General features: G+C 31.8%; 5 protein-coding genes and 1 long non-coding RNA gene across 11 annotated transcripts; 2 read left to right on the plus strand and 4 right to left on the minus strand.

Moving 5' to 3' along the window:
• LOC105166351 (probable WRKY transcription factor 32) lies at nt 1,140-7,656 on the minus strand. 2 transcript variants are annotated; one of them, XM_011085674.2, is made up of 5 exons: nt 7,288-7,656; nt 7,055-7,107; nt 5,391-6,070; nt 5,130-5,288; nt 1,140-1,778 (listed from the first exon to the last, which is right to left on the minus strand). In XM_011085674.2, exons 1-5 carry the CDS (start codon nt 7,568-7,570, stop codon nt 1,430-1,432), a joined length of 1,524 nt encoding a protein of 507 aa, XP_011083976.1. In that variant the 5' UTR covers nt 7,571-7,656; the 3' UTR covers nt 1,140-1,429. The 2 variants fall into 2 exon arrangements, with proteins under 2 accessions (XP_011083976.1, XP_020551145.1); XM_020695486.1 differs by lacking the exon at nt 1,140-1,778 and adding an exon at nt 2,645-2,729.
• Nucleotides 18,261-20,653, plus strand: LOC105166352 (probable purine permease 5). Its single transcript, XM_011085675.2, has 2 exons — nt 18,261-18,548; nt 19,228-20,653. Exons 1-2 carry the CDS (start codon nt 18,524-18,526, stop codon nt 20,280-20,282), a joined length of 1,080 nt encoding a protein of 359 aa, XP_011083977.1. The 5' UTR covers nt 18,261-18,523; the 3' UTR covers nt 20,283-20,653.
• On the plus strand, nt 23,256-26,194 carry LOC105166353 (eukaryotic translation initiation factor 5A-2). The gene is made up of 5 exons (XM_011085677.2): nt 23,256-23,465; nt 25,239-25,361; nt 25,487-25,543; nt 25,715-25,789; nt 25,890-26,194. Exons 1-5 carry the CDS (start codon nt 23,343-23,345, stop codon nt 25,992-25,994), a joined length of 483 nt encoding a protein of 160 aa, XP_011083979.1. The 5' UTR covers nt 23,256-23,342; the 3' UTR covers nt 25,995-26,194.
• Nucleotides 33,467-36,812, minus strand: LOC105166354 (probable LRR receptor-like serine/threonine-protein kinase At2g24230). The gene has a single exon (XM_011085678.2). It carries the CDS (start codon nt 36,225-36,227, stop codon nt 33,660-33,662), a length of 2,568 nt encoding a protein of 855 aa, XP_011083980.1. The 5' UTR covers nt 36,228-36,812; the 3' UTR covers nt 33,467-33,659.
• Nucleotides 59,170-62,473, minus strand: LOC110011238 (BTB/POZ domain-containing protein At2g24240). Its single transcript, XM_020695519.1, has one exon. It carries the CDS (start codon nt 60,963-60,965, stop codon nt 59,640-59,642), a length of 1,326 nt encoding a protein of 441 aa, XP_020551178.1. The 5' UTR covers nt 60,966-62,473; the 3' UTR covers nt 59,170-59,639.
• On the minus strand, nt 64,751-68,072 carry LOC105166355. 5 transcript variants are annotated; one of them, XR_002287405.1, is made up of 5 exons: nt 67,943-68,072; nt 67,524-67,858; nt 66,280-66,546; nt 66,105-66,185; nt 64,752-65,904 (listed from the first exon to the last, which is right to left on the minus strand). It is a non-coding gene; the product is annotated as an uncharacterized LOC105166355 (long non-coding RNA). The 5 variants fall into 5 exon arrangements; XR_002287404.1 differs by having other exon boundaries at nt 67,524-67,668; nt 67,780-68,072; XR_002287406.1 differs by having other exon boundaries at nt 64,751-65,904; nt 66,280-66,474; nt 67,524-68,072.

Here is a 72,089-nt window from a genome sequence, read left to right on the forward strand (position 1 = left end):
TATAGTATTTATAAACATCACCATTATCGAAAATTTGAATAATGTGTACGTAGATATATGAAAATTAAGTAAATATATTATACAATATACATTATAATATAATATATGTTAATAATATATATATATATATGTGTGTGTGTGTGCGTGTGCGTGTGCGTGTGCATTTCTTCTAAAAAAGGCCATATCAAGAAACTGCTAAGTATAGTAATCATATTGGTGTTTCTATTAAGTATTAACTAGTCTCCGAAAGAAATTAAAACAATTTATGGAGTGCTTTTTAACTTATTGAAACAAGAAACAATAATTATTTCTGTCTGCTTTTGCATATCTACTGGAAAGATAATTTCTTTTTAAACATCGGATTTTCTCTAAAATAAAACAGAAAAAGAAAATCATAAATCACTTCTAAACCTAACTTGGGCCCATATGACTGACTGGGAAGTGGTCCAAAAGACGCCTTCTATCAATTTTCTTAAAGCCACAGCATTCAAAGATAAAAAATGAAAAGCAACTGAAAATTTTGCAGTTTGGAGTTTCAAAGTCATATGCATTTTGAAATCCACTTACTTGAAGCATGAGATTCAGATGAACATCTCAATCCTTTGTCCCTACAGAGTACTGCAATATGTTACAAAACAAAGAGAATGCTTCAAATGATAAGGAAAAGAACTCTAAATTCCTGTACATAAAAGGCCAGATTACTTATCTAGATCGATATACAGATTTGACATCTGCACTGACTCCTAATTATTCAAACAAATGTTAGAAGATGCCGACATCTGATGCACACCTGAAGTTATCGTGCATACACAACTGAAGCGTTCAAATGTGTTGAACTGTAATAATCTGCATGAATGCAAGTTATAGGATAACCCAACAAGTGCATACAACGTTGTCATCCATGATTGACGCGAGGCATTTCGTCTAATTGCCCGAACAATTATGCACCTAGTGCTGCAGTCCGTTTTTCCCAGGTTTTCTGGCTATTACCAGATATTGTCATGCATTGCACTTAAAAGTGCGAGGAACGCCATCATTTACTCTAAGGACACACCACAAAGTGATTGGTAGACAAGGTAAAATCTCGTAGTTTACACCAAATGTTGTTTCTCCTAAGATGGTGTCTAGCAGAATACAGCAATCACAGAAGTGTATCAAGCTGAATTATCTATCTGCTTCATTAGATCCACAATAATATACAGAAAAGACTGCAGCCAATCTCACATTCTACAACTACAATCAACATATTTTAGTCACCCAAAGTTTTGCTTAGAGAAATTACCACACTAGCTCAAAGCTAAACTACAACTACAACAAATATTGAAACATACAAGAGAAAAAGATTTCAAATGAATTATTAGGATATGCGCAACATTACTCAGGCTCTTCCAGTTGCATCATCCGCTACTATGAAAAATACTAGTGGGTTTCAGCAAGGCTTGATTTCAAAACCGATGCTCAAAAGGGTTCTTGCTGACTCTGATGTTTTTTCCCCACCAGGATTCAATGCTTCGCAAGTCAGTTCACCTTCTTTGTCAACTGACCATTGGGTTTGACTTTGACAAGATTCGGTTTTAGTAGTTTGCGAGTTATCCACGGAAACAGGAGTCGTGGAAGCAACAGGAGGATCACTTTTTGGCCCGTGACGCTTTCTAGGTACAGGCATGTCATGATCATGGACTCCCTTGTACGTTATTACTACAGCACTAACGTTGTCCACAGCTCTCTCTATGTGTTTTCGAACAGGACATCCAGCTGACGTACATCTGTAGTAGTTCCTGAAATTCATTTAACAAGTGACTACAAGAATTAGAGCAAGCAGTAGACATGACTTGGGAAATATGTTTCTGTATATTCTGTGTCCTGAAGAAAGAGATTCCTGGAATGTAAGACAAGGAGGGCAAGGATTTGAAATGATCCGTTCAAAAGCTAAAAGTTTCTTGACAGAGGTAACGATCATTTAGCAATAGTTTAATGCTTTCATTTGATCACTTAGCTTTGCAATTCTCATAGCAAGCTCCATAAAACTACCATCCAGATTGTGTTATTAAGGATTAAACTGCAAGCGGATATAACAACCCCAGTATTAAACTTCAGTCCAGAAAATAGAACGGAGAAGACAAGGAAATATAATCACTTATGTGGTTGGGACCATGCATTTTAGGATTAGTTATAATTGATAAGTTGCAATTGCTAAACTAGTTTCCTTGCAGCTGTGTTGAATATTGATACAAGGACACCGGTAGAACATTGAGAATTGTAAATCACAAAAGGCAAAGGATACAATGCTATATGGTATGTTCTAAGATAAGTAAAGTATGAGATCTTTAACATCTTATATTTTTATATTTATACCTTATTATCATAGGATGCATCTAACAGACATGTCAAAATTGTCGGACAGGAAATCATTACCTATATTTAATACACAGACAAACACACACACATATATGTATATCCGTGCAGTCAATATAAATTTAAATAAACAAAAAACTGATGGACATTATTTCATAATTAAATTTACAATATTTTTAACAAATTGTGCTTTTGTATCACTGTCAAAATTGATAGTATCACATAATCATTCTTTTATTAGCACGAACATATCTAATACACATGTCAAAATTGTTAGGTAAAAAGATCTTCTTACTTTTCTTTTCTAAGAACTATTTGAAGTGTTGGGTGTGGATCCAAGGAGCACTGCAGAATATCCTATAGTATCCAAGTCTCTGAAACAGGCACAGCATTTTAGAAGTACCCTTGCCATATAGGACATTTAGGAAAGACTTCATTAAAATTATAAGGGCTGCACATCCACATACATGTATAAACATTTATGTGCCTCTTCATGGCTGTGTTTGCCTATGCTTGTATGTCATATTAGCATGCTTGCTTGCTTGTTTGTTCTGCCACAGTTGGCAAGCTGGGGAAAAAGTGAGCTAGAACTAACACGGTTTCTATCTTAGTAGCCACATCATCTGCACGGTACCAATCACTAATTTATTCCCCAGCAGATCATTCCTAAAACTTAAGGAAATTGGTGGCATATTTCATTTGACCAAAAGTATTTAAGATGATAGACCCAGGTACAATATGCCATCAATAGATCAACTTTTAATATCAATGAGTCAAGGAAAATGCTTATCAATGATTATCATATATTTAATTCAATTAAAGCAAATCTTTTATAATACTTATAACACTGTTGTAAAAGAATCTAGAAAAAATATAAAACTTTTCCCACAAAAATGGAAGCCGAGGGGGCTGACTCACTGTAGTCCCACTTAGTATTTACGTCTCTGGTCGATTAGCAAGTTTTATCCATACACATATTCCTTCCAAACCGCAAAGGATATCAAGCTTTGAATTTCTATTTGTCCAAATATACTTGTCCTTTTGAAAAAATTACAAATAATTGATCTACTTGTGTATTTTAACCCTCTTAGATTATTATTAGGATCCATTACTTATATATACCATGATTTAAGTAGTGCAATTACACATGGTAAACATATGCATCAAATCCTATGGTTATGCGTTTCATATTTATTTTAATAGGAGAAAAATGAAACTTCACGACTCGATTACAACACTATGAATTGGAAGTTTTTTTACAATTCAATTTAATTTTTCAAATTTTTACACTTATCACTTTCTAAGAGAGGCTAGTTTTTTTCGTTGAAAAGAGAAAAATATCTTGTTATTGTTTTGAAAATCAACCCTGACATATTTTGTGGTAAGGAGAAAGTATAAAATTATCAATAAATCAAGGGTTGGGATTTTATCCAAATCTGTGTAGTAAGCACAAGTTAGCAATGAAGACTAACACCAAATTACACGTGGCGCTAAACTGATAATAGATTTTCAAATCGATAAGAAGTTTAAAGATAAAAAAAGTTGGCTTCTAGGTAAAAGTCCAAAACGGCAAAGCTTCTTCCGAAGAACCTGAAAAAAATCACCTAACTATGGAGTCTGCTAGAGTATGATTCATCTTACCTATTCTTCCTTAATTTATCATTACAAGGATCGCTTTACCAACAGCTATAATTGAATACAGTAATGATTACTTTCATAGAAAATGCAACCTCAGACACAGAGATGAAACCCAACAGCATTGGTTAGAATCTCAAGAATTCCACAATCCCCAGTATTGCTTCATTATCAATATTGAGACGAACAGATCAAGTCTCTCTTCTATGATACTGTCAAAAGTAAAGTTATAATATACTAGGCTAGATATGAACTAAGTTCACACTACTCAGGTGACCTGCACGCATGCTTGAAGGAACAGAAAATTAAACCGAGGCAGTGGTTTCAGGTTTCCTTTTGTGTCACTGACAACAATATTAACATCAATCCCTTAGGTCAAGGACTCAACATGCTTCCTCTGCACTCCATTTTGCAATATAAGTATTACTCTCTCTGAATTTAAATTGTTTCTGTTCAGCTATCTGGGGTGATTAGTTTTTTGTCCAAAGTAGTCTTAAACTAACCATCATTCTACACATGTATTAATCAGGTGATTTCGTAATCAATGAGTCTTGCTGGATGAGATGGTGACTTCGTAACCAACTTGAAACCACTAAAATATCTCTCAAACTTACAAGTAAAAAGGAACCTAACCAATCTATACAAAGCCCAATCACATTTCACAACTAAAGACGTCTTAGGCATATCCAAGAAGTTGGATACTGGAGTGGAATATTATATACACCTGCATATATGTATTTTTGTGAATAAGCAAACCATTTCCTTCTCTTGTTCTCTCTTCTTCTGGTTTGTTGGGAGTGGCAACAGGACCGGAGGGTGTTTAATTTTTCGTGTATGTCACAGGACAGGCAAAACAGTTTTTATCTTCCTGATTGTAACATGAATTGTAATAACAGAGAAGTACAAGATCAGATGTTAAGAATCTTAGGAGTATCATATTAGATACTACTTCTAAATAGACGACTAAGCACTGAGTGATGAACCTAACATTAGGATTACCAATAGACCAGGTAGTGCAACTGGAAGATGTACAGATGTCTTACGAGACTCATAAGCACATCGTAAGGCCAATGATTCTAGTGAAACTAAGGCAATATGAGGTCAACATTGAAGTGCAACACTGAAGACTGGGAGTTTACCTTGGATGAGGATTCCCCTTCACCATCTTCTGCCCATACTTACGCCACCTGTAGCCATCACCTGATATGCCCACATCACCAGCCGCATGAACAACATACTTAGGTTTCTTTCCAGTTTTAGAAATGGAGCTCAATTCACCCAATGAACTTCTCTTCTGCCTGGCAATTCATAGAGGTAAAATCAGATTCATCTGGTAAAAATTATCAGCTGGAAATATCATAATATAAAACTGACAGTCACCAACATAATTAAAGACTTGCCTTCTCTTATATTCAGGTCCATCAACGTACTCCCCCTTAATGTTAACTTCTATTGTCTCATCAGAACCACATGAATCCTGCTGTTTAATTTCAGGTATCTGATCAATTACTTCTAGAGGTTCTTTAGAAGAAGTAGATGGCACCGGATCGTTAACCCCTCTTACTGGATGAGTTGTATCATCACTCCCATTAAAAGGCACAATTGCTAATGCATGCCTAGTTTCTCTTGCACAATTTCCTTTCTGTGGAGGATCATGATTATGGTGACTTCTATAAACAGTCTCTATGACACGATTAGAACGATCACAACACTCAATCTTCTTGGCATAACAGTCAGAGAATGTGCATCTGTAATAGCTCCTAGAACCTTCTGGACTCTTCACTTGCTTTTGACCATACTTGCGCCAGTTGTACCCATCAGGCGTCTTCAGCATAGGAACAACCGATACAGGTTTCGAACCTGGAGACTTCAGCTTGTCATGTTCTGTGAGGCATGGGCTGTTACCATTGTCTACGGGCTGCGCTTTTTTGTCTGATAGAGTTGTGGGGGAAATGGACTGTTTAACAGACATCGGCAACAATTTCAAGTTGGATGGAGTTTCAGATATCTGTATTTTAACTTGGGCAGACTGACCAGTAATACGTTTTAAAGGTTCCTTTTCGACTTCTCTTACTTGATCCTGCAGCAACAGTAAAACCAAGATGGAGTTGAGTTGCGTTTACACTATCAGAAATGCATAAAGTATTCCAGGTTACTTCAATAGAAATATAAGAGTAGCACAAGCACAAAATAATAGATTTTCCATAATAATAAATCAAAACTTAAAAAGACAATCAACATCATCATTCTAATTAGACTATATAACAGTAGCAACAGCATGAGAAATCTTTGGTGATATAAATGGTAATGTGCTTTGATGATTTCAGTTGCTGCTGCAAAATCAACACTGTGAGAACGTCTAGAGAAGCATATAGACAACTTACTAATTCATTATCAAAAGGTCTATATGAAAAACTTACAACTCAATAACCTAACAATTACTTATTAGTATCAAAGGTCTGAATAACACAAAAAATAGAATTACAAACACCAGTTTTGCATCACATTGAATATGACAGCATTCAAACGCTTCATCTTGTATAATGAAAATTTAAGATCAGAATAAGCAAGAATTTTTCGAAGCAGTGCCTACTCTGCAGACTTAATGATTCTGAATAATCTGAATCTGAACTAAATAACATAATATGCTAGATCAATTATGCTGCCATGATTGATAACTAAACTCACTTCCTCTCTCTTCCATATTAGTAACTACAGGATTTACGTGTGAAGGAAACAAAGTGGTTGAGATGTCAGAAAAGAGAAAAATACATCTTGAATTAAGTTAAGGAACGAGAATAGTGCTTAGTTCCAGCATGTCCTAAAACTAAATGAAAAAAATAATAACAATAATCTTAAACAATTTAGGTTTTTTCTCAAAATTTCTACTGGATTCAATAGAGGTTTTAGATAATAAACTATAGCAATAACAAAGAAAGAATCCTAACAATCGATAGAAAACAAATTGTTATTTAACAAAAATCACTCCTTTTCCGTGTTCTCCCACGTTATGGAAGAACATGAAAATCAAAAGCTAAGTCTGAACATGAAACGGGGTTCTAACCTTCAATTCTTCGACTGACTGCAGCGGTTGCAGAGAGTATTCCACCGGAACCTCTGCACCATCGAAAATAAATCAAAATCACCGTTTTGACTCACTCAGTGATCTCAATTCGTACGTACATACATAAGATTACATCTCAAATAATTAATCATACGATAGTTATTCACTCCTCAACTCCACCTAAAACACAAACCCCAAGAAAGACAGAATAAAACAAGGAATCACACAAGTACCGGAGAGAAGTTCCGGGGACTCCTTAGAATCGGGCTGGAAACCACTCTCGGACACCTGTACGGAGGTTAGGGTATCGGACTGAGAAGCTCGTGATTCTCGTCCGTCTCCAGCAGAAGCTCCGCCAGCTACACAATCACTGTTATTATCCTCCCCCACACGCCTCTGCTCATCGTTTTTCTCGAATTCCTCGCCTTGATTATCTCCTCCTTCTTCCTCCTCCTCAGGCGGCGAATTTCCAGCTTCCATGTTCTCCACAGAGCTCCGATTATTCTCTTCTCCCATGGCTGATTCCTACACACAGTGAGAATGTGTGAGTGAGTGAGTGCTGTTGTTGTTACTGACAAAAGGTAAAGCTTTTCCTTTCTTTAAGAGCTGTTTATAATAATAATTCATACCATATTTTAGAGCTGATTCTAACTCAGGAGTACTGTGGATTATTACGAAAAGACGAGAAGCACCCTCATCAAATACGTTATTTACGGAAGAGTGTAGGGGTAAAGTGGTGGAGATCAGGGATAGATTAGTACTTTCAAGTAAGGAATTTGGTGAGTGGGAGTGGCGAGCACTGTGTTGGAGTGCGACTTGGAAAATTAATATATATATAATATTATTTTGTTTTTAATTACGTGAACCGGACATTTATTCCGGGTTCGGAATTTTGTCTGGGGCCGTTCAGCGTCGCGGTTGACTTATCTTGACTCGGCTCAACTTATGCAACTTTCCAGAAATACCCCTTGATGATCTATCACTCGAAAAAAATATATATTAATTTTTTGTTTTATTTTTATGTCTAATTATTGTGACACGCAGCACTTACTTGTTTACAATCAATAAATACGGTACATATTTTAAAAGTAAAAGTGGAACAAGAAATAAATACAGAGTGAAGGTAGAAAAATAAATATGGCAGTATAAAAACTGATTTATAATTAAAAATTGATATAAGATACGAACAAAGCTGAAATGGGATATTAACATAATAGCAAGAATGGATTTCTAATTGAAAGTTTCTGGGCCAAAAAATTATACTTATATATTGGATTTATATTATCACATTATTAGAGTGCAAATAAAATAATTAAAATTTGTGTGTAATTTTTTAAAAGTATATATAAAACTTGGAGGGCTAATATATAAAAAAAATAAATTTATTTTCCGGCACCTCACCCCCCATTTATCACTGTATAAAAGTAGATAAATGGTAAAGAGAACGTGGACTATTTAAAAGAAGTAAGTAATTGTGATTACATTATATTATACTTAAGGGCATAACTGGTAGTTCAAACTTCATATTTTGGTGTTACGATGTTACAAATCCTCACCTATGAGTGAAAACTACGTTTCTTTCTATATTGGTATACATAATTGATGGGAAAAATCCTTATTTTCAGGCAGAATATCGAAAATACCCTTAATGAAGGGCATTTCCATCATTTGAAGTCCAGGATCCGTGTATCATTGAAAACGGGCCAAATCGTCCATGAACTAGACATGTTTCTTGGCTGAAGATCCGACTCAAGGAGAGTCGTCCGATCGAGGATGACTATCGTCCTGGTGATGACGCGTGGCCCAAGCAACAGTGTCCACATAGGCCTATAAATATCCCGACACACTAATTTTTTATGTAACTGGCATTTAATTATCTTCGACCTACTTAGTCTCTGATTACACATTTTTTACTCAACCTTACTAACTTGAGCATCGGAGGATCTAAGTCGGGGATGTATCCGACGAGCCTCACGTGCCTTCTTGTCCTCAAGATCCAACATTGTCTTGATAGAGTACGTGGTTAAGAACGAGATCGTCGTGGAAGGTCGCATACTTCGATCAATATCAATGATAGGAAAAAAAAAAAAAAAAACTATGTTATATAGAATATAAGAAATCAAGACTCAGAGGGTTTTTGCATAAAGTTATTCAGAATATTTTATAAGTTCAAACATCTTGTAAGATGTTAGATTTTATTTTGAAAATAAACTTCTGAAGCATTTGAATAAAATAAGATTATGAAGTTTATAAGTTGTTAATAACGATAATTTTGCCACTGATATAATGAAATTGAAGGAGTTTGTTAAGGCTTTAAAAATAAGTTATAAACTTCTTACTTATTTTGAGCATAAGTTCTTAACATCATACGTATTTTGATCTTATACGGTGGTTTTTGGAAAAGCTACGTACTGATCACTTTTTTCAATATTTTTAAGATATTTGAAAAGAATTTATAACCTCACGCAAACATCCTCTCAATCTAATGTGCTAACTGCTCGTTTACTTTTATGTATGTGATAAATGAATTATTAAAAAATGAAAGCCTTGGATAAGAGATAGAGGTGTGAACAAGCAAGAGAAGAGGGATGATCGTCTGATTTACAAGATTATAGGCATTACTATAGTCCGGTCTACAAAATATTCGTACATTTTGGACATTTTCAATCACAAAATACAGGGCGAATAATTTTATCTATACGAGTATATAATTGAATACCATCAAATTTAAAGTCATTGGTTTGGCAAGACTGCCTCTAAGTAGTTTCTCTCTCTTTTCCAATTTATAATTTTATTTTGAATATTTTTTAAATTATTTTTCTCTCTCCAATTTATTTTTTTCTTCTTTTTTGTTTTATTTTTAAATATAATATCTATATTATATATTAAGGGTGATGACTTTTTTGGTGTCTCTCATTTTTTGTCTATTTTTTTTTTCTTTTCCACCCACTAAACTTTCATATTTCCTCCACATATATTCCGTGAACACTCCAAAAAATTATTAGGTGCAATATCTGACAGGGACTAGTCTCAACACGGTATTTGTGTGTCTGAAAATATTAAATAAAAGAGAAAAAAAAAAGAATATGTTGGCGTGTCCGATACATGTTATGTTGGAATAGGTGACTAAAAGCCAATTGGATTGGCGGTTTTGAAAACTATTCAAGCAATCTTTATTTAAGCAATGTTATCCCGATGAATATGGTAAGAATTCGTCGTCGGCACACGTATCTGTTGTGCTTACCAAATTACGTCAAGCACTGTTTGGATGTCACAACAGATGCCCACAGACCAGCTTAACAACCGTGCAATAGTTAGACTGCGCATTGGATGATGGTCATGAAACCAACTGTTTAGGGTTGGTTTTGAAATGTTCTAAGTCGAGGACCTCGAAACTGGGCATCGAGAGTCCTACTGAGACTTGCATTAAGAGTCACATTCATTTAATGAGTGTTGTGTTTCATCGACGACAGACGTAAAACGTCTATGCAATCTTAATGGGTTGATTGGCTAGATGTCGAATCGACTGAACTGACTCATGGGGATGATCATATGGAAGCCTTGGAGGCTTGGTTGGTATGACTTGAGTCCCCAGCTCTGATAGTATGGGAGTAGTTCTCAGACTTGAGAAATCACGACAATCGCGTACATGCGATGATTGTTTCTTAGATTTGTGCAAGAGTTGTCTAGTGCAGTCAAAGTATGTAGCCAGGACAGTGAGTTCCAAGAAGAGGATTCGTCCCCTGTCAAGACGTGACAGAGGCATCTCCTATGCACTTGGAGATGCATCTACGCTCTATAAAGTTGTGGCCACAGTCATTGGTCGAATAGAAAAAAGAGGTTCCTATGTTGAGTAATTTGGCGTAACGCAATCTTAAGTATTAAGCATAGATGTCTAGTCCAGGATGAGAACCGACACCCAATTTCATACCCTAGACTAAGGCCGAGAGACGGTAGACGGAAGGACCGTACCCATATGGGCTGGGGAGCCTAAAAGTTCACATGAAAATTCACTTAGTATCTAGTGTCATGGACCGTTGCTAGACGGTCACCTATGGTGATGGGCTTTCTTGATCAAGAATTATTAATTAAATTAAATTAAATTAATAATAGTGTTGGACACTAGCCCAAATTTAGATGAAAGGTGGACCTAAAGAGTCACACGCAAATCACGGAGAAGGGACGAGGAATTAATTAGAAATTAATTCCATAAGTAATTGGATTACTCATATATGAGAGGGATTCATTGGATGGATAAGCCCAAAAATAAATTAATTGGATTAATTTCATATTGGGTTTGCCCTTATTATTTAATAAGTTGGACTTATTATTTAATAAAAGGTTATTAAGCTCAAAATTTAATTGAATTAAATATTTGATGGACTTAATTAAGTGGCCTTTAATTAAATTGGACTTAATTAATTGGGCCTTATATTTTAATTAATTAAAATCGGCCCAAGTTCATTAATTAAGTTGGTGGAAATTGTTAGAAAAAGAAATTATTGACTAACAAATTCACTTTTGAAAAATATCATGTTAGTCATCATTTATTTAGAATAAATAATTTTATTACCTTATGGATGGTTAAAATGAACCTAAACATATTTTAATATATCCATACAAGGTATGTATATGTGTTAGTCATTTGAAATGACTAATGAATACATAACAAATCAAGAAAAATAATTTCCTACACCAAAAATCCACCTCTCGGCGGCCCCCCTCTTGTATACACACTAGATGTGTTTTCTCCCTAATTTTCTTCTAGCAAAGAGAATTAGGGTCTGAATGCTGGTGTAGACGCAACTTTAGAGGGCTTCTATGTTGAAGCCTTGCGTGAACAGATCAAACGAAGGTGGTTCGAAGTAAATTAAAGAAAGAGGTGATTCTTGATTTACGTTCTAGTACCTCTTGTATTTCATTCAACCATTAGCCCCATTAATTTTATTGTCTTGTATATTATTAACTACATCGAACGCCCGAGAACTCCAAGGGTACACCCCTTGGCATTATGTTTTATTGCATTTTTGTTTTTATTTACGCATTTTATTTTTTACCGCTTCCGCTTGAGCTTTCCCGAGCCGATCCACTCGCACCTCGCGGTGCCTTTCATGTTCAAGGAGTGTCAAACACGTGTTGGACACGTTTAGAGTTTTTTAATAATTTCAAAAAGTTTTGGATTTTTTTTAAAATAAAAAGATTTTTGGGTTTAATAAGAAAAGACTAATTCACTCCTCTTAGATTAAAAATTTTATGATGAAATCACTAAAAATTCGAGAGATGGTCATGATAGCATAACTAATTTGGATTACTAGAAATTTCTCATTGTGTACTTTTTATAATAAAATGATTATATATTTTTTAAGCCACATTTGATTAAAATTTTCGATGTAAGACATGCTTATTTTATATTTTATCTTCAATATTTACATATTGCTATTTTAATTTTATGATAAATTGCGAATATAAATTAAAGATATATTATATATAGTCGTGTCAGTATCGTGTCCTAATTTTTTTATATTTTTTGTATTACCGTATCTGTCTCATATCGCATTCGTGTGATCATATTCGTGTCCATGCATCATAGCCCTCCACCATCTACAAGTGTTAAGAATTGTTTCTTCAAATAGTTATTTATTTATTTAATTAATGTGTTTTCTTTTCCTCCGAGTACAAGTATTCTCTTTCAAAATTATTTTTTTTATCATAATAATTTTCGTATTATCATTTTCTCTACAAGGAAAATTTTTAATAAATGATATTTCATTATGGATAAATTACGAGATAAATGCATTTTTGGTCCTCAAATATAATTATTAATGCCATTTTAGTTTTCAAATAATTTAAGGTTGCGTTATTAGTACTCAAACTTTAATTTTTTTTTTGGCACTTTTGAACATTCTGTTAACTTAACGAAAATTTAATTTAAAGTGGAAAAATTTGCTTTTTTCCTCCCATTTTGTAGTGTTTTTCAATTTATAATCCAATGCATCTATTGCTTAAATAAAATTTTTATTAAATTTAACGAAAAAGTTAACGGAAGGACCAAACATGTCAAAAAAGTTAAAGTTTGAGGAGCAAAATTGCAATTTTAAATTGTTTGAGGACAAAAATTGCATTAGTGACTATATTTGAGGACAAAAAAATGTATTTATCTGTTAAATTATATTTTGCCATCCGAACTATGCTCGTTGTTACAGTTTGCCATAGAAACTTTTTTTCGCATTAACTTATCATCTCAACTTTGCGAAATTTGCACTTTGCAATATATGACCTTTTTTTGTTGATTTTCCTGTCGAAAAAACATCAAATGATATGCATATGTGAAAAATAACCCTTAAATATCACATGCGCTCTACATATGAAGTTTGTTTAACAAAAGTCTTGGTCAAAAAACAGCTATAAATAGTAAAGTGCAAAATTTTATAAAGTTGAGATGATAAGTTGATACCAAAAAAAAAATTTAGATGCCAAAATATAAAAACAGCCATAATTTGAATAATAAAATATAATTAACCCTTTACATTATTTATATTTTTAAATTTTTTTTGTACATATATAGTAACAAATTTATATTATTTTCCACATATATTTGAGTATGTCACGTAAGCTGGTCTTAAGAATAAGGTACATAATGAACGTCCATCTTAAGAAAGAGCGCATGTATTTAGTGTGATCCCATCTTTGTGTTGACATTTTCGTCAAATATTGATATACTGCACGTTTCATTTTTCATTTTTCCTTTTTAAATATTTGATATTTCTTTGGAGGGTACGAGAAAATTCAACTTATATACTTGAATTTAAATATGGGTATTGATAATATTCTATATTAATCATTATTATAAGGAAAAAAAAGTAAAATTTTCTTATTAAGTTCCGTTTGTCTGACCTTAAATACTAAAGAGTAAATAACTCGAATTGTTTTTTAAATAATTTTACACGAATACTTAAGTACTTCCCAGAAAATAGGGTTGGCGTGATTATAAAATTAAATACAGGTAAATTATATTGATGCCGTCTGAGTTTAGGTTAAAATACACAAATATCTATTTTGTTTTATAAAATTACAAATATACCCTTTGAGGTTATAATTGTGATATAACTACGCTCCATATTTAGAAACAAAACTCACACAGGGTACAATTGTAATTTAGCAAAATATAGAAAGTGTTTATATATTTTGACGTAATTTCATGGATTGTCAATGTAATTTACCTTTAAATAATAACCTAATGTGCGTGAAGATTACGTCAATATCTTTATTGTTTTTCTTTTAATTTAAATGCTTTTAAAATGAATAATAACTATATATAGGTTTGCTTGATTCTTAATATTTTCTTAATTGTTGGAATCTTTTATTTATTAATGAGATTTTTTGTATTACGACAATATATATTCTTGGGTTTTTGTGGGTATGAAAATTTATTTTTACAAATTTCAAAATATGTAACTTAAATTTAGATGGGTTTTTTCTATTTAATTTTTTGCATTTATTTAAAAAATATTTGTGCGTATGCAAGAACAGATGATAAAGTTATAATAATTGAAATAAATAATTTATTCGGGCCGTCAAATTCTATTTGATATTCAAGTGAGAACGACGAATATAAATTTACTTGAGCTCGATTTGTTAAATTTAATGGACCGTATTTAAATAAAGTATTTTGTTTGATGTGCTCGCAACTTGATTCGATTAATGTAAAAATAAATAAATATATTTAAAATATTAATTACTCGAGATCCACTCGTGTTTGATAATAAAAATAAGTTCAAGCTCAATTCAATCAATAATCATATCAAATTAACCCAAAATTTCAAGTTTAACAATAACTTGTACAAGTTTGAATAATAATACGTTTGACTCGACTCGATCTATTTATAGATATAATGATTAATAATATTTAAAAAATAAAATAAATAAATATATTTTTGTGTCTTTTAACAATAATATGATCAATTCGACGTAATAGTGCCAGTGAATACTAATATTTAAAAGGGATAATTGCACTTTCCTCCCCCTAATATTTGCTGTAATTACACGTAGATTTTCTGTGGTTTGAGAAATTAGTCTAACACCCCTAAGGTTTGCTTTTATTTAACAAATAAGTCCCTTCGTTAATCAAAATTCACTGAATTAGCTAATATTAACAAAAAAAAACTGAATAAAATTGATATTTACCTTCAATCGACTTATTACAAGTAAAAAAAAAATTCTGACTAAACTATTCTTGTAATGGTGAAGATACTATTAACGAGTGAAGACGTATGATGGTATTTTGATTATATAAAAATTATTTGACCTGTAATAAAATAGTAATAAGTCAATCGGAGATAAAAATATAATTTTTTTTAATTTTTTTATTAATATCAATAAATTCGGTGCATCTTGATTAATGTATGGACTTATTTGTTAGAAGAAAACAACTTTAGAAATACTAGATATAATTTTTCAAACGATAGAAAATTTATGTGTAATTATAGCAAACTTCATAAAAGTGTAATTATTTCTATTTAAAAAATAAAACAAAATAAAAATGCATTTCTATGTCATAAATGCAACAGATGTTAGGTATCCTAGGAAATGGGTGGTAGCGTCTTTTGCCCAGGGCCCAACACCCCCTAAGATTTACTTTTTCTAAAAATAAAATAAATATATAATCATATCGCTTTATCTAGTTTGAAAAATTCATATAATATTATCAATGTTTGTTTCGTCCAATAAATATTTTTTTTTGGTTAAAATTTATCAAATTCGCTAATATTGAAAAAAAAATTGAATGAAAGTTTTTATTTAAATGAAATTCGCTAATATTGAAAAAAAAATTGAATGAAAGTTTTTATTTAACTCGATTTTTATTACTGATTTATTATGAGGCAAATAAATATTTTTTAATCAAACTACTTTTATACATCTGCACACGCACTAACGCATGTGAGAAGGTGCATCTTCACCATTATAAGGCCAATTTGGACCAAACAATATTCTATTGACCTGCAATAAATCAATAATACGTCAATTGAGAAAATATAAATTTGCATTCAATTTTTTTTTGTTATATCAATAAATTTCATGAATTTTGATTAATAAAAAATTTATTTATTGAATATAAATAATTATCAAAGTTATTAGATGAAAATTTAAATTACAAAAAAATTATGTTGAATTGGAAATGCAAAAAAAACATTATGGAATAGGGAATGGAAGAAAGTGGTGTTGTCCTTTCCATAGGCCCACAGCAATATGAGAGAGATTCTTCGGAAGACGGCCGACAACGTTATACCCCTCGTCCTCGCCTCGTGTTCCCAAATCAGACACAGATATTTTAAAGCCGGTTTCTCGCTTCGTGGTGGAATGAATATGTCTTTTGATTTTGTGATTTTTTTTAATGAAAAGATGTGATAAATATAAAAATATGGGATAATTATTATTTTTTTTCTTAAAATTTGGTGAAATTCCACGTAAATTTATTTTAATTTGGAAAATTATATTTAACACCTCTGAATTTATCTTCATCTATCAAATAAGTTTTTCATTGGTCGAAGATTACTAAATTTGTCGATATTAACAAAAAAAATGAATAAAAATTGATTTTTATTCTCGATTGACTTATGTTGATTTATTATAGGTCAAATAATTTTTTTCAGGCTAAAATACTCTTATAACTGTAAAAATATACCTCCTCACATGCATTAACACGTGAGACGTATGAGGATAGTTTGGTATTGAAAAAATTTATTTGATCTGTATAAGTCAATTAAGGGTAAAGATTATTTTTTTTTATCTTTTTGTTAATATCAGCAAATTCGGTAAATTTTGACTAACGAATGGACTTATTTGTTAGATGGAAGCAGACCTCATATGTGGTAGATGTAATTTCTCAAATTACAAAAAATATACGTGTAATTATACCAAATTTTAGGGGATGAGAATGTAATTATCTATATATATATATAGGTTTATCATAAATTTTGTATAAAATATATGATATTTTATAATAATTTTTGTATGAAAAACATAACAAAATGTGTTTTTTGTTGGATTTATGTATTTTCTCATATTTCTTAATATATTTGATTTTGTGTTTTGTATTATTCTAAGGAAAAATTGATTTTGTGTTTTTTATTAGTGTAAATAATAACACATTGGGTGTGTGTTTATAAAGATATGGATGGGCATTAACAATGTTTTTGCGTGTATTTTGTGTAGTACGAAATTCATAGTACATATTTTTTTGTAGTAAAAATATTTGAATTTATCTGAATTAAATAATATTTTTTTTTAAAAAAACTTGAAATCGCTCATTTAATTGGCGATTTCAACTGGTTTAGGTCCAGAATTTAATTCTGATTTTAATGCTGCTAAATTCTCATTTACTTCAAAATACACCAACACCAACAACAATCATCTCTTTCTCTCTTCATTTGCTCTCGAGCTCTCGCTCTTATTCGAGTTTTAGCTCTAGTTTCTTAATGTTTTTTAGTGTTTTTCGAGGAAAAGATATTTTTCGGTATAATACAATACCGATAAAACTGAACCGTCTTATTTTGGAAAAAGTTTGTAGTAATTAGTGTACGTGGAAAATAGGACATATAATTACTTTAAAGCAAATAGAAAAAATTACGTGATTCGGTTGGTAATGTAACTTGGACCGAGAGTTGTTATAATGCAACTATCGTGTAAGTTTCCAATTTATTTTTTGATAAAACAACATATCTAACTATTTGCTTGTTTGTTCCAACGTGTTTGATTCGTCAATTTTGGTTTCAAATTATATTTATTAAATCTGATTGATTTTCAAAACGGTATTACGAATTGTTGATTATACACTTTTTCCAACATTATTTACGGGATTAATGAAAATAATTCTGTAACTTTTTAAAAAATTTACTTTCAGTCCTCATATCAATTTTCATTTTGGAAAAAAAATAAAAAGAAAAAAAAACACATGCAATTCAGATTGTTGTTTCACTCAACTTTAAAAATAACAAATACTTATGTGATTGTTTTGGTTAATTTTCAAATAAAAGTTGATAGAAGGACTAAAAATGAGATTTTCTATCAATTAGGTGACTATTTTAAAAAATCATAAATAATGCATTTGAATTTGTATTGAGCTTCAATTACAAGCGAAAAGTACAAATTTCCCAAATCAAAATAGACGGGAAAAAAGGGACCACATGTACATAAAAATCACTTAAAACTCTACGTACGCGTATGATCTCACACCACTTTCCATACCTAATCCCTTCAGTTGAAAATTTTTTGTCTCCTCTCATTGAAAACGCAATTCCTGGCGCAAATTGTTTGTTGGGATTATTATATGCCGAGCTCTGTACATGTGAAAAAGGAGGGCAAAAGGGCGTGCGCAGCAAATAGGCAATAATTCAGTCTTGGAGTTGGAGTGTGAGTGTTGCTGGAGTTTCGATTCAGAGGAAAAGCAAGGGCCAGACAGTTTGAGAATTCATGCAGGAACCATTTCTAATGTCAGGTTTAGCTCAGGATTATCATCTTTGTATTCATACATCTTTGTCTGAAAATCGTCTTTCTTTGGTTTGAAATGGTTTCTTGATGCACGTATGAATGGGGGAAATCTTGTGATATTTGATCTTGGGATTGTTTCTTTGTTGCAGAAAATGGGAATTGGCAACTGGGATTTTTCCTGAATCCTGATGCTGTCATTTCAGAGTGTTTTTGTGCTACTTTCTGACTGTTTTAGGTGTCTTTCTTGTGTGTGTGTGTGGGGGTGGGGGTGAGAAATGGAATTTTCCCTTCTTGCAAATGTATAGGGGTGCCTTTCTGTTTTTTCTTGTAATTGGCTATTAACTCAGCATATTTTCATGTTTAGCTGTTGAATTTTCAGCATGAAGTTGTAAACTATGACGTACAAGTCTTGAACTTTCTACGGGTTGTTCTTAAGAGTTGCAACAATTCAACTGCTGTGAATTATATGTAGGATTATGCTACATATAGCAAGTAATTGCTCGGCAATATACAAATTCTGAACAATATTATATATGTTGACCAGAAATTCTCTCTTGAAATTCTATCTGCTCATTGTTGAAGAGTTCTTAATCCCATTATTGCTAACATTTCCATGGTCAGTATTTGTCTTACGGAATCTATTTCGTTTGTTGTTTGCCTTACTTGACGATGGTTTTGGAGAGAAGACATGGAAGCCCCCCGCCCGAAAACATTTCGGGACAAACTTGATGCTTTGAGGGCTATGGCTTGGGATGCATATAAAAGCAAGCCGATTTCCCATTGGATTCTTTTGACTCTAAGCAGTTTGGCAATGCTTGTGGCGTTCCCCGCCTCGTCCCTTCTGTCGCGTGTTTATTACTCCAACGGTGGGACGAGCAAGTGGATCATCTCTTGGGTGGCGGTAGCCGGATGGCCAATTCCTGCATTGGTTTTAATTCCTATGTACTCTATTTTGGGAATATTCCCGACTCCTCTGAACTTAAAACTTGTTCTATCTTATGTTGCTTTGGGTTTCTTAAGTGCTGCTGACAACCTCATGTACGCGTATGGATATGCATATCTTCCAGCGTCTACTGCTTCTCTATTGGGATCGACATCCCTGGTATTTACTGCGTTCTTTGGATATCTTCTGGTCAAGAATAAGATCAACGCTTCAACCATAAACGCCACGTTTGTCATTACTGCTGCAATGGCTATCATTGCGCTGGATTCAGATTCTGACAGATATGGAAATGTTACAGAGAGTCAATACATAATGGGGTTTATATGGAACATATTGGGATCTTTGCTGCACGGCCTCATATTTGCTCTATCAGAGTTGGTTTTTATAAAATTTCTGGGAAGAAGATCGTTCCATGTAGTTCTTGAGCAGCAAGTGATGGTTTCTCTATTCGGTTTTCTGTTCACAACCATTGGCCTCATAGTGAGCAAAGACTATGAACTGATGGCCTCCGAGGCGAAAACTTTCAAAGGTGGTAGAAGTTCGTATCTCTCGGTTCTGATTTGGGGAGTCGTTTCTTTTCAAGTGGGGATTCTGGGAGGCACCGCCGTGCTGTTTTTAGCATCGACTGTGCTAGCCGGCGTCCTCAATTCTGTAAGGGTACCCCTCACAAGCATTGCAGCCATTATACTTCTGCATGATCCGATGAGTGGTTTCAAGATCCTGTCTCTGATCATCACCTTCTGGGGATTCGCTTCTTACATATATGGGAATTACCCTCAGAGTGAAGATTCATCATGATCATCGGCAAGTATCCTATCATCGTCCCTACATCTGTTCACGATACACTTCTGAGCTTCTCCAGTAGAATATGCTACTTGTTGAATTACATACAGATTAGATGTATGCATATAATTTGCTCCACACTTCACAGTTAAAATATGAGCCATTTGGAACAAAGAAATTCTGCAAGTGAGATGTACAAAGTTGGAGCCAAAGAAATTGATTTGTGTTCTTATTAGTTTTGTGCAGTTGTTGTGGATTAGCATGTTTGTGATGTTACTCTATGCTCAATATGATCTTCATGTGTTAAGTGGTGCTAAATCAATAGTATGTGTAGCGGGTTCTTCTTGAGAAAGCGTTTTTTTTGTATTGGATAATGTTAGTTTTTGGTTTGGTTTCAAAAAATATTTCTAATTGATCAGTTGTTTCATATTAATTTTTTTATGATTGAAAGATGTAAATGAATTTTCATAATATAAAGGGATAGTTACATTCAGAACTCTCTCTGAAAATGTGAAATTACACTTTTTTCAAAAAAACCTCAATTCTCTCCGAAAATTTATTGTTTACACATAATTTCCTTTTTGTTAGGGATTGAATGAAAAATGCTGAATAACAAAAAAAAAAAAATACATAAATTTTTAATTGTTCTCTCTATTTAACATTCCCTGTAATAATTTTTTACTTATAAGGAGAAAAATGTAATGATGTTAACCCATTCTCTCTATGTCTCTCTCTCTCTCTCTCTCTATATATATATATTACATTTGTCCCTTTATAAATATAAGAATTTACTTGAGAATGTTTAAATAAAGAAAAAAAATAAAAATTTATGTAATTTTTTATGTTAACTTCAATATTTTTGTCGAAACCCTAACAGAATGAGATCAGGTGTAAACAAAGAATTTTCAGAGGGGATGTAAGTGTAATTTTAAAACTTTTTTAGAGAAAAATGTAATTTCACATTTTCAGAGGGATATAATAAGTGTAATTAACCCTAATATAAAAGTATGTATAATATAATATAAATTGATCTTTTTTTCCCCAATCATGACATAAGGGAAAATGAAGTGATAATACCAAAATCTATACTAATGTTAAAAAAAAAAAAAAATATCATTTTCACTCATAATAAAAAATACTATCATGTCTATTCTATACTTTCATCGGTGTTCATCATTTTTATTTTTAATATATGTGGCATATTTATCTAATTATATGCGTGCCAATATTGCGTGTTTTGACGACTAATTCTAAATAAAGTGAAGAGAGAAGAAAAAAAAAATGATACAGTTTGGTGGTTTACAAGACAAATATCAAAATGCTTAAGAGGGTATTTGGGTAAGTTTATAGATTCCAATTTGTTAAAATATTTTCTTTCACATACACACACTCTCTTCACACACACAAACACACATCTCTCTCTCTCTCTCTCACACACACACACACTTTAGAATTTTATTGCTGTTTAATTTTTCTTGCAAGCAGAATAAAGAAAATATTTTAAAATTAAATAATAAATTATTATAATTAAATAAAAATAAGATTTCTATTTATATTATATTTAATTAAAAAATACATATTCAAGACCTTATAAATTATACAACTTAAAAATAGTTACTGTATTAACAAAGAAAACATCAAATATATATATCTATTAATATTCGATTAGCATTACCGTAAACATATATTATTTTTATTAAAAATTTTAGGTAATAATTCGTTATTTATTTATTTTCTTAAAGATAATTATCTGTTAAATTTTGATTTTTGAAGTTAAACTAATGTGTACTACTTATAAAAGTATTTTAAAAATATTTAAATGCAAAATATCAAGAATTAACAACTTATTTGATTCTAATGGTATCATGCCATTTTTTATCGTTTACAATAAAAAGACATTATTATGCCAGATATTCTAACATCTTACAAGATGTGAAGACATCTTAACAAGCTTTGACATTTTCTTTTATCCGAACACTTTAGGAGTTTTATTTTTAAAATATTTTAATAAACTGCTAAAATATTTTATAAAATGTAGAAGCTTATAAAATATTTTAAAAAAACAACCAGACAACCTATAAAAGAGTGTTTCGGGTAGCTTATATGGTTAGAAAGTGTTTGGTATTTATTTTTAGAGAATAGGTTATAAACGTTAAGAATTGGATGTTAGAAACTTATAAGCTCTTTAATAAGAAGAAAGGAGTCGTGAATTTATTTTTGAGATCTTAACAAATTTAATTATAAATTTATTATTACTAACATTTTATAAGTTTCATTTTACTATTTTATCCAAATATTTAATGAAATTATTTTTAAAATGAGATGCAACATCTTATAAGATGTATGAATTTATAAGATCTTTTATATAAATTTAGCCAAACATCCTCAAAATCATACTATATTTTTTAATTCGTCATTTACAATATCGAGCTATTTACATAGGCCAGTTACAGTATCAAGTTACGAATTTCGTTCTAAATTCAAAGGATAATTTTGAGTTATATTTTATTAAATAGTGATAAATTTTAATTTTTAAGGATAATTTTGAGTTATATTTTATTAAATAGTGATAATTTTTTTTTTTTTTGATATAGAGTAATTTGATATTTAGTCTCTAAATTATTTCTTTAAGTTTAATTTCATCAATTCAAGTATAGCCCAGTAAGATTAAAAGTTAGGTATTTATTTAATTTAGTTAACCTCAAATCAACAATCCGAAAATCTCATTTTTTGCCTCTAGAATTGATGATTATCTAATAAATACCCATATAATGGGATATCACGAGGGCTATTTGTCAGTCAATTATTAATTTTTAAAATGTATTTATAATTTTTTAAATAATAAAATAATAATTATAATTATGATACATTTTAAAGGACTATGCCATAATTTACTATTTAACAAAAATAAGTTTCATTAAATAGTTACAAATATATAAAAAATCAAAACTGAAAAAATAATCTTGATGAATTGGCCGAGGACTTGAATCACTAATCACATAGCATTTGCTCCCGAGTCCATACATTCAAGCAACAAAACAAACTCTAGACAGAGAAACAGAAGAGAAAAGAGAGATGTCGGACGAAGAGCATCACTTTGAATCTAAGGCTGATGCAGGCGCATCTAAGACTTTCCCTCAACAAGCCGGTACCATCCGCAAGAATGGTTATATAGTCATAAAAGGCAGGCCTTGCAAGGTGCCCAGATGCCCTTCTTCTCTCCCTTTTTGTTGAATTTTTTACTCTATTTCTTTATGCGATTCGATTTTCTCAGGGATGTTATTGTTTGTTTTGAGCTGGGTTTGTGTTATTTCCATCAAATCTTTATTGAATTTCGACTTCTCAAATCCAGGACATACATGGAGGATTTGGTTAATTTAGCATTATTGTTCATATCTGATGTCTTATTTGATTTGCTTCATATAAAGATAGGTTTTTTTGTTCTTATATTGAAGAATTATTTGTGTGGATCGCAATGGAATTATGGTGTTATCCTGTTTCTTGTTGCTGATTCTGGTTTTAATCTGTAAGAGATGCTTCAATGTTCTTTATCAGAAACTGTTCACTACTCCCACAAATCTGTGTAGCTTCAGTCAATAATCAGTGGTAACTATGTGCCTGTCGTTTTAATTTGCATACTTTCTTCTTAAATTTAGGCATCTCACAAGAGCCCTTTTGTTGATTTTCTGCTGCAACAGCGACTGCCAGTTAAATATGGATATTATTAGACGGTGATAATTGATATTGGAATTTATGATGTAATTGCATTCGATTTAGTAAAAAAGGGTAAAATAAAATAAGGGCCGTTTATTTCGTTGCTCGGAATCGACGTGCTTGCAACCCATTTTCCATATTGAATGTTTAATAGTCGTCTTTGACATTAGTCATATTTATTCACTCAACTCGTTTGTGATGCAAATTGAGTTAGTGTTGTCTTGCATACCGGTCATGTCAACCTCCCAACTTCGGAAGTGGAAAAGCTGAAAAAGGGGATAAGAAAAGAATTTGTTCAATTGATGATTCATAGTTATATCATATTGCAGTAAAGATGATCGAAGGTTGTGTGCGCTGATACTATTCCATGTTCAATATCTATTTCTCCCCTGTTTCGATGAGGCTGATCCTGTTAGGCGTGAATGGAATTCATTGGAGTTGCTTCTTCAATAAGTTTCATTACCTCAATCTCACAATTAATGCTTTTAACTTGTTACGTTTTTTAAATTTTTTTCCTTTAATTTCATTTCATCCGCATTACAAATTTGGTAGAATGTCTTAACTTCTTTTTGCTTCAGTGATATGCAATATTGTGTTTGGATTGATAAATTGACAAACACACTTGAAATCTCGAATATTTGGATTCGTTTGGATACTTGTATATTGCAAATTATTTAACTTTCATCTTGAAGATGGATTTCAAATTCTTTTGATATGGAATCCTTTGAGTGTTTTTCTTAAATCTTTCCATCCAAATGTAGTGTATTTGCCTCTTTTTTAATTCATTGTTCTCTAATTCTTCAAGTACCTTATGATAAACATGTAAACATTTTGGTGTATAATGCGTGTCTACATATGTCTCTCGGTATGATTCCTTTCTATATGTCCTATATAAATTACTTTTGTTTCTTTGGTGCCAACTTCATGCAACTATACATTCAATGTTACCCTTAAAAATGTCGGTTGAAAAGTGTCCGTTTATTATGTTTTTCCCTTATTTGCATGAACATCAGTTGTCTGTTTCAAGTGTAAAGAGAAGGGTTTTGGTATTACAACATATTTTATTTAGTGTATCAGATCTGCTCTTCTTTTCGAGTTCCATAGTTCGTATGCATGTAATCAGGGTCGAGCTTAGTTGTCTTATTTTGGAATAGTAATAAAATAGCTAGTTAATTCCCTTAAACTTTTTCTTTCGATGTATTTTTTCTTCCTCAACCCCTTGATTTGATTGTTTTTTGTCCTTTTATATTTGGATAGGTCGTTGAAGTCTCCACCTCGAAAACTGGCAAACATGGACATGCCAAGTGTCACTTTGTTGCAATCGATATATTCAACGGCAAAAAGCTTGAAGATATTGTTCCATCCTCCCACAATTGTGATGTAATGTGTTGTTAATTTGTTCTTGTACTTTGTTTCTTTGTTATTCTTGAGTTTGTCTAAGGTAGATCCTTAAAGTACAGTTACTATCAAAGTATTGCTTATGTTGCTCCGGAATGTCTTTTCAGGTACCTCACGTTAATCGTACTGATTATCAGCTTATTGACATATCTGAAGATGGTTTCGTGAGTTATTTTTTACTTTGCGATTCTGAAAGCAATTTTGATCTTTTTGTGTTGCCTCTTGAAAATAACCTTGAAAGAAACATTTTCAATGTTCGACTCCCTATATTAAGGCTAGTTGATGTACATTCTCTTGTTGGAAATCTTGAATAGGTGGATTTTTCTGTGTTGTAGGTTTCTCTTCTCACTGAAAATGGAAATACCAAAGATGATCTCAAGCTCCCTACAGATGAAAATTTGCTCAACCAAGTGAGTACATTTTATTTAAGCCAAGTACTTTTTCGACTATAGGAGGAAATTATTGTGTGGTTTGAATTACTGTGGAACTTTTCATTTATGTTGCATGCAGATTAAAAGTGGGTTCGAGGAAGGAAAGGATCTCGTCGTGTCAGTCATGTCTGCAATGGGAGAAGAGCAAATTTGTGCCCTAAAAGACATTGGGCCGAAGAATTAGATATATATTGCTCCTAAGAACTAGTCGAAAGTAGCTATTATAATGGTCTAAAATTTAGTGCGTAAGTTTTTATTTCACTTTCTGAAAGTGAAACTCATATAGAACCATAATGTTGGTGATTCCCCATAAAAAATAGCTTGGTTTGCAATAAACTCGGATTACACGCAGACATGATATTTCTTATTTTTGTTTATGTTGTAGTCTTCTGTGCTATATATTTAAATAGAAGGATCCGATTCGAGGAAAGGATAAGGTGAAAGAATTTCAAATTATTTAATATTAAAATTATTTGAACCATCCACACTTTACAACACATAATTCAGAATAAGAGTGGAAGGATTTGAATATCTGTAAAATAGAAATATTCAGAATAATTCAAATGATTTTTTATTAGGAACTTGAAATTTATAGTGTAGGTGGAGTTGAGCTCCAAACTCAAGTTGGTAGTCTCTCTTTTTGTTTTTATCTTTTTGGGCGAGAGTATTATTTTATATGTATTTTGCTGTGGACTTTGAGTTAATTTAAGCTAGTTCGTATATTTTTCTTGGCCAAAATAGTACCATATAGTGAAATGTTTTGAAAGAATAAAACACAACTTTGAAAGAAGTAATTTTGGCCAGATTTAAAGGTGGGATTCTTATCTGATTGGTCCATACCTAGCTTTGCTGATTTCCAATTTTCCGTTTTGCTCCCAACTTTGGTCCGTCAGATGTTCATTATGTCCCCATTTTCCGACATATTTGCATTCATTGCTCTGACACTGTTGATGTTTTCTTTGTAAAAGAAGCTAATCCATACGAACAGAGGTGCTCGTAAACACAGTTTGGGATTAATGGTTATCATTATTAAACATAAAACAAACATGATACAGCTTAAATCCCAACCAACGCAGGTCTATTGAATTTTCCTTAAGGGTGTGTTTACTTCTGTGTTAGGATTGAATACAAGTCTGAATTAAATGTAGGATTGGATTGGGCTCACATAAATAATATGCTATTTACTTTACCCTATTTTGGATAGTTGGATTATTAATTTTGTATTCTGCATGGTTTACTGCATTGTGTTAAACTTGGGACAAGTGATAAAATACCAAAAATACGCTTTACTAAATTATATTTCTTAACCTCTTTTATACGGAGAGGAATTAATTTAGTCTAACTTTAATTTAATTTGATGTGCATGCCTAAGGAGGCCCAGTCCAAGAAGACAAGGAGACCTGAGGTAGCCCAGCCCTTAACACTCAATGTGCTCGCTTTAGCAGCCCGAGGAGTGAAGTAGCCCAAGAAGAGGAATAGAGGTCCAGGACATCCCTGGACTTAACCTATGAACATGATCCAATCAAGATGACCGGCCCAGAAGGCCCATAAACATGACAACTCTCTTTCCCCACGTGGCATAGGTCCACTACTCAGTCACTACCTAGGACCACATTAGTCCTAGTAAGACAATTTAAGCAAGGAGGGACTCCTTGACAGCTAAGGATTCCCAGTGACTAAGATTCCCTACAGGCAAGGGGTCTCCCCCAACGAAAGGATATTCTCGTTGTACATTATTCAATCGTGGATGAGGATAGCTTATCACTTATTCAACTACTTCAATCCATCTCCGTGAAATTTTAGGAAGAGGGATAGACACTCAGCAGGCGAGGGTACCCCCTGTATATTCAGTTTTGGTCCCCTATGTGGGGGACGTCTCTTTAAACTTTAAAAAAGCACTCATCAAGCATTCTTTCACGATTTTTTGGCATATTGCTCTCAATTAAATCAATATATCTCGATTTCTCGTTCCCTTTACTTATTTTAGGTTTAACTTTCAACCTTTCCTTCTTTTTACCTCAGCATACATCTTGAAGAAGGAGAGCGTCTCTTCCCAAAGTCTATAAGTTTTATTCCCTTCTACCTCTTTTGTTTTTTCGTCCGCAACTTTTTTCTCCTTTGTATTTTTCTTGAATGTCCATGGCATCCTCGGATGAATCAGTCAGGTTTGTAAGGGAAACCCTACTAGGTGATGACCCCTCCAGAGCTACTTCGAGGAGGGTGGGCCTTAGCTCATTTTAATATGCAAGTAGCCGAAGGTGAAACATGAGGTAGGCAGCGTTGGTTGCCCGTGGTCTTCTAGATGAGTCCTATGGTGATAAGGAGGTTTGTGGAAATGAGGAAGAGGAGTCTTCTCCTGGAGAGTAGGAGAGGGAGGTGGCCCAATCGGTGGACTGGGACCCTTCCTGCCTCAAGTTCCTTGCTATTCGTCAATTGGTGGATGAGTTCCACATTTTCCTGTCTTACACTATTTATGTTCTCTCCGTTGATCGTCTCCCCCATTCTCCTCTCCATAACTACTTAAGTTTCTTTTCTTCTTCGTTGAGGGCTGACCTCCGTTTTCCTATTCCCCCTTTTTATGAAGGTATCGCCCATTTTTTTCAAGTTTCTCTAAACCAGTTAGCCCTAATTGTTTTTCATATTTTGGCCATTTTTTTCATGATTTTTCATTTTCATATAGAGCCCTTCTGACAGCAAAAGCTTTTTCTAAGTGCTTTCAGTTGAAGCGCACTGAGGCTGGAGTTTTTCATTTTTCCCCCTGTCAAGGGGTGTCCTTCTTGCTCCCCACCCCCTAAATGCTGGAAAAACAGTTTCTCTATGTATTGTCCCCTCATTCTTGAACCTTCCCTTACAGATGATATACAATTCCCCTCCTACCATCGCCTTTTCTTCCACTGATCGGACGGTTACCCTCTCCTCCCTGTTGGAGGAGTTAAATGAAAGACCCTATGGATGCATGGCTTTAATTGATGAAAAACTTCAGGGGCATTTTGGTTTGAACCCTTAGGGGAACCCCTGGGTATCTTTATGGCTTTTTTATTTTTCTTCATTCTTGATATTCTGTGGGGGTATGATTTTAACTGTTATCTCGTTCTCTTTTTGGCAGAGGATATAATGTTCACCAAACTAAAATTAAACACATATGTGCATGTATATATTTATACATATATATTTAAATGGCAACGAAGGCGAAAGAGGGTGAAGGTTGGGCGACGACAATGGCAGATGAAGTTGAAAAAAGGGTTGGGCGTAGATGAGGAGGCGACAAGAGGGAGCAAGCAGGGCAAGGGTGCAGGCGACAAAGGGACGATTAGGGCAAAAGACCGAGCATGAATGGGGGGTTGGGGTTGGGGTGGGCATGGTGGTGGGTTGGGGAAGGAGGGATAATATAAAAAATAACGATAATTTAAAATATTTTTTAATAAATAAATTATTTTATTTTACTAATACTTATATAATTTATAGAAAATGCATAATTCCTTTGAATGATAATTTATTAATTTGAGTAAAATTTTAATTATAAGTAAAAATAGAGGATAAATAATCTTTTAATTTTAATAATTTAAAATAATTATACCAGTGTGATAATTTTTTAAGTTAAATTTATAATCTAATAATCAATTTTATTAATATATTAATTAAATTGTGTAATATTATAATTATTAAAAAATATAAATTATATAGAAATTGAATTAAAAAATTAATAATTTAGACTTAAATTAAAAATTAGTATAAATAATAAAAAATATATGGGGTCATATTACTCATTCTCATAAATATTACTTTGACATCCCCTCTATCTTTTGGTAACTATAGGAATACCTCTTGAGCGTATTTCGATTTTTAAAAGATTATATTTAAGTTTGACCAAGTCAATAGGGCATTTTTGGATTTCACTGATTTTTTTTCGTAAAAGAAAAATTGTTAGGGATGGTTTCTATAATTTTTCAAAAAATAGAAGTATTTTGTGTAAAAGAACAATAAATAAGGGGGTTTAAGTACAAGTATTCCTAATATCTAACACGTGTCCAAACTAACAAACAATCTTTTAAATATTTGCACATTATTGGTTTTCAGCCGCCTAATATTATCAAAAAGAACATAACCCATAAAAACTAAGAAAAAAAAACATAAGATGCAAAATACATACAATATGCAACGTGCAATGCAATCAATGACTCATTGCATGAAGTATAGTTTGCTTTAATCGACGCTTCACATGTGTTTTTTAAAATAAAAATTATTTGATTAAAGAGAGAAGACATTGAAATCTATAAATCAAACAAACTTTTTATTCACAATTAATATCAAACGTATGTCAACATCACACCAAAATACAACAAAATCAACTAAGGAGCAAGCTGTACTAGTAGTGTTCATTAATTAATTTAAGGGTTAATTCCACTTAGACCTCTTAAAAATAAAAAATTACAAAGTTTAAAAAAAAAACTTATACCCTCTCTAAAAATGCTTCGTGTACACTTGACCTCCTTCCGTTATGGATTGGACAAAAAATTGCCGACGTCTACAAAAAATACATAAATTTTAAATTTTGTCCCTCATTCAACATTTTCTGTAATATATTTGTACTTTGTAAGGGGATAAATGCAATATATATAAAGTTAAATGGATGTAACAATAAAATATTACTCCAAAATTATAGCCATTGGATAGAAAGTAGCCATAAATGAATGAAAAAATTAATCATCTCTTGAGTTTTTTTATTTTTTCTTTTACTTCCTATATATGGTATGATGTTAAACATCATTGTTGCATCTATTTCTTGAAAATGTCTTATACCAAAACTTCATCTAGTGCTTTAAGAAATATATGCAATAATGATATTTACTCATGACCTCATATATATATATATATATATATATATATAAGAAGTATAAAGAACTACAGAAAAAAATGACTAATTTTTTTTATTTATAAACGATTACATTTTATGCCATAGTTATAATAAAAGAATAATATTTTATTATAATTACATTATTTTTTTCTAATGTTATCGTTCCGTCCAAATTCTAATAGAAGGAGTTCAGGTACAAATAATTTTTTTTTAAAAGAGGTATAAATTTTTTTAAAAGGACTGAAAATATAATTTTACATTATAAAAAGGTCTGAATGCAATTAACTCATAATTAAAGTAGTTCCGACATCATCTGGCACATGAGACTAATGCTATAGTGTGTGCAGCTAAGATTTGGTGCTCATTGAAAACTTGGGAATATCTTATGATTAAATGCATGGAAGTAAGTGAAGTTTCCTTCATATGTTCTTACAGCCCGTCAAAGGAATCTGAACATGTTGGAGGACAACCAAACAAATTAATTAAAATAAATCTAAATTAAAAATATTTAATTTTACAGATAAGGTACGTACAACACTGAACATGACCTGCATGCAATCATGCAAATAATTAATATAAGAGATTATTAAAATAAATGTGATTAATTAATTATGGAATATTGTCAAGAGCACGTCGAGGGCATAGCTTTGGTAATTAATTACGTAGGGTGAGACCATACAAATCTACCTATATATTGCCCACATTATAGCTTGCTAGGCGCCAACTTTTATTGCATTAAATTAAAACATTAATATAGGTATTATAATAGCCGAATTAAGGACAAATTAATATTAGTAGGTTCCGTCTTACGTTATTGGGTGCTAAAATACAATTTTTTTATTTTATTTTTTTTAAAGTGGGGGCTGTCCGAACAGAAACGCTACCACAAATTATGATATAGGCTTTACCATTTAAGTAGATCTTAGGTGAGCACCCCTCCGAAGTGCAATGGAGGTCACCAATTTAGGTCATGGGCCTTCTTGATCGCCGTCGACCTGTTTAGGTAAGTTAAAAATATAATTATTTTATTAAAAAATTATCGATATAATGGTAAGCAAATTGGTTTTTAATGTGAATTTTGTTAACGAGTATGGTTCAAAATAGCCCCTTGTAATTTTTCTTTTTTCTTTAATAAAAAAATTCATAAATCTCAATATTCCAAATTAGTTATTAGTTAATATCTAACAGTTATATTTAATTAAAATAATAGGATTTAGTTTTTTAAAATAAATTGCTATTTGATATTTATATATATATATTTATTTTTTATTGGGTAAATTATAAAGGGCTTTTGGCTTGCTATGATTACAAATACTTAGTTTTTTAAAAAATTACAAATACTCCAAAATTAAAGGTCGTCTAACAAATACCCCTTACGATGAGCTGTCACAAGAGGTATTTGTTATACGATCGTTAATTTTAGGGAGATATTTATAATTTTTTTAAAAAATAAAAAATACTTGTAATTATGACAAATCTCAAATAATCCTTATGTAATATCCTTACTTTATATATTATCATAACATATTTTTAAAATTTCAATATTCTTTTATATACGGTATATCAGAACCAAATATTAGTAATATCAAAATTTTAAAAATATTTAATTTGATATTCGATATGAACCACATATTTTATACCAGTTCGATACAATCGGCTACCGAACCGTGAACACCCCTAATCAGGAGGGGGTAAAACACAAGTATTAATCTTGCCCATGCAGTGAGACTCCATCAAATCATTGGCAAATGCAGGTTCTCCTCTCCCTTATGTATATCTGGCCCCTATTGGCTCTATTGTTGTTTCCTTCTGACAAAAACTGGGGTGAATTTGTAATTTTCTTAAAATACTTTTATAGAATATTAGAAAGTATTTTGATAATTTTTTTGAATGAATAGTTTGTCAGATCCAAATAAATTGTCGAGTTTATGTATAAGTTATTTTTAACTTTTTTATGTAATTGATTTTTTACAGCATTTTAATGCTACATATGATGTCACCATGACATATACATAATATGCGATCTCACTTTTAATTTTTTTTAAAAAAAAACGTATGACGGTCAGTATTATACCAAATGATAGTAAAAGATGTGCATTCCTGACTTTTAGCAGTCTCTCAGATTCATTACAAATTTGTTATGACTCATATTTGTGGAGAAATTTTTATCCGAATCTGAACCAATTATATCACAAGTGTAATACACTTGCTGTGTGATTAATGTATAGTTTAATAAAAATGACCAACCAATCACATAATAAATATAACACTTGTTATATTTGTTATGTGATTGGTTTGGATAAGATTTTTAACATATTTGTGTTCTTTCTCGAACAAACTTGGTTGAATAACAATGTTGGATAACATTGGGAGTTTTAGGTCATCCATGTCTTTGTCTCATTTGCAAATGGTTACTAGCGTTGTTCAAGAATGCGACTCCTTGGGGTCCTCATGTTTCAGCATCAGTTATTCATACAGAAATGACGCTTCTCTGCCCAACAACAGGTCCACCACTATCTACTACTATGGGATGCTAATTCAGATGCCCCTTCACAGAGGGCAAAACTCCCAACATCCACACGTAGGAAGTACCTAGTTTTGAATTTTCTGTAACACAATTATGTAATATCTTCTGTTACACACGTTAACATGCGCAGGACATGCAAATCGGAGTTCAAGTTCAGCAGCTTCGACTTCATCTTAGTTCAGAACCATTTGTTAGAGAATTTTCCGTTTATGATACACACGATGTTCGTAAAGAAGCAAGCAACAAGGAATGTAGCACAATGAATATGATCGTAAGGATCAAACAGGGGTGAATGGAATTAGACATTTTAGCCACAAACACGAAATGGGAAATCAGAAACATGGCAAAGTCAGAAACAAAAGTCGGCTGCTATACAATCTTCTCATGGCAGCATAGAGCTCACAACACTAAAAGAACCGAAGAAGAAAGAAAGGAAAGAAAGAGCTGAATCCTGTGCAATGTCTTCACTAAAGAGTAATCTGTTCAAGGTCCTTGAGTAGTCCGACTACTTGTTGCATACTGGGCCGTTTAGAAGGAATTTCAGCGGTGCAGAGGTATCCGATCTTCAAAGCCTCAATCATTTGTGCATCTGGTCCTGTTCCACGGATCTTGGGATCTATAGCTTGTAATGCTTGGTTTCTCCTCACTAATCCTCTCACCCAACTTACTAATGTTGCTTCCTTTTCATCCGGATAAGCATCATCGATGGGTCTTTTGCCAGTAATTAGCTCGAAAAGAATAACTCCAAATCCGTATACATCAGATTTTGGTGTTGGAGCTTTTGGTGAGCTACCTTCTGGCTGAAGAAACTCTGGTGGCACGTATCCTGGTGATCCACGAGCAATCTCGTCCTCGAGTCCACTCCCAAAAATCTTAGCAATTCCAAAGTCTGATAATCTTGGCTCTAAGTTAGAATCAAGATATACACTGCTTGCTTTGACGTCTCTGTGAATGATAGGAGGAAAGCAGCCATGGTGAAGAAATGCAAGTGCACGAGCAGTGCCCAGTGCAATTTTGTGCCTGAATCTCCAATTAGTTAGGGACCCTTCAGAGCCGATGTTCTGTATACCGTTATTTTCATCTTCCCATGTGTCATTGCTCCAGTCTTCTGTAGTTTGCACACCAAGGGGTAAATCATACAGCAGGTTCTGCAGGTTTCCATTTTCCATGTAATCATAAATGGCAATCCTCTGCTCTCCAGCCAAGCAATATCCGGTTAGTGGAACGAGGTTAGGATGTTTAATCCGACCAAGATATTCAAGTTCTCTCGCAGCTTCCTGATCCGTCATGGTGGAGCCATGAACCAAAACCTTAACAGCAACATGAATTCCTCCCGGCAAAAGTCCACCATAAACCGGCCCAAACCTGCCTTCTGCCAGCAATGTACCCCGATCGAAATGAGAAGTTGCAGACAAGAGGTCAGCAAATGTGAAATTCAGCAATGGCTTCTCAAAGATTACAACTGGCACTGATGTTGCTTGCTTAACATCAGCTACCCAAGTGGTTGAATCTGTCTGGAAGGAGAAGGGTCCCGAGACAGTTTGTTCTTCCCTAAACGAGTTCTGTTTCACAACCCACATTCTAGTTTCTCTTCTACATCTGAATGCTAGAAAGAGCAAGCCCACAAGCAAACAAACCATTGAGATGGTCAGAGCTAATGCAATTTCGAGGCCCCTATGCTTTGGAGCTTTTCTCTTGAAGAAGTCCGGATTTGCAGCAATTGGACAGCTATTCACCGATCCGATGAAAGCAGCTTGAAGGGTTTCGCGGGAAAATTGTGAAGCACAAAAGCTTAGGTTGTTATAAGAGAAATTGAAACTCTCCATCGCGTGGAGTTCACCTATCAGCATTAATGGGATGTCTCCTGTTAGATTGTTGCAAGAAAGGTCAAGAACTTTAAGGTTCTTGGCAAGAATTGGAGGGATATGGTTGCTGAGATGATTTTCAGAAAGATCCAGCGTTCTTAAACTAACTAAACTCGAGATATTGCTGGGAATTTGACCGATCAAATTAGTTCCAGATAAATTCAGATACTCTAAGTTGGTGAGCATATCAACTTGAAAGAACCGCTGTTTGGTAAATCTATTGTATGCAAGATTGAGGTGTTTAAGATTCTGAGCATGACTCAAGTCAGTGAAAAACTCTCCACTCAAATGATTCTCTGACAAATCCAAATACAGCAAATTTGACCATTTGAAGGTTGAACTGAAGTTTACCTGAGCAATGTGGCCCTGAAACTGGTTTCTGCTCAAATCAATCACCTCCAATGGCCCTTCAAAGACCTCAACAACAGAACCCTTAAACTGGTTGCCCGAAATATTAAGATAGCTGATGGACTTCATCCCTTTAAAGTCCGAAGCTCGGCCCACAATCTCATTTCCTGCTAGGCTCAAGAACTTCAGTTGTGACAATGCAGCACCAAAACCATCAGGAAGAGAACCATTGAGACTGTTTTCCGATAGATCAACGGAAACTAAAGACCGGCATTGAGCAATCCCCATTGGAATTACTGATTCCAGTCCATTGTGACTGAGATTCAGAACTTGCAAACTGCTGAGGGAGCTGATTGCTTCAGGGATACTCCCGGAGAGATTATTGAAAGAAAGGTCCAAGCTTTGAAGTCTTCCGAAGTTGCCCATGTTACTAGAAAGACTCCCAGTGATTTGGTTATGTGAGAGGTTAAGCTTCTTGAGTGAGCCCAAACTCCAGAAATCAGAAGACAAAGCAGTGATTCTGTTATTGCTAAGATCCAAAGTATCAAGCTTTATCAATTTCCCAATGGTGGTATCAGGAATCACACCAGACAAACCCAAACCAGAGGCTTCCAACCTAACAACATTCTCCCCCTTGTCATCACAAAACACACCTCTCCATTCACAAAATGCGCCAGAAAATCCATATTCTTTAGGGGGATTTAAGCCCATCTTTTGCAAGAATTCAAACACAAAGGACTCATCTGTGTTGGGCTGTTGGCAAACCAAAGGCTTAAAGAACAGCGTTAGTACCAAAAAAGAACCAAAGATTCCAAAACCCATTTCTCCCAAGGCCTAAAAACACACAAGAAATCAAGAAAAGAGTTGGAAACTATAATTTATCAAACAACCCTCCAGCCACCCCCAAGAACCCCTACTCCTCAGGCCTTCAAGACCAAGACTTTTGCATCATTAATGCTTCCATAACCATTTTCAGGCACCTGCAACGCCAATAACTCCACAACCACCGCCACCATCACAAACCACTCAGCAGCGTACCTGAGGGCATCACCACAGAATGCTACTTAAATTTTTCCACCAGAACCCCAAGAAAACAGTGGAGTTGCACTTATTGTGAAGACAGAAGAATTTCTTTGGGGGCGTGTAGAGAAAGAGAGTGAGTGCTAACGAGTGTAGCTGCCTGGTGGTGGTTCTTGTGCAGGTTCTAATGCAGCCAAGAAAGAAAACAACTCAACTGAGTAGTTTTTGTCTTTGTGATGACATAGAAAACATGAGCAAGACTCAAATTTTTCTGCAAATAGTTCATATTTAAATGCATAAAAAAGGCTGAGTTCCAGTCATAGAGGTATTTGGGGTGGGGGTGGGGGGGGTGTGATTAGTGTTTATGTGTGGTAAAATTGAGAGTGTGGAGTTGCTAGAAGTTGGGGTTTCATAAATGACAAAGATATGAAGAGAAAATGTCTTTTTGGGTTGGTGCATAAAATCAGTGAGCTGTTGGTGGAAATTCAATGATGCTGCATTTAAGAAGTGTGTCTCTCATCATTTGTTTTCTCCGAGATTGATTTTTTGTTTAATTCTAATTTTTATTATATTTATTTTTTAATTTAATATATATTCCATTTATGTAATTATATTATTTATTTTATTTAAAAATAATTACACATAAACATGTATATATTAAATAGAACAAAATTTGAAATAGAGAATTCAAATTGATTTTTCTCGGATTTCAAGTTGATTCTGTGTCATAATTTCCTTAATAAGATGCAAAACAAATGTTTGGGGGGAGGGGGTAATGATTATATATGAGAAAGGATCAAATAAATTTTGTAATTATCTATTCTTTTTTCAAAAATTGATATATAATAATATGAAATGATTCTCACTATTTAATATTATACGTCTGACGCAAACAGGACTATTTTTCCCTAAAATTTTAATAAAACATATATTGGATAAAATAGTATAAACGGAAGAAAAAAAATACATTTTCTCAGTACTTTCCCTACTAATCAAAAAATGGAAAATTTCTATTCAATTAAGCTCGACTAAATCAATTAATTAACGATGAATATTCACTTTTTCTGATCTGTATATTAATTACTATATTATCTATCACATAATCAATTTTAATTCAATTTTTAAAAATAGAATTTTGCACATTGCTTAGAGAGATGGAGGGCACACATAGTTTACTTTGTTGAAGGGGGGGAAAAAGAATGGTGTTAGAAAGTAAAGTTGACTTTGCTTGAAACTTTGGGTAGTGTTTGGCAAATGGAAAGTTTGCTTTTTCTATTTCCTTCTCCAAAAGTCACACAATTTTTATTCTCCCACTTATTTTTGGCCAATTCCACCCCAAAGTTGATTCAACCTTCTTTTTTCCTTTTCTTGGACTATTTTCTCCACTCTAGTGGGGTTTCAAGAATTAATATCAAACTTATTCCACACTGTTTGGTTAAATTTATTTAAAATATTTTATAAAATATTTATTTTAAAAATAAGTTTTTAAAATATTTTAACAGATGAAGGTTATCGGTAAATTATAATTATTTTTCTTAAGGTTTGAATAATTATGAATACTGTCTTGTTGTTTGAAAAATTATAAATATACTCCGTTCAAATGAAAAATAAATATGTAGTTCCAGACAGTATGGTAAAAGCCACTACTTTACTCTAGCTAATGTTTTTTAAAAAAAAAGTAAAAATTTTTGAGAAAATATAAAAAAGAATTTTGAAACTGAGTAAAGTAAATTACCCATATAACATATTTTAAAAGATTCTAAAACGAGAGCGAGCTCGGTTATCCGGTGTATGGCTATTCACCCCCACTCCCCACCCCCCCACCGCCAGGCCAAGCTGTTCTAATCGGCCTCTACGAGCGTAAGCGAACTTGAGAAAAATATTACAAATATAAACATATACCTAATTCCAAATTCGAACTTACATATCAAAATATTATATTATTCGGAAATTTTTTATTCGAATTTGATAAAATCAAACTCAATTACATAAAAAAAAATATAATTATATATTTTTTGTAATTTGTTTTGCCCTAAAGTATGAACCAAGCACAAGTAATACTTAAAATTCAATGAGTGAGTAGTTAGGCTGAGTTGAGTGAAATGGGACTGAAATTTCCATAACTTTTATTTGGGTACTTTTGAATGAAAAGATGAGCAGCTTATGAAGCAGCAGGCAAACATCTCACAGTCTTCATGGGACCAATCATCAAAATCAATGGTCCACATTTACCAGAAAGTTCTGAACTATGTCATATTTCACATTTCAATTTCGTGTTGTTTAAGTCTTCAAACCCCAGTCACATGTCATCACTTTATTTTAAGAATAAGTATATTTACATCTCTTATTTATATAAATTAATTATTTTTATCGTTTCTATAATTACAAAAATTATTCATAATAATAAAAAATGGAAGTAGTTTGTGTAATTGTATTAACATTTTCGAGGGATGTATATGTAGTTCTTTTTTAAAAATATGAATGATTTGTGTAAACGATGTTCACGTTTTTTATTGATGTATCTGTAATTATCTAAAAGATAAGGGTGATTTGGATAAATAGAACATATATAGATAAGGGGTATCAATGTAATTATCCTTTTATTTTATAGTTAGTTCTTTTTTTTCTTTAGTTTTTGTAAATTTAACCCTTATAAGTTCCAGCTTTTCATGACTTTATAAATACGATGATACAAAACTTAAATCCTACTGATAGGATTATAGGGGTATAAGAAGAAGTGCTTTCAAAAGATAAAAAGTACGATGTATATAAGATCTTAAAATGTCCAATTAGGATAGGAATCTGCCCATTTTTTAGCGGGTTGGTCGCACCTAATTTGACGTGACGTAGCGACTCGAAATCACCAATATCATCATTCAACACTTGAATGAGTGAAATCACAGCACGTAAATTCATACAAATACGACAATTTGATCCTATAAGCACTCCGAACCTATTTTAGGACTAATGTATACTATTTATTGCAAGAATATTTTCCGTCTTTTTCTCTGATTTTGCACCAAACGTGCCTAATATTTGTTCGTTTTCCATATCCCAACCATTTATTCAAATTGAACTATCCTCAAAGTCATCACGGTTTTTTACCCAAATCACTTATAAAAGTGTTTTTTCCAGATGGATACATATCTCATATTACCTAAGGTTTGTCAATTCCATTTTCATAAAGTGATAATTTTTGAAAAATATTGTACCAAGTCCTTACTAATATAATTCATGAAAAGATTTTTCCTTTTTTCGGTTTCTTTTTGGTCTATTAGGTGGTTTGTTCCTTTTTATACACATTTAAGGGCAGAACACGTATTAATTATTAATTAATATTTTAATATAATGATATAATTATTACTTGTGTCTATACTAATATAAAAAAAAATCCTCCATACTCACAAACGGCTGTTAATGACACCACCACACCAACTTTGTGAAGTAAAAAATGCCCTTCATGATAAAATAATAAACTTATTCGACCCTTTTAAAATTTACATTAATTGATAAATTATTATTTCTTTCTTTTTATTAATGTAATGTACTTATTTATATATTTTACTATGATTTTATAATATATTTTAAAGCGTGAAAATTTTTTACTACATACACATAGAAACGACATGTTACAACGACTAATTTTTTTTTAAAAAAAAAAACCCAAAAATTTCCCTATAAAAAGGGAAAAAAGACCCACATTTCCCATAATCATCATTTGCTGGGTGTGTGATAACTAACTGTATTTACAGCAAGGTAGGTACTGGAGACAATCATATCCCAAGAGCCAACCATAGCTCTGGTTGTAAGATTTTGGATTTAAATATCACGTAATAGAGGGTATTTTTCTATTTTAATACTAGTTTATGTTATTATTTATTTCTTATGTTTCAATACATGCTTTCACACTTTACATACTTATATTGTATGTATACGATGTCTTTTTAAATTGAATTCGAATTTCATACACACAACATGTACGTATAAAATGCGATACATACAGCGTAAACGTATAATAAAAAATTTGAATTTATTTCTAACTAAGTTGTTATGCTTCGGAAAAAAATTGGAATTTGTTTACTGGATCAAAACCCTCGACAAAATGAGGGCGTGCGTTTGGCTAAACTTATTCAAATTAGCTTATAAATTCATACATCTCATAAGATATTTTTGAAACTAATAAGATGTTAAATTTTATTTAAAGAATAAGCATTTGAAATGTTTGCATAAAATAAGAATTTAAAATAGAATTATAATATGTTAATTAATGGTGAATTTGTAATTAAGATTAAAAAAATTTGAACTAAATTCTTAAAATTTATAAAATGAATTGTAAATTTTTTCTTTTATATAGAAATTTAATTATCAGCCCATAAATGTCTTATTTTATTGAAAAAAATTATAAGTTACCTAAATGTCTTTTAATTATATAATTTTATTTCAAATTTGAGGAATCAATACACAAATACACGAAACAAATGAAAATGTTATAATAACTAATTTTTCTGAAACTTTAACATTACAATTTACAAATGTCCACAAAATTTTTCATGCTTCGGAAAAATATATAAAAAAAATTATATTTTGGAAAAAATAACATGAAAATGCGACAATAATCTTATCATTTATGCGTGCAAAGAAGGCAGACAACCGCACGCCAACACTGACACAGCGTGGACCAAAATAAAAAATAAGAACAAAAGCAAAATATTAAAATAAATGATAAATTATAAGGGACTCCCCTAAAACTTGTCATAATTATAAATACTCTCTCGTTTGAAAAATTATAAATACCCCATTGTGACAACTCATTGTAGGACGTATTTGTTAGGATATTTGTTATTTTAGGACGGTATTTGTAATTTTTCAAACAATAAGGAGATATTCATAATTAAGACAAATTTCAGAGAGCCTCTTGTAATTTATCCTAAAAAGAAAGGAAAAAAAAATTATGTTGACATCCTTTAAAATTATATCTAATGGTATAAACATTCATTGTTCTTTATAAAATTATGAGTACACACTTTTAGCGAGTATTAGTGTAATGTATATTAAGGGGTATTTGTGCAAAATTTATATGTTAGTGTAATGCATCTCAGACTCAGAGGGTGTGTATGTGTAATTTCTCTATTGAATATGAGGTGTACTTGTAATTACAATTATTACGGATGTATTTGTAATTTTTCAAATAATATCGAAAACTGATGTAGTTAGATCTAAGTTTCAGAAAGTACCGATATAATTTATGAGAGAAAGATCGTGAAAAAGGGGGAGTTATTTGTTAGAAGGAAACGAATCTCATGGTTGTTAAATGTAATTTTTTAAGTCATATGAGATTTACGTGTAATTACACCAAATTTTAAAGGAAAAAAGTGTAATTATCAGTATAATTTATTAAAAAAGATAATTGAAAAGAAAGAAAAAAAAAAGACAAAGGGATGGGAGAGTTTAATGATTTGCAGTGATTGTGGGGAGTGGATTCAATCTTGAAAACTTGATAGAAAATCAACCGACATTACCAGAATATAAAATTAAGTTTCCCCAACTAATACAATATAAATAAAATTCACCACAACCAATAATAATAATAATATCAGGTGGCTATAAAAGTCGTGTTCATGACAGCCTAACTCCTCTAAATTTCATTATTGTTTTTCTTCCAAGATTTATTTTTTCTAATTTTGATAATTGATATATTTTCACTGTAAAAAAATCAAACCTGAATTTTGATATTTTTACTAACTATATATTATAATGACAAGAATATTTATCTTTTCACAATAATTATCATAATTACTATTATTTTATAAAAATTGTTATTTTCCGGAGTTAATGATAAAAGATGTTCACAAAGTTGTCACTAAATACAATTAGAGAGTGTTAGCGAAAACTTCTACTTTTAGAGAAGTAATTTTAATAGAAAAAGTTGGAAGTTGTAGCAGAATAAAAAATGGATAGTGTTTGTAAAAAAAATGAAAAGCAGATAAAAGGTATATTTGGTAGTGTTTGCAAAAATATCACTTTTAAAATAAACTTAATTGGTTAAAGACCATTTTTCTATATACATTAAAAAGATAATATCTTTGTTTAATATTTGCACTTGTTTTTTGACAATAATAATTTTTCCCAAAAGATAATTATATTTTCTTGTAGTGTTTATTTACTCGATATTGTGGTATGGTCTAACTTTATGCCAGTAAAATTTTAAATGAAAGCCGAAAAAACTAAAAGTTTACTATAAAAAAAAAATGTTGGCAATAGAATTTAGGGGATTATATTGAAATTGTTAATAGGTATATGTATTATAATATAAAAAATGGATTATTTCTTACATTATAAATTACGGTGGTTTAAAAGTCATGACAAATTAATATAATCTACCATAGCCAAATAGAACCAATACGAAAACTATTGGATATGTTAACATTTTCCATTACTGCGGATAATATTTTGGCCGTACTTCCAGAAATAATGATTAATAGCTGTTGTGAAGTCATATGTTAACATCATAAAATTGTTCGAAAATCTGCTAAAGGACTAAGGTAAGCAATTTCGTAAGTTACTGGACCTAAACAAAAATAGACATAATTATCGGACTAAAATTAAAATTAGGCATACTTAGCGGACTAAAATAATACTTTTCCCTATATATATATAATTATAGTTTCTCTTTCCCATGTATAAAAATAAGGTATTAAAATTAAAAAAAAGGTTTATAGAACAAAAAGTGAGATCATTATACTTTAAAAAGATAGGGATAATTACACTACCCTCCCATGATTACACGTAAATCCTCTGTAATTTAAAAAATTATCTAGGTATTTCTGACATTTTTATCTATCTAATAAATAGATCTTTCCATTGGTTGAAGTTCATCAAATTTGCTGATATTAAGGAAAAAAATTAAATAAAAATCTATATTTACTCCGATTGACTTATTACCTACTTAGTTTCCATGTTTTTTTTAATTTTAATTTAATTTAAGTGAAAAATATGTATTTATTGATTGGGTGCAAATTAGTCTTGAAATTCTAAAAAATAAATATATTCAATTTAAACTCATAATTAAAATTGGGATTTCATAAATTAGTTCGAAGTCATAGATTCGAGTCCCATTAAATATGCTGATATTTATCTTATATTATGTATGTCTTACTATAATTTATTTTTCAATTCTTTGTTATATTTATGTAATATTCAATTATTGTAATTTATTTCATGATTACGTATTATATTAACATCTTATTGAGCTTATTAAAATATTAGCGTAATCATGTAATTATTACTTTTATAAAAAAAAACCTTAAATACGTACTAATAAATGTTTTTAAAGACTTTCTGTCTCTAACAATTAATGCTTAATTCTGAGATAACTATTTATGGACTTGTAGCTTAAACATCTTCACTTGCCCAAAATGTTTAGGGATAATTGCACTCCCTATGTTTGGTCGAATTATATATACTGCGTAATTTGAAAAATTATATCTAATTTTTATGATGTTTGTTTTCATCTAATAAATAAATTTTTCTGTTAGTCAATATTCAACTATTTTGTTGATATCAATAAAAACAAGGATAAAAATCTATTTATTACCGATCTATTGCAGGTCAAATAAAACTTTTTATGGTAAAATTACCCTTATATATCTTCAGATAATGCATGTGAGAAGGTATATTTCAACATTACAAGGGTAGTTTAATGGGAAAAAAATTATTTTGTTATATAATAAAAATATCAATTTTCATTCAGTTTATTTGTTAATATTAATAAATTTAATAAATTTTGACTAACAGAGGACATATTTGTTAGATGAAAGCAAATATCAGGTATATTAAATATAAATTTTTAAATCACAAAGGGTTTATATGTAATTAAACTAAATATAAGGGGAGGTGAGTGTAATTTTCCCAAATGTTTATTTATATTAGTCAAAGCAGTAGCAAAATCAGTAATACTTATAGTAATAAAGCACAAAACTCAAAGTGTCAGTGGCATTGATCATCCGCAATTACTTCTTGGAAGAATGTCTTAAAACTTGTAACCATGTGGGCCCCACTATTACATCCTTAATTACCCCATTAATTAATTAATTAATTATCCTAAGATTGATATGATTGTAAATCTATCTCTACACACACGTATAATGCAAATTACCCGCCTAAGAAACCTTGATCGATGTGTAAGGTTTAGGCTTCGTAATAAAAATGTTGTGGGTTCGAGTTTTACAAATATGAATGCATATGTTTATTTCAATAGTAAAGCAAGTCGAAAAGACTGATAAATTGAACCATTTGAATTAATCCGTTCTCAATAGTTATGAAATGTTCATTTTATCATGGACACTCCTATTACACTCGTAGTCCTTGAAGGATGAGAACAAATTATATAACATTTTCATCGAGAGTTCACTATTGTATACGCCATTAGTTCGATTCTTTTTGTACGAATTACCCGTAATAACGAACTTGCAAAATGCATCTATTTATCGTAAAGAGATTCTTCTTCCTGACCCTACTTCACCTTAATTGTTAACTTATTATTAAAAAAAAAAAAAAGAGGTGCTACAGACACAAAATGACGATTTTGATGCAGCTGCACTAATTTTTTTGTAATCCCAAAAATGTTGTTCAATTGATAAGGTAACTAACTTATTCAACTTTTCAAGTTTTACATTAACTTAACTATTAAATTAATAATTTTTATTTTTATTTATAATACATATCAGAGGTGTTAGATTATTTATACGCATGTAGGGACTGTGTGTCCGACGATTAATTTATACAAATTAAAAGTTCTGTTTTGATTCGTGTTTTTGTTTTTCTTTAGTCTCGTCTGAATATAATTGTTGATTTAAATTATTGATGTACCGATTTAATTTTTGAATTTGAAATTATCGAATAATCAATGATATATACTATTAAAAAATAAATAAATAAAAATACCAAATATCCCTTGTTTCTATATGAATGAACAAGGAGAGATTCCATTTTTTGAATGAGCTCGAGACTTGAGCAGTCATGTCCCACTTCTTGTTTTTTCCTTGGAAGCTGCATTTATTTGGATTTTTTCTGCTCGTTTTTTCATGTTATTATAATTAACTATATGCTTTTGTCAATTTCGAAAAAAGAAAAAACACTATATATATATATATATATATATATATAGTTTGTGCAATTCGACCAAATTACTTAGCTTGAGAGGCCTAATTAATATTCAGTACAATAATAAGTTTCATACATTTAATTATAGTTTCGATAATTTTATTGAAAATTAATTCAACATATGTACAATGAAAATTCATAGCCACGATCGAACTTATTGTAATAGTACTTTTATTATTAATTATTGTATAGGTTGTCTTTATGAATAGACAAAATCTTTTATTAACACAGAAATTCTTATTTCCTAAATAAATTTTGCCCAGTAGTTTTTAAATGCTACAAAAATATATGCAGCTAGCTAACTAATATACATTTATACATATATATATATATATATATATAATTCACAAAACGTATATTTTTATGTATATTTTTATGTTGGTTGTTTTTTGAAACAGGGAGATATATGTTGAAATACAGGAACTCATAATTTGAAGGAGAAATTACTCCTCATCATGACCATTATCTCATTGCAATTACACAATCCGTTTCTTGACCTAAAATTGGTTGTTTCATTTGGCCAAATTAAGGCCTTTATGGCTGATTTTATTACCCTCTTTATGGTTGGTTTTTTTGGCATGTCTTCTTGGAGCCCACAATACAAAAAGAGCAAACAACAATTCTAGTTGTTGAGATTTTTCTGCCCCTTCTCAGCTTCTATAGTTTTCTTTTTTAAAGATTTGAGTTATAAAATTTTCATTACGAGCTTTTGAGTGTTTGGTCGAGGTATTTTTTGATATAGTGCTAAAATCGAAAGAACTGAACCTCTTATTTTAGGAGAAATTATGTTGAACCCGGTGCACTATTGATACGCGGCATATATTTTCTTCAAGACAAACAGTAATTCTGCGATTTGATTAAATTAACGACTTTCTTGGATTGAGAATTGTTACAATACAATTCTCATTGTAAGTCTTCGATTTAAATTTCTTATCATAAATAGCGTTTCTAATTGCTTTATATTATTTTTTCCAACGTGGCTTTAATTGCTTTTGATTTCTAAATCTGATTGTAATATTTCAAAATGTTGTTTTGATTACTTGAAACTAAAATTTTTCCAACAATCTTGAAGAAAATATACAGGTTTTGAAAAATTGAATTTTGTTGTTGGAACTGATTTGGAAAATGCTATTTTTAAACTCGCTATTTAACTTTACCTTTAGTTTTCTAAAATACTAAAGATGGCCAAGCCGATTTCTATTGCAATTCCGATCACACCCAAAGTCGACTTGACCGATTTGCCGGACAAATTTTCGGGCCAGTTTTTCAAACGTTGGCAACAAAGAATAAAAATTTGGTTGACGATGAAAGACTTTTGTCAGTGATTTAGGTGATCAGACCTGAACTTACATATATCGATCCCAGAACTGTTGAGATAGCGCAGTGGACAAAAATGGATCAAATAGGCAGAGGAACGATTTTGTCAGCCTTGTCAAAAACGCTCTTCGATGTCTATTGTTCCAATTCTTACATTGCTAAGTCTGTGGAATGAGTTGGACCCCGAAAATATAATACTGAAGAGTAAAGGCTCGAAAATTATTCAATTTCCAAGTTAGTGAGGTATCAAATGGTTGAGGGCCGATCTGTAGCTAAACAAACTCATGAGATTATCAATCTTGAGCATGCTCTGGCTGATGCTGAGATGAAGCTTTTCAAGAAGTTTCTGATCATGTCCATAGTGGACAAATTTTCCAAATCTTGGGAAAATTTTAGCATGACACTCAAACATCCAAAAGGGAGATTGTCTCTAGATGATCTTATGATTGCTATCAGCATTGAGGAAGAACATAAAAATCAAACGCATAAGATGCATGTTGAACATCAACTTAGGGCCAATCTTATAGTGGGAAAACATATAGTGAATAAGATTAACTCGAACTCGAAAGCCATCAATAAAGGCAAGGCCTCTAAAAATAAAAAACCAAAAGCAAACAAACCATGTTGGAACTGTGGGCAGGTTGGACACTAGGCCAAGCTTTGTCCTAATAAAAAGACCAAGATTGGGCAGACAGCTGTCAACATTATTGTGGGAGGTTCTAGCGGTGCTAGCACCTCAATAGCAACTGGCGGGTATGTATTTGTACAACCTGAACTCCTGACTATTTACGAACTGTATGATTGGTTGATTGACACTGGAGCTAATGTTCACGTTTGTGTTGATAAATCTCTCTTTGTGTCTTATCAAGCCATTAGTGGAAGGACAATAAGTATGGGGAACTCCAGTACAACTGAAGCACTTGGGATAGGAAGCGTGGACTTGAAGTTTCCTTCAGAGCGCATTCTGTCATTAAAAAGAGTTCATCATGTACCCATTGTTAGAAGAAAACATCATTAGTAGTTCTGTAATAGTTAGGGAGGGATATGAACTAGTCTTTAAATTTAATAAAGTTATAATTCAACAATTTGATATTTTTGTCGGTAAAGGCTATTTAGACGATGGCTTGTTCAAAGTTCGAGTTGAAAATAATAAAATTAATATTTCTGATTCTATTATATTGAATGTGGAATCTTCTACTTTATGGCATAGTAGGTTAGGTCATTTGAATCTCAATTCAATCAAACGAATGATGAATTTGAATTTAATTCCTAGTTAAAATATTGAACGAAATCACAAATGCCAAATTTGTGTAGAAGCTAAACAAGTTAGGAAACCCTATCAATCAATTGAAAGGGATTCCGAAATACCTGATTTAGTTCACATAGATATTTGTGAGTTCAATGGAGTTTTGACCAGGAACCGCAAACGATTTTTATCACCTTTATAGATGATTGCAATAGATACTATTATGTGTTTCTCATGAAAAATAAGGATGAAGCCTTAGACAAAATTATTTTGTTTAGAAATGAAGTAGAAACCCAAACTGGTAAGAAACTTAAAAGACTAAGGCATGATAGAGGAGGAGAGTATAAGTCGAGTAAGTTCAATGAATATTGTCAAACTTTTGGCATTGTTCATGAAGAGATTCCTCCGTGTTCTCCTTCGTGTAATGGAATGACTAAACGAAAGAATAGAACATTCAAAGACATGATTAACAGTCTTCTACTAACCTCCGTGTTACCAAAGTATTTGTGGGGAGAGGCTTTCAATATGGCTTGCCATATTCTAAATAGAGTCCCTCTCAAACACAACATCATTACTCCTTTCGAGTTTTGAAAAGGTAGGAAACCAAGCCTCACATACTTTCGAGTGTGGGGGTGCCTTGCAAAAGTGCAAGTCCCAAAACACAAACGAAAGAAATTAGGTCCTAAGACTGTCGATGTATTCTTAGGCTATGTGTAGACAAGTTATGCCCTAAGATTTCTGGTTATTAAATTAAAAATTTCAAGTATTGAGGTCAACACAATAGTCGAATTTCGTGATGTTATAATTCTAGAAGATGTATTTCCTTTAAAATAGGAATACCTTCAAATGTTTTGCTTGATGATTCATTTTGCCTCCACATCTATTCCTGAACATGTGGAAAAGATGTCAAATATGGGGGTTAGTCCTAGTATTTCTAATCAGACTCATGAGGAGTCAGATGAACCTAGACAGAGTAAGAGAGTTAGGATTGTCAAGAATTTTGGAAGTGACTTTGTCACTTACAACACCGAGGATGATCCAATCACTTTCAAAGATGTTATGACTTCTTCATAAATCAAGTAGTGGAAAGAAGTTGTCAAAAGTGAGATGGACTCCATTGCTTCCAATGGAACGTGGGTGCTAGTCGATCTCCCTCCCGAGTGTACTACTATTGGGTGTAAGTGGATCTTTAAAAAGAAACTGAAACCTAATGGGACCATAGATAAGTTTAAAGCCAAATTGGTGGCTAAGGGTTTAAACAAAATGAGGGAATAGATTATTTCGATACTTATTCTCTGATAGCTTGATTGACTACAATCCGGGTGCTAATAGCACTTGCTTCGGTGTATAATCTCCTGATTCATCATATGGATGTGAAAATAGCCTTCTTGTATGGTGAACTCGAGAAAGAGATTTACATGGACCAGCATAAGGGGTTTGTAGCTCATGGCAAGGAGCATAAAATTTGTAAACTTGTAAAATCTCTATATGGATTTAAAGAAGCACCCAAACAGTGGCACAAAAAGTTTGATAAAACTATTCTTGCGTTTGGCTTCACTGTAAATGAGAATGATAAGTGTAGATACTGTAAGGTTAAAGGAGATAAAATGATAATTCTATGGTTGTATGTGGATGATATTCTATTAATAGGATCATGTATACATATAATCACCGAAACCAAGTCATTTTTGAAAAATAAGTTTGAAATGAAGGATATGGGTGAGGCTAATGTGACTCTTGGTATCAAGTTGACTCGATCAACTGATGGAATAGTCATTTCTCAATATCATTATGTTCAGAAGATGATTGAGAAATTTGGTTATCAAAATAGTAGAATTGCTAAGATCCTTTCTGTAGCTTTATTAAAAAATAAAACGTGTTCAGGTTGGACAGCTAAGGTATTCCCAAATTATTGGGAGCTTACAGTATCTGGCAAATGGCACGAGACCAGATATATGCTTTTCTGTCTCTAAGCTGGTTAGATACACTAGTTGTCCTAACAAAACCTATTGGGTTCTCTTAGATAGAACTAAGGTACCTAAAGGGCACGGTGTCACTGGCCATACATTATGGCAGATTCTCTATTGTTCTTGAGGGATATAGTGATGTTAGCTGGCTAGCCATAAACTCCAAAGTAATGGGTGTTCAGGATATGTTTTTACCTTAGGTGGGGGTGCAGTCTCCTGGAAGTCTGCAAAATAGATTTTGATAATCTGTTCTACATCTGAAGCCGAGTTATGTGCGTTAGATACGATTAGTACCGAGGCAGAATGGCTATTTGGGTTGTCTGATCGTGTCTCAGACATGGTCATCATAAGCTTTGTCTTGTACAGTCAAAGTATGTAGCGAGGACGGTTTGTTCCAAGAAGAGGATCCGTCCCATGTCAAGACGTGATAGAGGTATCTCTTATGCACTTGGAGATGAGTCTACGCTCTATAAAGCTGTGGCCACAGACATTGGTCGAATAGGGAAAAGAGGTTCCTATATCGAGCAATTTGGCGTAACTCGATCTCAAGTATTAAACATAGACGCCTAGTTCAGGATGGAAACCAACACCCAATTCCATGCCCTAAACTAAGGCCATGAGATGATAGACGAAAGGACCGTACCCGTATGGACTCGGGAGCCTATAAGTTCTCATGGATTTTCGCCTAGTCTCTAGTGTCATGGATCGTTGCTAGACAGCCACCTATGGTGACGGGCTTTCTTGATCAAGGGTTGATCAAGAATTATTACTTAAATTGTATTTAATTAATAATAGTGTTGGACACTAGCCCAAGTCTAGCCGAAAGGTGAACCTAAAGAGTCACACACAAATCACTGATAATGGACAAGGAATTAATTGAAAATTAATTTCATAAGTAATTGGATTAATTTATATTGGGCTTGTCCTTATTATTTAATAAGTTGGACTTATTATTTAATAAAGGCTTATTGGGTTCATATATTTAGTTGGATTAAATATATGATGGATTTAATCAAATGGGCTTTAATTAAATTGGATTTAATTAAGATTAATTGACCTTGTATTTTAATTAATTAAAATCAGTCCAGGCCTATTAATTAAGTTGGTGGGAATTCTTAAAAAAGAAAATTATTGACTAACAAATTCACTTTTGGAAAGTGTCATGTAATCTTTTATTTGGAATAAAGAATTTTATTACCTTATGGATGGTTAGATGAATCTAGACATATTTTAATGCATCCATACAAGGTATATATATGTATATTAGTTATTTGGAATAATTATTGAATACATAACAAAGTAAAAAAATAATTTTCTCTCCTCCTAGAATTCCACTCGGCCAAACTCCTCTTGTATACACACTTGGTGTGTATCTTTCTCTCTAAATTTTTTCTGACAAAAAGAATTGAGGGATCCCAATTCCAGTATGGTGTGGACGCAACTTTAGATGGTTTCTACATTGAAGCCTTGCGTGAACGGATCAAACGAATGTGGTTCGAAGTAAATCAAATAAAGAGGTAATTATTGATTTACGTTCTAGTACATCTCGTATTTCATTCAACCATTAGCCCCGTTAATTTGAATACATCTCTAGTTGTTCAACCTCCAACTGTTGCACCTTCAACTTTTTCATGTCCAGTTGTTCCACCTCCAACTGTTCCATCTTCAATCGTGGAGGAAGTTTTTCAACTACTATTAGGAGTAGAAACAAATGACCAACCATTAGGGAGGTTTTGCAAAATATAAGGGGCCATTCAAAAAGAAGGTTACGGAGGCCATGATATTGTGTTAAAAATTATGCATTTTCTGATTTTGTTTTTGTATGAAACAAGTAATTTGGGCTATAGCTTATTCAGTTTTTGGCAAGTTATGCATTGTTCAGGTTTTTGCAAATATTGCACTTTGAATAATTTTTATGTTTGCAATTGGCACTTTGAATGAATTTAGTGATTCAGTGAATTTAGCAATTGGCACATTAATTGAATGATTTTTATGTCAGCACTTGGCACTTTGAATGTTTTTATTTTTAATGAATTTACTGATTTAGTGATTCCATTTTTTTTTTTTTTTTGTTTCTACTATTGTTGAAGTTAATTCACTGAAACAGGGAAACAACATTAGTGAATTCCAGGCCTAAATTAAAGCAAATAAGACATAATTCATTGCAAAATAAATAGACCATTTTCTAGGTTTTACATATTTTAGAAAGAAAGCAGGAAAAAAATGAGGCCAAAATGAGGGTAAAAAGTGTTTTGAAAGGAAAAATGAAAGAAATAAACAAGTAGACTTTAATTCAACATAACAACAGCAAAAACGTCTTCATATAGGCCAAAAATAGGTTCCCAACCACACTCAAAACGCGTGCGCAACACATCTAGCCGAAGGGGGTATGCTTGCTATATTTTAAAAAACATAAGAGAATTTTTTACTGATTTTTTTTTCACATGAGAACTTCTTAAACATTTATTAAATCACATGGGTAAATTACAATTTACCCAAAGTTAAAAACCTAGACCCTTTCACTCCACCAAAACCCTTTGAGATTTTCTTTTCTTTCTTTTTTTTTTTTTTTGTTTTGAAGATTTTTTCAGCCAAAACACCATAAAAACCATTTCAGATTTCAATAATCATCAACTCCATGTGGGATTTTTCGTGAATTGGGCCTTGTGCTCTTCCTTTCCATGTTTCCTCTACACCCCCTCTGAGTTCTTGTTGGAGAGAGACCTTCCACACATAGGTAACTTTTTCACTTTAAATTTAATTTTTGTTGTCAACGGTTTAAAATGTCATTTTGAATTATAAATTATAATTTTAAATATTTTTTTAGAATCTTTTAAAATATTTTTATGGAATGCTCTACAGATTATTTACATTTGTCCACCCTCATATTTTTTCTTACATTTTTAAATATTTTTTTAAAGAAATTAGCAAGTTTGAACTGATTACTTCCGTCTTATCATTTAGGAAATACATAATTATTTTCTATCCGAGAGGGTCTCGGCCATCTTAACGGGCTTGGGTTGATTGGACTGCAGCAATTGGGCCGGATCAACTTGCTTTCGTTTGGGCTGTACATGGGCTTTTATTTTATGGGCTGAAAATCTTTACATGTAAATATTTTTTATTTTAATTTCAATTTAACTATTTTTCATCTAATTAATCATTATGTCAATTAAGTAATTTCTATTAATTCCTTGGTAAATAAAGTTTCATATTTTGAATTTGCTTTGAAAATCAGGAAAATAAATAAATAAACCGTCTTTAAATAAAAAGATGATTAACCATAAAAATATGATTAGCCTTATCCTTTTCGTTTTTACATATACTTTCTCACCTTAATTTTGCATGCACTTTGTCACTGTCTATAGAAAAATAAATTAATTAAGGGTGAATAACAACTTATCCCATGTAATATTGAAAATGAGCACATTATCTTCCTATAAAAAAATATAGCAATTTATTCCTCTGTATTTTTTAAAATGAAGCAATTTATCTCCTTATACAGGGAGGTAAATTGCTTATTTTAAAAATTATAGGAGGGTAAACTGTTCTATTTTAAAAAAATATAAAGAGGTAAATCATTATTTATTTTTTCATAAGGAGATAATTTGCTCATTTGCGATATCACAAAGGGGTTGTTTGTATTTTTCTCAATTAATTTATATGTCTGATGGATGAAGAAATCAATAAATAAAGAGTACTTGCCCGTTATATATCATATAATTTATGTATATAAATATAGTCAATATATATAATATCTTCAATAAAAAAATAATTATTTTTTTATATTTAATAGTGTGGAAGATGAAATAGAAATTATAATAGAAAATCCAATTCGAGCCGCATTTACACTCGAGCTATTTTGTCTCCTCAATTTAATTAAAGGTATTAATATTTTTATAGAAATTGTATTAATATACAAAGTTTATTTATATTGATGATAAATACAAATTCAAACGGATACTTAATATGCTTAAATGAGTGTTAAATCTATTATACTTGATTGCATTTATTTTTACCAACTTTCAATTATTTTGAATTTTATAATTAATTAATATTAATTGGTCGATTATTTTGATAAGTTTAAGATTTTTATTTAAAAATTTTAATTAATTTATACCAAATCATCATTTCGACAAAATCAAGTTTACTATTTAAATGTCAATAATGATCAATTTGTACCTATTGAAAATTGAAGTAGTTTGTTCTGTTTTATTGATGGACAGGTCATGAAATGCTACGAATAAGTTTATTTAGAAACATATATTGGGTTACTTGAATGTAAATTTAAAATTTGAAAACTTTTATTGTTTGAAACATAGTGTAAAAGAAAAAACAAATGGGTAAGACCCAAATTTTGCCTAATCTTTTCGGTATAATTTGGGCAAGATCCAATGGGTATTTTATAGGGTAGGATATGGGTAAGGTATAGAAAAAATGACTACAGGTATTCAATGGGTCTGGATGCGAGTAGAGCAATATCCGCCCGTTGGCAGGCCTAGACTCAACCCAACTTCAGAAGGCCGTTTTTACTATTATCTACTCTTTTTATTTAGAACAATACTATTTTAAAGTTTTCCTTCCACATTTTTTGTCAATTAAAGTTTTCTCCAATTACATATTGACACGTGTCACCCTGTATTTTTTTTCAAATCATATTAATTAAATCAAATTTCTTTCTTTTTATTTTTATTTTTATCCATAATTTATCAATAAATTCAGAATTACTGGACCAATTCACAAATAACTCTTTTTCTATATAATTTTTTAAATATTATATAATTTATTACACCATATACAAAATAATCTTACGAATATATCAAATCAACATATTTATAGCATCTAATTTAATATTATAAAACTTTAAAATTTAATCTATCACTTCAACTCTTCAAACAAACAATATTGCCTATCAAGATTTTGAAAAATATACCCAGCATCATAATATATATATAACTAATTATTTATTATTTAAAAAATTATACATAATTTAAAAAATGTCATGATGTCTTAAGTTTTTTAGATTTGTTCAGTTAAATATAGATTCTAGGAGTGTTCAATTCGATTAACCGAATTAAACTAAATTGAAAGTTCGATTAACTGAAATCTTTTAGCCTACCGAATACCAAACCTAAATATTCTGTTTGGTTCAGTAAAATCCGAACTTATTTCGGTTCGCTTTAGATTTTGTACCATACTAACTGAAAATATATTAAAAAAAAATGTAATGTTAATTTGTTTGTTATAAATTATTAATAATTAATTATAATAATTAAGTATGTATTAACTGTAAAATTATTTTTTTATAAATACTTACATTAAAATACTTAAAATTTATATATTATTTTCTTACTATATTTTTATATATTCATAATATAATATATTTATATATATTATTTTTAATTCAGTATTCGATTCGATTTGGTTAACCAACATAAAAAATCAAAAATTGAATTGAATAACCAGAATTTACAAAAAATAATTGAAACAGAAATGAATTTTTGGTTCGGTATTATGTAGAAACTGAATTTTTGATTTAGTCGATTTTTGGTTGATTAATTGAAAATTGCACACCTCTAATGGATCAATTGATAAATAATAATATAATTAAAAAATAAATATATTTTTTAGGTCCAAATTAAGTACATAGGCCCATAGGTATTGATGGGTACAGACACAATCTATATTTTTTAAAGGGTTTGGATTTGGGCCTAATTTTAATAATATTCGTTAAGTTTGGATATGCATCTTTGAATAATTTCTGGGTTTGGGTTTGGGCCTAATTTTAATAATATTCATTAAGTTTGGGTACGCATCTTTGAATAGTTTCTGGGTTTGGGTATGTTCTTACTCTACTTATTGACACCCCTAATTATAGGATTCTAACACATTTTTGTATGAGTTATAAAATCCATGCCCCATTAATTTATATAGGTGAAAAAATTATCCACTATATAAATAAAAAATAATTAACAAAAATTAGTGTGAATAAATTATTGTGGGGGATAATGACTACTAAGTGGATGTGAAAATGAGAATAAATATGATATTAGTGTGGAAATGGTATTAAAGAAAAATATTACAAATATTACGAACGTAATCATCCGCTAATATCAAGTATTATATGTCAATTATCTTACCACTAATTTCAAAATCAAGGCAAGAATATAAGTTAAATAATTTCAATTGAAAAAATGCACGCAACCCCTTTGTGATATTGTACTTGATCAAATTTCCCTCATATAAAAAAAATAGTAATTTATCTCTTATGTAGGCCTGTCTATGGGTAGATAAGACCCTATCGAGGCCTGGCCTAGAAAAAAATCTAAAAACAAATTAATTTATACCCAAATCTTACCCAATATATTGAACCTCACTCAAGACTCATGGGTCTCTAGATCGGACTAGACCTAGTGTTTGGGTTCTATCAGACCCAAACCTGATTTTCTTTTTAGAAATCGTACTAATTAAATTAATTTTTCTATTTTCAATTTTTATCCAAAATTTATCAATAAATTTAGAATTATTGAGATCAATTTACGAATACCTAGACAAAAAAAAAATCTAAAAACAAATTAATTTATACCCAAATCTTACCCAATATATTGAACCTCACTCAAGACTCATGGGTCTCTAGATCGGACTAGACCTAGTGTTTGGGTTCTATCAGACCCAAACCTGATTTTCTTTTTAGAAATCGTACTAATTAAATTAATTTTTCTATTTTCAATTTTTATCCAAAATTTATCAATAAATTTAGAATTATTGAGATCAATTTACGAATAATTCTTTTTTGATAAATTTTTATAAAAAAAAATATATCATTCATTATACCGTTTACAACATAATTTATAAAAATATTACACATTAAATAATTTCTTAAATTTTTTACATTAAATAAGTATTGGTTATATTTAATTCATTTAATATTATTGATCAGAGTATGCTTGTTGTAATAATTTTTGTTAGATAATGATATTCGACATGTATGTTCGTAATCAATTTATTTCAATTAATAATAATTTATCCCTCTTACTTTTAAAAAAAACACTAATATACAAAATCCTTTTAAAAAATAAAACCCCATCAGCTTTCAACTTCTCACAGACAGGCAACACAACCCCTTCAGGCGTAAGACTTTCTTCCTTTTTTTTAGAAGGATTTTGTGCCTATTAGAGTTTTAGGTAAATTATACTTAAATTTTATCTAAAAATATGAAATTATACTTTCTTTTTAAAAAAAAATTAAATTATACTTACATTTCCTCTGAAAGTTTAGTGTTTTCACTTGATTCCTTTAATTTTTGTTAGGATTTATACGAGAAATGTTGACGTTAATAAACAAAATTGTATAGATTTTTAATTTTACCCTTCATTTAACATTCTCATGTAATAATTTTATACTTATAAAAAAAAAATATCATGATGTTAACCTTACTCCATATATATATATATATATAGTACATCTGTTCATTTATAAATACAAAATTATTATACGAGAATATTAAATGAGAGTTAAAATTAAAAATTTATATAAATTTTTTTTTGCTTACTTCAGTATTTTTTATCCAAACTCTAATCAACAGGAGTCAAATTTAAATAAAAAAAATTTAGGAAAAAATATTTTATCCTAACTCATATTAGATTTGGTTGTTTAGCACAAAAAACATGAAATATTATGAGAGTAGAAGGAAGACAATGGTTTAAACGCGCTATTGAGGTATTAAATTATAATTAGATGGGTGTCCTTATTTGTGTCCTATTTTCACGCTAATTGCCGGCCCAGAGTCAAAAAGTACGAATTCAGTAACCTGTCGGGTTCCGTTGTGGATCGAATTTTCCGTTGCAAAGTTTTTATTTTTTATTTTATTTAACACACACATATTATATGTATAAATTGTTTTCAAAATAAAATATTTAATGAAATCATCCTTATACATATTGTGTGTATATTAAATAAAATGATAAATTATAATTACATTTCCTAAGATAGCATAATTACGAATACTCCCCTCAAATTTAAAATAATTGTGTAGTCCCTAGACGGTGAAGTTAACATTATTATTTTATCTTTATTGATTTTTTTTAAAAATAAAAAAAATATTTAAAAAATATAAAAACTATTCGAAGGTAGACAATATAAATAATTTAGAGGGAATATTAGTTCATAAAAATATTTTAAAATTATAATATATATATATATATATAAAGTCATAATTTATAATCTAAAAGTACATTTTGGTCAGTTCACCATAAAAATTAGATGAAAAGTTGAAAGTATTTGTTGGTAGACGTACGTTAAAATTATATGGGTATTTGTAATTTCTCAAACAATGAGGCATGTATTTATATTTATACTAAATCTCAGGAGAGACGGTTGTAATTTACTCTTAAATAAAATAATATTTTCAACAAAAAATTCAATCTGAATGAGTTGGGGCCCTAAAACTTTAATTAAAATAGGAATGCAGCTTATAATATGTTAAACTTTAATAAAGGATGTCAGCTTAATTTCCTCGGATGTAGTGCCTATAAAGCAAGAGCCGTTCGTCCAATTTTTTATTTCAAATTTTTTTATATATAAGAATTCTTTTGAAAAATAAAATAAAATAAATGATGTAATTTAGGTAGATGTAGAAGGTATATATTAAATGAAGTAGAGATTTAATATGATTTTGAATACAAAAGTATTTATAAAGCCAGAGAGTGTTTATAAATGTCTTAAATAAATAAATAAATATTTATCAGCTTATTGTTGAAAATAGTATTTTTATTTTATAAATTTTACTTTTAAAATGCTTAAATTAAGTTGATTTAAATCCAAATATTATAAACAGCTCCATCGATTTTTGTAACTTACAAGTAAAATTGTAAGTATTAAGATATTTATCGATGCAGTCCACCTTCAATTTTTTTTCGTTATTTTTTTGTTATAAAAAACTTTCAACTTTTACTAAAAGGAAAAATGCAAACAATCACGGTAATATTGTAAATGAACAAATTATCTCCTATTAAAAAAAATAATAATAATTTACCTCCATGTGTTTTTTTTCCTCATCTATCCAGCATCCCGAACACACCTCATAAGCCCATTAGAACAAGAAAACTTTAGGGCAAAGCTCACCAAACCTTGGCCAGCTTAGCAGGTTCTAACTACTCACATGCACAAGGCATCTTGTTATCTGCTTGTCTCAGAGGAATCTCTCAGAAGTTACAATGCAATGTCCAAAGCATTGCAAGGATAAGAATCATTTTTCCAGAAAAGTAAAAGGTGTAAAGGGATGATTGCCATTGAGGGTTGGGTTCAAAAGAAGACCAACAGGTGATGAATGCAATTAGTACTAGAGTATGCTTAGATGTCGAATCGAAGCATCGACAAATTTCAGGTTGTAACGTATGGTTTTCGTTCTGTCGTTAGGACATATCTGTATATAACAATTCATGTTTCCTCTATAACCTACAAGAATTTGAACTGTGATTTTGTCATCTGCAATTTCAAATTATGTCGATCACACTGAACACATCATACAATTGGGGGAGGACGAGTCTCCCATATGTCAAACACGTTTTCTTCACTGTGTAGGGCGAAAAGCCTGTCGCCCCCTATCGAAAAATCACATATGGAACCACCGTGACTGTTTCGTAGCCTCGATGTCAGTACCCAATCTGGACCACAGAAAACTGAAATACTGTCGTTCATCGATGAAAAGAGCTGCCCTTCGTGCAATGCTAGTTTAGGATAGCATGGCTCGTCGGGCATTTTGCCTTTCATCAACCGACTTCTTGAGCTCCACCTAACTACCCCAGCAGAACTTCTCAAGTCCATGAATCCTAAATCCTCATACTCGTTCACAACACATATAGAGTTGGTCTCCTCCATTGCTATCGCATCCCTGACCCGTCGCTCGTCTGTTGTAGGAGCCCCTACATCGGACCAACACCAAACCATGTTCTTGTCTCTAAAATCCAACAGACTGATGTAACAATTATCCTTCCTTGGAAACAAAGTAGCCACCAGCAAACAGTTGGTACCATGTAACCACTGCAACTTGTCTGCATCACCAAGTGACCATCCAGGTGGTTCGTAGAAAAAATCTATCTGCTTTCCAGTTAATTGGTCCCAGACGCCGATCCCATATTCATTGCTCCTACCTTTACAGCTGGAGAACAGCTTGTAATCTGAATTAAAGCTCAATGCACCACCCGTGTAACTCTTTACCTGGTTATCATGTGTGACATGAAACTTATACCTTAGTTCTCCCGTTGACGCGCTGAACAACCCCATCCCCCCATCGTCCCGCCCCAACCTTTCACAAGCACTGATCACAATGCTTTCCGAATCGATCCAAATTGCATCATTCACCCTCTGGTAATCAAGACTTATTGGAGGGTGCTCCTCCAGCATCCAGTCATACACATGAACCATACTGCCGTGAGCCACGCAGCAACCTCCATCCGGCCCTGCCCGGATAGCTGTGCCATCGCCAGGAGCCCGACCCATTATCGACTGCGCCAAATGGAGCCTGTTACCATCAAATGGGCCCCACATAGCAGCCCTGACATGGTCCAAGAGGCCATAAAACAGGGCCTCCCTGTATAGTAATTTTTCAGGAATGTTTGACGGAATGTAAAGCTCTCCTGTCCTAAGGAGATCAAGCAGGACAGCAAAGCAATCAGGGTTTCGGTCAATGAAGTGCTCGGTGCCCATCACATTGGGTTGAAGATCCCAATTATCATCAAACATAGCTCCAAACAGGGAATCACGACCAGCAATTGCAAGAGTCGTCGCTGTGGTCTCAAAGATTCTGCCACCAACGTTAAACCTCACCCTATCTTTCTGAACTCCCATGACTCAAACGCAAAGAAGCCAGAAAAGAGTAGGAAGCCAGTGAAAACAGAGGAATCACACAAGAAAGTATAAAGAGAAACACCAAGACATTTGAGAACAACACTTTTCTTTCCCTTTTTTTTTCAAATATATATGAAAAAAGAGAATTCTGGAATAACCCGGATAAGATTTTGAATTGGAAGACAAGACACAAGGTAGCCGCTCAAATTTGAAACTTCCAATCCAAACACCTCACAACTACAAAATCAGTGAATCTCAACAACAAAGACAGAAGATTGGAAATCCTTGATTCTTCCAAGAGGAGCTTCAATTCAATGCCGAAATTTCAAATGCAAAAGACCATAGCAAGCTATAGAATGAGATGAAAAAAACCTGTATAAGCCCATATTCTTGTAAAAAAGCAAGCCCAAATGCGAAGCACGATGAAACCCCATCAAAGAACAGAGAAAGTGAAGCAGAAGCATCAAACCAACGTCAGAAATTGACAAATCTCCAACTACGAATTGCAAGATTACATAGTCGGGTATTCAATCCGTGGGAGCTGGTGAAGAGAACAGGAAGAAACAAGCTATTGGTTACCAAAATTGACTCTGTTCTTTCCTCTCTCTCTCTCTCTCTGGAATTTGCTCGTCTGAACACAACTGATCTTTGAGCTTTCTACAAAAATATCAATCAACAGAAAACAATTGGCCCGGGAGAGGGCACTTTTGCAGCAGGATTTTTCTTTCGTGTCAAGCCGTCAGATCCTTGGACGATGAATCCAACGGTTTGTGACGTCGACAGAATGGGCAGTCCTCTGAATTAAATAATTACCCAATTGGGATGAAAGTCTACGCTATCCATCAAAGTCAGCAGCAGTACCGTAAAGAGTGGGTAATGGGCTGCCTCTTCGCTCTCTCATTCTTCACTTTCTCGTTGTTTTTACAATGTTTTGTTGGTGGGTTCATATACAGAAAGCCCCAACCAACTGTTTGTGCAATTTTTGTTTTCTTTTTTTGAATATATAAAATATTTTCTTGTGGTTTGGGCAAATCATATTGATATGTTCTCAAGTGTTAGAGCAGTGTATCTAAAAGGTGTTTGTATAAAGTTTCGTTATTGAATACAAAATATGTTTGTAATTATAACTATAATACAAAAGACGAGTAATATTTGTATAATTAGATATAACCTCAAGAGATGCCAATGTAATTTACCCTTTTAAAACTTACCCGGTTCGGGTAATTTACAGTTTGCACCATGAAAACACATCATTGAATCGCTCTGCAACCAAGAAAAATAACATAGTATACCCCTTTATCAGCTGAAATGGTCGTCCGAGGACGGGCAAAGTGGTCCAGAAACAACCCCATGAATTTTAGGATGTGATGTCCTTTAAATTCATACTATATTCAATACTTTGTGTATTAAGTGTTAGAGTAGCACAACTTTTTAAATAAATATTATGATTATATCTTTGGTAAGAGAAATATCTTCAATAACTATAAGTAACACTTTATATTAGGAACGACTTGTTTTAAGAGTAATATTTATTTTGATATACGAATTTTACCGTTAATATCACTTTAATACTAATTATATTCTTTGGGTTAATATAGTAATATTAAGGAAGAGCACCAAAGAAAAAGAGTTGGACGGCAACGTCAACTACGCAGTTATGAATCAGGAGGACATTATTAGAATTCATAATGTGCAATAGTTATATTCTTCTATCACAAAATCACCTACAATTATTTTTATTAAATTCTTTTTAAAAATTCTAACATTATAGGGAATTTCTTAATTAACACAAATATTTAATGTGTTATTAAAAATTAATTAAATATTTACTATATTATAAATATATATATTCTCAATTAGTCAATAATCGATTTAATAAATATATTGAAGTATTACTTTACAAACATTTAAAAAACAATGCTTTTTGCAATTTTTTTCCTTTTATAATATTGAAATAATTAACTCCTTTTTTTTTAACTATATATTTAACGCTCAAGATCTTAGAAAACTATTATTGATAGACAGTAGATTGACTAATATACCCTTACTTTTTTCTTCCACAAAATAACTATCTCTTTAGTAATTAATTATATCAATAAATTTTTATTCATACACATTCGAAATTAATTGGGTTCATAAAATTTGATTTTCTTTTAGTTCATTAATTTAAACAAATATGATAAAAAAATTAAAAAATTATGCACACGAATCGAGTGTACTTCAATTCCAAAATCCGGGTTGGAGCCTCAATTACCCCAATTCATTGTCAAGGCTACGTACACTAGAAAAAAAATTACTCTTCGCTACAATATTAGTGATTATGGTTAAAAATTACGATAAAATGATGTAAAAAACTAACTTTTCTACCATGAAAAAATTATCTGTCACGGCTAAGAATCATGGTCACAACAAAAGCCATGACAAATATTTTACCCAACCTCGCAAAAACCATGACTAACAACCGTTGCGTAGTCGTCGTCAACAACTATTTGTTACGACTATTTATTATTAATCATAGCAATTAACTACAGTTAAATATTATAATTCTTCTAGTGGTACACATGCTCTGTGTATAAAATTATTTTTTGAACAAATAAATTATATAATATTTATACACCAATCATATGGTTATTCAAACCTATATAAAATGCAATAAGATTTTCAACAAAAAAATCCAATACATTCCTTCTACGCCAAGCCAACAAGGTTATCTCTTTCAGCATAATTTAAAAATAGCCACAAAAAAAAAATGAAATACCGCATTTTAAAAAAATATATATAATTAAGTTTTCAAGCAAAACCGTAATGTAAAAAATAACAGACAAAAAAAGAGAAGAGACGTCTAAGAAGTGCTCTCCCTTGATGTTGAAGTGACAATTTGAAAAATTATTTTATAAAAGCATAAATGACAATTCAATTCGAAAATAGCTTTAAAAAATCGACACCATAGTGTGATCAGCCCAAGTAAAACTTCTCTAATGGATTGAGTAGCTCAGAAAAACAACTATTATAGCTAAAAGTAGCGAAATATGCAACAGTAGTCCAAGATGCATACCTAAAAACTAAGCTCCCATTCACAACTCATGTACAAGTAAAACCTCTATAAATTAATAATTTTGGGACCATGAAATTTTATTAATTTAGAGAGATATTAATTTATCGATAAATTAATATTTTATTTATTAAAAGAGAGATTTTTTAAATTCAGCAAATTTAGTACATATGTATTGAAAATAAATGAATTCATATATGTTTCATTGATTATATTCATGCATCAATTTATTTTTTTATAACTAATTAAATATATTCATGTATAATATCAATTCATTATTTACAATTAACTATTATATTCATAGACACATGTATCAATTTATTGGAATAACTTAAATATACATGTTTACATTAATTCGTTGCACTTAAATAACTATTATACCCAATTAAATATATTCATGCATGATGAATGAAACATATACTACATAAATCTCAATATGATAATAAAATAATTCATAACACCCAACCATGTCTTCTCATCTAAAAGGCATCGCAAAATCATCCATGAATGATCAAATGCGTAAAGCATTACAGACTTCACATTTTAATAAATTACCATAATATTTATAATTATAATATTTATGAATTATTAATTTAGAGTTTTAATGGGATCTAATATTTATAAAGGAATTTTCCAAAAAATTATTATTTTATTATCTTATCGAATTTGATGATTTTTTACAAAGACCCCAGTCGGGACCGGAAGATTTTATTATTTTAGAGAGTTTATTAATTTATAGAGTATTAATTTATAGAGGTTTTACTGTAATAAGATACTGTTGTGAATTTAATGAACTTGTCGAATTTTGTAAATAAGAAAATATTTGAATAAATAAGTTGAAGAAAAATGTATGAATAGAAAAATAGAAAAAGAAATCTAAACAAAAAACATCTAAAATTAGAACATAAAAAAGAAGATAAATATGTCAGCTAAAATGTTGAACAATAAGTGAAGTATATAAAACACCTTATTCATTCAAGCGTTCTTTTATTTGAAAAATTCAAAAAGTTCAATAAATTCATGATAATTATGTTGATATAATTAAGTTATTATCTATTCTTCTGTATAATTGAAGATCACCATTTTGTTGTATAAAATAATTTGGTTCGCCTTTTTTTATTTTCTAAATTATTTTATATAATCTTTATTTTTCTTTAAAGTTGATGCTTAGTCCTGGTCAAACACATATTTTAATACACATCAACATGAGGGACCAAGTTGCAATAAAAAATAAAAAGTGAAGGACTAAAATAATTTTCTGTAGAAAAAGAAAAGTTTTATAGGGGTAATATAGAAAAATTACCAATTGTAGGGACCAACCTGAATTAAGTTGAAAAAACAGGAACTATTTGAAGGTGAACTCAAATTTGAGGAAGTAAATGAATTTTACGTGCCCACCATCATCATAGGGCAGTATTTTGTAGTGTCAACAGTTCAAGAGACAATTTCCATAATTAGGCCAGAACTCAGGGGTCTCCTCTGCAAATAATCCTTCTTACCGAGAAAACTATGATCAAATCATTTTGAAGCAGAGTTTCGTTGTGGTTAGTTTCTGGAGCCTCTTTCTCCTAAGTAGAGTTATATGATGCATGAAAGTGAGACCCACCTCTGAGTCTGGTATCCCATTCGGAAAAATGAAGGTATGGAAGATATGGAAAGAGCTTTGCAGAATAGATCCATAACAGAAGTTTGGCGCTCTCATTGGTGAAGAAACGATAGTCCCGTAACACAATGCAGGCTAGAGGATTACCATTAAGGACGGACAACAAGCGGAAGCCGATATTTATGATTTACTTGAACGTTACGTAATCATCATAAAACAAACCTGAGACTTCAGGACTGATGCTCATCATTCTGGGATGGAACAGCATTTGTGCTCACTATCAGCTGCAAGAAGATGAATACAGCAAAAATCGGATAAATTATCAGCTCTAATTATATTGTAACCAGTTTAAACTGACTAACATGCCATATTGAAGCACGACAGGAGGAATTGCAAGGCTTAAATTCCAGAAATAACATGCAATAAATATTTTTTCTGTAACATGATGACCAAGAAAAGGAAGCGATGAAGAAACAATACTTACGCAGATCCATGTTGCAATTAAGAGAAAGGAGTGGAACCATATGGAACCTATGTGAGAGCAAAGTTGTTGAATTGACATTGACTGAAAGAGGAAATACCAAGTTATCAATCCACTTTTGCAGTATATGTTGACGTTCTCAAAACAATACTTATTTACAGCATCTCTTTGTGATTACCTGTCTGAGTTTTTGCAATCTTGTGCTTGGCCCGCTATCATCTCCTCAAAGAGCATGAGTTTCTTTAATACTTACATTAATTGAGTTCGACAATACCCAAGCTGGATCACGTCGAGTGACACTCATGAGTTTGGCACAGTTGTGGTTACTTACATCTCACCCTCAACTTCACAACTTTGCATTGTGATATTCCACCTACATTACCACACAAGGTTAAGTGATGCAGGGTCTCAGATTCCCAAATACCAGCTCTTACCCTCACAATACCTGAACAAAGATAGAACATTGGACAAAAGCAGGTTAATCTACCAACACTTGTATAATCACCAGGCAATTGCAGTTTCCACAGTAAGTCCCAAGCAGTAAGTCAAGATATGTACTCAACGTATTTTCATACATATTCAATTTGAGATTTACTATTATGAGCAATGATTATTTGGGACCAAAGGCGCTAAAATGATTGACAATTGATGCATTGACACACTAAAATGAAGCTGAGCAACCAGAAAATCAGCTACAGATAGTAATACTCAACCATGCTGCTAAATACTATATTTCTCCTATAAAGTTCGTCCAAACCGGCTTCCAGATCATGTACTCTCACATGGACCTCAAAGAACAACATATCAAATCATGCAAAAGGTGGCCTTTGCATAGATAAAAAAACTAACCCGTTGTCCTGACATTAGAAATTATTCAAAAATTCTGAACTCCTAACTTAAACACAATCCATACAGAAAAGTTGGAGCATAAAACAAAATCTACCGTACAAAACTAGAAGAAATCTTGAGTTGATCCCACTGTCGTGCTAGTCTAAGTATTCCTTAAAACAAATTTCAGTATATTACTGTTATTTTTTCTGAACATTGAAATAAAATAAGATTGATAAACAGTCTGGCTTTACTATAATGCAATTAGGAAATCATATGCATCCAGAGATCATATTTATCTACAGCTAGAACTCCAGTCTGAACTTTATCTATCTTTTCCTTTTAATTTCCTGTTGCAATTTCTGAAATATCTTATGCTCTAAAGCCCATGAATGCACTCAGCTCCCAGACCTTAGCAGAAGAAAACAAAACCGAAACACTACTTTCTCAATGCCAGCACTCCCTCTCTTCACCAAAAGCCTTCTCAAAATTCTTGTGTTTGGCCCATTAATAAGCAAATTGTGTATTAATGTATAGTAAAAGCCGTGAACAGTCTTGAATAGCAGTAGAAACGATTTACCAAAGAAACTTAACTACAAATCCAAAATCATCGACGAGATTTCCAGCGATTTTCTGCTTTCGCGCCGCCGTAGTTGCAGCAATGGCAGGCGGTTCTCCACCGTCTCCGAGACCCAATCCTTCTTCGTTCATTATAATGATAACAGACATCAAATAACCTCTGGAACCGAAAGCCGAGATATCAAAAGCACAAAATCCCAAAAATCATGTTAAAAGAGGAAAAGTAATCCGAATCAATCCCGACGGAACCAACGTAGATGCCAAAAAGTACCCAGAAACTGAAAAACTTCAAATCCCTTAGACCAATGAAGCTCAGAACTCGGGCGATTAAGAACGAACAAGTTCAAATTCTGGAAACAAAAAATCAAACCCATCCTCTAAATTCCCTGGAAATTGGAAAATTAAAGAGAAAAATTCTCAAAAAAAATTTGGACCATTTCTCGATTTATGCGTGTCATCCTTGCGCAGGGGCCATGCTAATCTTCTCTGTATCGTTCCAATTTTATCGGATGTCCCCGAAGGGACGAACGAGCGTGAGCACACGCCTCTCCATCAAGAACAAAAGCATTTGATATTTCTTCGATGTGGGAAAAGAAGCTGAGGGAAGTTCAATTGCATAAGTGGGCCTATGAATGCTTGGGCCGCAATGTCAAGTTGATTAATTGGCTGGGCTTTATGTATGTAAATTTGATAATCAATTCAGCTATTTAGCAACAGCAATTAATGATAAACCAGCAAACTAAAACCATTCATTCGGGTGTATAATTTAAACTTTTTTTATATTTTATTTGATAAAATAAAATAGAGAAAATATAACATAGATATTTATTAAATTTACATGAATAGAAAATTATTAATATAACTAATTAATCAAATACATGGTTATGTGTAAATGAAAAAAGTATGAGTGATGGCATTTAGTTAATTAATATAAAATCTACAAAATATAGTTACTGTAAGACTTTGAACCTTATCAAAAAATAAGACACTCGGATGAGCCTGCAACATTTAATTAAAAGTCTTAACAATTAATTATAATTTTAAATGCATATTAATAGAATAAATTAAAATTATTAACAAAAAGATATAAAAAGTAAAAGTACGTGAAAGTTAATTGATTACTGGTGATCCATTTAAATTTAATGATGAATCAAGTTAATAAGTTAGGAGCTCTGAGCTAAGAGTGCTCTCTGAACTAATAGCTAAGGTGCTCTGAGTTATAGAGCTATTGAGCTCCTTCTCTTCTTTTTCTATTCTATAATAGGCCTCTTACAGAGGGTTAAAGAGTAAAAATAAAGTACTGGAACTCAATAAAACTCGGACCCTGATCTGAATCTTGCTTCACCGTTCGTTCCTTGCAGGAGTGAGGGCTTCCTTCCGGTCTGATCCTGCGACTCGTTAAGGTGCCTTTTGAGTGATTTGTTTCGTGCAGACTGCAATGTTATTAGCATGTCTACCAGCTGATTTTCGATCTAGTATAGCACGCACACTTTTGTGCTTTAATACAGGTAAGGGTCTGAAAGTAAATTGATGCGTAATTGTAATGATAATATCTAAACGTGATTTCAGTTGATGTATTTATACAGTGAGGTATTTACAAACTGGGCTTGAGCTTAATTCTGTGAGGCTTGGCTGTTATTGTATTATCAGAATGGCTAAATTGCAGCACCCCTAATTCAACATATACAGTAGGCGGTGTTGATATGTGTAGGGAGATGACAGATTAGAGCTTGAATGGAATAGGCATGTTAAACATTGATGCTCTATGTGGACCTGTAGTTGCAGCTTTATTCCACAGGTAACGGTAGAGGGTGAATAGCAATTTATCCTCCTGTGATATTGGAAATGAGCAAATTATCCCCCTATGAAAAATAAATAACATTTTACCTCCTTCGTTTTTTAAATATTGAAAAACACAAGGGGATAAATTGTTGTTTTATTTCATAAGGGGGTTGTTTGCCTATTTTTCATAGTACAGGTAAGTAGATTGCAATTTACTCTAATGGTAGCAGAGGAGGTGTAGCAGACATGAGATACAGTTTTAGTCACAGCACTTGTGGAGATTTACGACATGCAGCAGATTAGTAGCAGCAGTCCAGCTTACAGGCAAAGTAGATGCAGCAGCAAAGACTTACAGCGGCTGTGATGGACTTAATAAACCAGAAGTCATGCGCTGTCTCACAATAAACAGGGAGTTAATATAGAATGGTGAGCGGCAAGCGAATAAATCTAAAATATACAGAGGCTAGCAGGTGCAGGAATTTCAGCAGCAGCAAGTAGCACTACTTTGTTGTTGATTGGAGTGTGCATGATTTAGCGAAGCAGAGAACGAAGGAGAATTGCTGCCAAATGCAGTGAACTGGAATATACAAGCTTTGCTGGGACTGAGTATAGTTTCTGAAGCTGCAGCGAAATGTCTTCAAGAGATGCTTAAAGTCAGACTTCAAAGGACTGCAGAACAACTTAAACACAGAAAAGCTTCTGAATTTTGTTAGATGCAGAATTTAGTGACAAGATAAGAGGCGTGAAGAATGAAGGCTGGCGACCAACACACATGAGGCAACATTACACCAACTTGCTGGAAATTCATTTTGTATGCAGTTACCTATATTTATAGCATATTATCATGCTGCCGGAACAAAAATTACGACAGGGGACGAAGCAATGGAGTGCATGGATGACAGAGCTTGAACTGAAGTGGATCAAACTATTAATTTCCTAAGCGCTTCAAGAAGAATGTAATACATTAGATAGATCTCCATATCTAACATGGAGAATAGATAGAGTTCCATAGAACTTGAGCTTGTAAACAGAGTAAGTACTCCTCGTTTATAACTTTTAGAATTGAACTACATTTTAATAATCAATAAAATTCCCGCCGAGGCGGTGTTTTGCTAAAAAAACAGAAGACAACAATTCATAGCTTGTTTATTTTGAAAGGAAATATTTATTACATGCACTTTGATTGGTCCACTCGATCACTTATTCCCTATATTATTATTATTATGGTTTAACAATCGTAGTAAATAAATATTATCTATATGATACATAAAATTAATGTGAAAACTTAATTTTTTATCACTTTAATCAATATTTGCTATAATTTTATCTATGGTCCAAATATTTGCTAGCCGTAACAAATGTTTTAACCTTTCTTACAAACCAACGGCGTTACGCTACCGTGGTTAATTAGTTTTAACATTTTTTATTTTTAACCATGGTAATTACCCTAGTTAAAAACCACATCTTTTTCTAGTGCATACACCATCTTTCTGTGAATGAGGTTTTGCTTGAACGATAAGATTAAAAATTTACAATAAAAAACATAGTTATAGGTTTGAGTGCCATAAATATGGATATATATTTATTTCTAAGTAGTTTATATATCTTTGTTTATTTTGAATGTATTCTTTCATTTAAAACATTGGAAAAAATGCAAGCAATCCCATTATAATATCACAAATAAGCAAATTACCCCCTTATAAAAAAAAAAATAGAGATTTACCTCCTTGTTTTTTTTAAAATATAACATTTTACCTCCCTATGTTTTTTTAAAATGAAGCAATTTACCTCCCTGTATAAGGAAGTAAATTGCTTCATTTTAAAAAATATAGGGGGGTTAAATTGCTATATTTTTTTCATAGGGGGTAATAAGCTCATTTTCAATATGACAGGGGGTAAATTGCTATCCACCCTTAAAACATTCAATACAATTGATTTAGCATGATTTGGAGAAGTTTATAACCCGTCAAATGTAGGAAGCGGATCGGCCCAGGAAGCGCAGAAGAAGCGCGAAAAATAGAAAACTAACGAAATCAAAAGCATAAGAACCCGATTGATGGTGTATCATTCATCTTTTCCAAGCATTCGATGTAAAATAACATAATACACATGCCTAGAATATAATCAAGAAAATTGAGAGGATGCAAGAAACGTAAATCGAAATTTTCAGCTTTCTAACACCAAAAAATTCAGCGATATCACCCTCTAAAATCAACCAACCTTTTTATTTGACCTAAACAAGGTCAAACCGAGTCATGGAGTTGGTCTAAAGTGGACTAGGCTCTCAAATATCAAGCCTGTGTTCAAAGTACATAAATTAAATTCAATTTAATTTTAAATCCATCACTTTCGGTCCTTTGAAGGGGTCCAGCTTCCAAGCAAAATACTTATATTGAGAAAATGAGAAGAAAGAAGAAAAGCAAAAGTGTAACAGAGAAATACTTCACATTTCATTATTCTTATGACTCTTATGGGTATGATTTCAAACTATCTGTAGAAGAAATGATTTGTAGTATCTTAGCCTTATACAAAGTGTTGCTGCAAGCCTTATACCCTGATTCTTAATATCTTAACCCATATTATACATGGAAGATTCCCTCTTAAAAGAAAAAAAAAATCAAGATAATGCAAAATGCAATAATCTTCGCTCTGCAACCAGATGTTATCAGATTAACAATGAGACGAGTCATGGGCAAACAATACTTAATAACCAAAATGACAAACTATAGAAGATAACACATCTAACAAGTGTGTGTTCTGGAAGATTTACCAACAAAATCTGCAGCAGTTTCCCGAGTG

This window comes from Sesamum indicum, linkage group LG7 (assembly GCF_000512975.1).
Source record: "Sesamum indicum cultivar Zhongzhi No. 13 linkage group LG7, S_indicum_v1.0, whole genome shotgun sequence".
NCBI classification, from domain to species: domain Eukaryota; kingdom Viridiplantae; phylum Streptophyta; class Magnoliopsida; order Lamiales; family Pedaliaceae; genus Sesamum; species Sesamum indicum.

Excerpts from the sequence above, each read along its gene's own strand:
- LOC105166352 (XM_011085675.2), top strand. The coding sequence starts at position 18,524 with ATGCAGGAACCATTTCTAATGTCAG. Across the intron at positions 18,549-19,227 it reads GGAACCATTTCTAATGTCAG|ACATGGAAGCCCCCCGCCCG; the intron begins GTTTAGCTCAGG and ends TTTGGAGAGAAG.
- LOC105166354 (XM_011085678.2), bottom strand. The coding sequence starts at position 36,227 with ATGGGTTTTGGAATCTTTGGTTCTTTTTTGGTACTAACGCTGTTCTTT.
- LOC110011238 (XM_020695519.1), bottom strand. The coding sequence starts at position 60,965 with ATGGGAGTTCAGAAAGATAGGGTGAGGTTTAACGTTGGTGGCAGAATC.
- LOC105166353 (XM_011085677.2), top strand. The coding sequence starts at position 23,343 with ATGTCGGACGAAGAGCATCACTTTGAATCTAAGGCTGATGCAGGCGCA. Across the intron at positions 25,362-25,486 it reads CATCCTCCCACAATTGTGAT|GTACCTCACGTTAATCGTAC; the intron begins GTAATGTGTTGT and ends ATGTCTTTTCAG. Across the intron at positions 25,790-25,889 it reads ATGAAAATTTGCTCAACCAA|ATTAAAAGTGGGTTCGAGGA; the intron begins GTGAGTACATTT and ends TGTTGCATGCAG.
- LOC105166351 (XM_011085674.2), bottom strand. The coding sequence starts at position 7,570 with ATGGGAGAAGAGAATAATCGGAGCTCTGTGGAGAACATGGAAGCTGGA. Across the intron at positions 7,108-7,287 it reads GTCCCCGGAACTTCTCTCCG|AGGTTCCGGTGGAATACTCT; the intron begins GTACTTGTGTGA and ends TCGATGGTGCAG. Across the intron at positions 5,289-5,390 it reads GGACCTGAATATAAGAGAAG|GCAGAAGAGAAGTTCATTGG; the intron begins GCAAGTCTTTAA and ends ATGAATTGCCAG.